Source organism: Helianthus annuus, chromosome 4 (assembly GCF_002127325.2).
Source record: "Helianthus annuus cultivar XRQ/B chromosome 4, HanXRQr2.0-SUNRISE, whole genome shotgun sequence".
Classification (NCBI taxonomy): domain Eukaryota; kingdom Viridiplantae; phylum Streptophyta; class Magnoliopsida; order Asterales; family Asteraceae; genus Helianthus; species Helianthus annuus.
This window is the reverse complement of record NC_035436.2, coordinates 7,615,821-7,687,909: the sequence shown is the minus strand read 5'-3', so window position 1 is coordinate 7,687,909 and position 72,089 is coordinate 7,615,821. Positions and strand designations below refer to the sequence as shown.

Here is a 72,089-nt window from a genome sequence, read left to right as displayed (position 1 = left end):
AGACCTTTCTCCATCAATTAGGAATCTGATGCCGTCACTAAGCACATACCTTAAATTGTAGCTATTTTTTGAGTGTTTATTTTTTGGTGTCTAATGTGTATATATATCACCATTGCTCTTGATTTTCTTGACTATATATCTCTTAAATGTCAACATATACACGTGTGATTTAGTTTACGTCGATTTTTCAATGCTGAGAACCCCAATCAGAGAGTAAAAATGGCGTAAGGTTCACAATGGTGTAAAACTAAAATGGGATATACCGGGCTAGGATTCGAGTTACGGGAACAAGGGTCAAACCAGCCACCCAAGAATGGAATCGTCGAGCGAAAACACTTGACAACCTCCTAGAAGCAGCTTTTCTTGCAACCAGAGCTTTCTCCATCAATTAGGAATCTGATGCCGTCACTAACAACATTCCTTAAATTTTGGCCATTTTTTGAGTGTTTACTTTTTGGTGTCTAATCCGCATATATATCATCATTGCTCTTGATTTTCTTGACAGTATATCTCTTTAATGTCAACATATACACGTGTGATTTAGTTGACGAAGATTTTTCAATGCCGAGAACCTCGATCAGAGAGTAAAATAGGAGTAAGGTTCACATTGGTGTAAAACTAAAATGGGATATACCGAACTAGGATTCGAGTTACACGAACAAAGGCCAAACCAACCACCCAAGAATGGCATCGTCGAGCGAAAACACTTGACAACCTCGTGGAAGCAGCTTTTCTTACCACCAGACCTTTCTCCATCAATTAGGAATCTGATGCCGTCACTAAACACATACCTTAAATTGTAGCCATTTTTAAGTGTTTATTTTTTGGTGTCTAATCCGCATTTATATCACCACTGCTCTTGATTTTATTGACTGTATATCTCTTAAATGTCAACATATACACATATGATTTAGTTTATGAAGATTTTTCAATGCCGAGAACCACGATCAGAGAGTAAAAAAGGCGTAAGGTTCACAATGGTGTAAAACTAAAATGTGATATACCGAGTTAAGATTCGAGTTACAGGAACAAGGCCCGAAACAACCACCCAAGAATGAAATCGTCGAGCGAAAACACTTGACAACCTCCTGGAAGCAGCTTTTCTTGCCACCAAACCTTTCTCTATCAACTTGGAATCTGATGCCGTCACTAAAAACATTCCTTAAATTGTAGCCGTTTTTTGAGTGTTTATTTTTTGGTGTTTAATCTGCATATATGTATCACCATCGCTCTTGATTTTCTTGACTGTATATCTCTTAAATATCAAAATATACACTTAAGATTAAGTTTACGAAGATATTTCAATGCCAAGAAACTCGATCAGAGAGTAAAAAAGGCGTAAGGTTCATATTGGCATAAAACTAAAATGGGAAATACCGGTGCTAGGATTCGAGTTACGGGAACAAGGGCCAAACCAACCACACAAGAATGGAATTGTCGAGCGAAAACACTTGACAACCTCCTAGAAGCACCTTTTCTTGCCACCAGAACTTTCTCCATCAATTAGGAATCTGTTGCCATCACTGAGCACATACCTTAAATTGTAGCTATTTTTTGAGTGTTTATTTTTTGGTGTCTAATGCGCATATATATCACCATTGCTCTTAATTTTCTTGACTGTATATCTCGTAAATGTCAAAATATACACGTGTGATTTAGTTTACGAACATTTTTCAATGCCAAGAACCTCAATTATAGAGTAAAAAAGGCGTAAGGTTCACAATGGTGTAAAACAAAAATGTGATATACCGGGCTACGATTCGAGTTACAGGAACAAGGGCCAAACCATCTATCCAAGAATGGAATCGTCCAGCGAAAACACTTGACAACCTCCTAGAAGCAGCTTTTCTTGTTACCAGAACTTTCTCCATCAATTAGGAATCTGATACCGTCACTAAACACATTCCTTCAATTGTAGACTTTTTTTGAGTGTTTACGTTTTGGTGTCTAATCCGCATATATATCACCATTGCTCTTGATTTTCTTGACTGTATATCTCTTAAATGTCAACATTTACACGTGTGTATTAGTTTACGAAGATATTTCAATGCCGAGAACCACGATCAGAGAGTAAAAAAGGCGTAAGGTTCACAATGGTGTAAAACTAAAATGGGATATACTGGGCTAGAGTTCGAGATACAGGCACAAGGGCCAAACAAACCACCCAAGAATGGAATCGTCGAGCGAAAACACTTGACAACCTCCTGGAAGCAGCTTTTCTTGCCACCAGACCTTTCTCCATCAATTAGGAATCTGATGCCGTCACTAAACACATTCCTTAAATTGTTGCTATTTTTTTAGTGTTTATTTTTTGGTGTTTAATCCGCATATATGTATCACCATCGCTCTTGATTTTCCTTACTCTATATATCTTAAATATCAACATATACACTTGAGATTAAGTTTACGAAGATATTTCAATGCCAAGAAACTCGATCAGAGAGTAAAAAAGGCGTAAGGTTCACATTGGTATAAAACTAAAATGGGATATACCGGTGCTAGGATTCGAGTTACGGGAACAAGGGCCAAACCAACCACACAAGAATGGAATTGTCGAGCGAAAACACTTGACAACCTCCTAGAAGCACCTTTTCTTGCCACCAGAACTTTCTCCATCAATTAGGAATCTGATGCCGTCACTAAGCACATACCTTAAATTGTAGCTATTTTTTGGTGTCTAATGCGCATATATATCACCATTGCTCTTGATTTTCTAGACTGTATATCTCTTAAATGTCAACATATGCACGTGTGATTTAGTTTACGAAGATTTTTCAATGCCGAGAACCTCGATCAGAGAGTAAAAATGGCGTAAGGTTCAGAATGGTGTAAAACTAAAATAGGATATACCGGGCTAGGATTTGAGTTACAAGAACAAGGGCCAAACCAACCACCCAAGAATGGACTCGTCGAGCGAAAACACTTGGCAACGTCCTGGAAGCATCTTTTCTTACCACCAGACCTTTCTCTATCAACTTGGAATCTGATGCCGTCACTAAACACATTCCTTAAATTGTAGCCATTTTTTGAGTGTTTATTTTTTTGTGTTTAATCCGCATATATGTATTACCATCGCTCTTGATTTTCTTGACTGTATATCTCTTAAATATCAACATATACACTTGAGATTAAGTTTACGAAGATATTTCAATGCCAAGAAACTCGATCAGAGAGTCAAAAAGGCGTAAGGTTCACATTGGTATAAAACTAAAATGGGATATACTGGTGCTAGTATTCGAGTTACGGGAACAAGGGCCAAACTGTAAGGACTCTCAAAACTTCCTAAAAAAATACCCGTATTTATAAACTCGGACCCCTGAAACCCCAAACCATATCAAAAATCAAGAAAAAAAAAAACAAAATTATGGGTCTCAGGCGGGCCGCGTAAAAGACAAGTCTTGTCTTACGCGTGCCGCGTCAACTTGAGGTTGACCGGATAAGGATGCCGGGGCCACGTGTTAACCAACTAGGGGACCTACTTGTGACCAATCAACCCTACGCGTAGACTAGGCGGCCACGCGGGCCGCGTAAATGTAACATGTGGGTTTACGCGGGCCGCGTAAAACCCTAATTTCAGCTATAAATAGCCTGTTACCTCCACAGTCCACTGATGTCAAAAATTTTCAATAATAACGAATTCTTATCACTGTAAGGTCGAAATTTCAATTAGTAGCGAGGTGTTGCGCCAATACCGGGTATTAACTCGATCGCTATTACGATTCAACGTCCGATCGATTGAAACTATCCAATGATTATTTAAGTGCTGCTCAAATTGGGTTTATACTTTGTTATTCGTCGTGATTCCGACAGAATATTTGGGTATTGCCCAAATCCGGGCTATGCTCTGTTATTCGTTGTGAATCCACTGGATATTTAAGTATCGCACTTTGTCAATCGTTGTGAGGGTTTAATCTCGTGAATTGTCGTAAATGCTGTATTAGTTACTAACCCAGTTGTGTGCATTGTTATTTAAATTAGGATCAAACAAGGCTAATCAGTAGGCTTATACACTGCTCGTTAAATCTGCAATGTGAGTCATTCTCTTTTTATCAAATTACTTTTAAAACCCTATTTGCTTTCCAGTTATAATTACAGGGATTAAGTCTTTGCAAATCTTAAAGTTACTGGCAGTAAGTGGGGTATTGTGCACATTACTGTTGTTTATCAGATTAGGTGGGCGCGCCTAAGTCATGATACATGTCACTTTTAGGTGGCTGGACCTAAATAGTGATATACGTCACTGTTGGGTGACAGGACCCAATAGTGATATGACCACAGTCATAGATCCGATCGAATGACAACTGGCCAAGATAATTATAAGATAGGAGCAATTGTAATCGCTCTTAATACTGTAAATTATAACTAAATATTGTTTCACATAAAAAGAATGATTCACTCAGTATTTCCCCGCTGACAAAACCTTTTTCAAACATGTTTCAGGTGATCTGTTGTGATCCAAGGAATGTGCCGCGAAGCACTATCAGCTTAAGGAAAGTGGCTCAATATAAATAAAAAAGAAACATGTTTTATATAATAAAGATTTCCCAGTGAAATCCTCTTATTTGTAAATTACAGGGTTTTATCCCTAAATTATGTAATAAAGTAAACGGGCATTTTTAGTATTAAAGTATCCTGTATTAAAGACTTCCGCTGTCTCCTAAATTAAATACCACGGGATTCCTGTCCCGCGACTCTGGACCGGGTCAAACCGGGGCTAGGGCCGTGACAGGAAAAGATGGTATCAGAGCCGCTGATTTAAGCCTACCACTGATTCAAGCAAATTAAGTATTCAGCAAAATACCTAATTCTACTAATTGTCATTCTGTGATTATGTGTTTTATTAACTGATTATTTGTTAGTTACAGTATGGGTAAACAAAGACTTTTGGCTATTTATCACAAATTAGATACTGCACCTAAAGAAAAAGGAACTTCCTCAAAATATCCCGCAAATATGGATGAAGGAATATTTGTCCGTAAAGCCCAGTTTGAAAAGCCACTTTCTCCCAGTAAAAGAAATTCGATACTTAGGAAAAGTCAGGAAAAAGGAAGGAAATCCCAACCAAAGAAAGTGAGGTATAATCCAGAAACCCAGGAAATAGGCAATAATCCACCGTGGGAAGACAAATTAGATGAAAAATGGGCAGATCTTTACATGTTAGCCACCGTAGCAGTGAATGCAAACCTTTAAATCAGTACATATAGTACCTACAAGCTAGAAGCTCTAGAGAAAAGTTATCCCGGAAATAAATAAGTTGTAATAAGTCCTGGTGTGTCTAAAGTTCAGTTGTTCTTTGTATTAAATTAATTATCCGGTATGCAATAATACTTAAAATAGTATTTGTGAAATCTTATTATAAAATTTTAACTTAGCATTTTTGTGCATTTTGCATATATGCTAAACAGCATGAATGAGCTATCTGAAGCCCTTCAGAATCTCAATCTCTATCCAGTACCAATCGAAGTCTCCACCGACTGGTTACTTTACTGATATGGAGGAACCTATGGAATTTCAAGCTCCACCTCCTGAGAAAGCAAAAGCTAAGAAAAGAAGAAGATATGTAGGTTGGAGGAAAGTACGTAGGAGGAAACCCGCAACTAGGAGAATTCCAAAAATAGAAAATCCTCTGGATAAAGGAGAAGGGATCGAGACCGAAGAGAACTCTAGGCCAGCAGGAATAGAAATCGGGGAAAATTCTAGACCAGCAAAGATAGAAATGGGAGAGAGTTCTAAACGAACTGAAGAAGTAACGTTTCAAGAAAAAATAGATCGCTTACTGGCAAACTGTGATATTATTAGACCTATTAACAACAACCTTTACCCTTACTCCGCTGAAACCCAAATTCCCATAAATTTGGAACCAGCCATCCCAGACCCTTTAATCCACACACAACCTTTAGGAGGAATGGACAAGTGGTGGACTAACGATTGGCAGTTCCAGAATATAATCAATAGTCCTTATACCTTTCTCCCACAGTTTGACCCAGAACCTATACCAAACCCGCCAATGAGCAACGAAAACTTAGCTGAACTCCGCCAGCTTGGCGAAGAACTGATAGGTACGGGGAATAGAATCCGGGAGATGGGAGAACAAATCTCCTGGAAATACGACGAGAGGGAGCGTCGCTACTAAACTGCCAGTTGACAAAATAATAGTGAGGTTGGGAAGTATGTTTGTATAATAACAATAGTAGTAAAATATAACTCTGTGAAATAGCTCAGGAATAAAACGTTGTAATATAAACAGTGTGTATTGATGCCTAATATAATCTATAGAAATGGAAGTCGAGAAATCGACAATTTTGGCTATATATGTGTTGTGAAAAGATTATGTGATTACGTGCAATTGTTTTGTTAGATTATCAATTATTTAACACTAATAGTTTATATCTATAATAATTATCAGATGGAAAACGCTAGTAATGAACCAGTTAATGAAGGGAATCAATCTGAGCAAAATCAGGAAAACCAATATATGACTAGGCAAGATATTGAGAATATCATTACTCAAGGGATAGCCAATGTTATTCCAGCAATCGTGGCTGCTGCTCAGAAACCTGTTGAACCACAACAAATCATTCCTAGTAAACGTACTCGGGGAGATAATTTCAGTAATAGTGTAAACGGGGGCGGCAATCATGATAATCATAACAACGATCCACGGCAGGCCCCACTTTTTAAGAAAATGAAAGCTGCAACGCCTGGTTGCACTTACAAAGAATTTCTTGCCTGTAAACTAATAGAATTTGCAGGTAATGAAGGGGCAACTGCAACACTGTGATGGTTAGAGAAAACCGAAGCAGTGATTGCAATAAGTAAATGTGCCGAAGAAGATAAAGTAATGTACGTGTCGCACCTTTTCAAAGAAGGGGCGCTGTAATGGTGGAACACGGTACTTCAAGCCAAAGGAAGAAATGTAGCTTTTGCCATGAGCTAGGAAGAATTTAAGCAATTAATGGAAAGAAAATTATGTCCCGAATATGAAAAAGAACAAATGGCAGATAAGTTTCTGAACCATCGCATGGTAGGTGTAGACTGTCGAGGATATACTTCGACATTCTTCGAATATGCGAGAGTGGTACCAACCCTGGCTTCGCCAGAACCGGTGCTTATTTCCCGTTATATTTGGGGATTGATTGGAGAAATTCGTAATATCGTTAAAGCTGTGAGACCTCGCACTATTGACGATGCGGTAGAGTTAGCTAACACCCTAACTGATGAACTGGTATGCACAAGAGAAGAAAACCGGAAGAAAGATTTGGCTCAGAAAATTTCCCAAGGATTTCGTATGGGTAATAATAATAATAAGTTTATGAAGAGAGGAACGGGGCAATCCACAAATCCGCCTTTTTGCAGAAATTACGGGAAGAAACACTTTGGAAGATGCAATATGACCTGCAACTTTTGCAAAGCTATAGGACATCGTGAAGAAGACTACAGAAAGAAGACTATAATCTGCTTCCACTGTGGAGAAGCTGGACATTTTAAAACAACATGCCCTAAGCTAATTGTTGGTGCATATTTGTGACAACAGCTTAGATTTGGTCTTTGGATATCTTGTAATTAGTTAAACGATAGACAGTTAGCGGGTTTAGCTTTGTAATAGTGAAATAGTTGAGTTTGGGCTAAACTAAACCCATTTGGGTCAAGGGGAAAAGAATTGGGCTTGCCCATGTTGCAAACCCTAGCCCAAATAGTAAACCTTGTGTTATATAAACAAGGTTAGGCTTTAGGGTTTAGGTTAATCAGCCAAAACAGTTTGTGAGAGATAGAATTTCTGCTTATTCTGATCAAGAGGATTCCGCACTCTTGATTGGATTGATGATTCTGTGAAGATCCATACGACTCAAGGGGACCTACAATTGGTATCAGAGCATTAGGGCTCTTGAAGGCTCGGTTCAGAATTGTGCTTGGCAGAAACAGGGAGTTGTTTTTCAAATTTTTTGAAGATTAGGGTTTTAAAATTTTTGAATTTTTCTGTTTGGTTTGATAAAATTTTCGAAAATTCTTGGCTGTTTTGATAAAAATTTTCGAAATCTATTGGCTGTTTTGATATTCTGCTTTGTTTGTCTGCTGATTTGCAGGTTTGCAGGACATTTGTTGGTTGATTGTTTGAAGAATTTTGGCTGAAATTCGAAGATTGTTCTTGGTTTGTTCATCAAATTTGGGTCAAAAGTTTGCTGATTTGGTGGCTTGATTTTCTAGGAACTGTTTAAGGAATCCAGAAAATCTTCAAAGTTTCGAAAAGATTAAATTTCCAAAGTTAACAGGCGATTTTAACTAATTCACAGACTGATCAGTGAATTTGACACTTGATACCTCGGTGACCGGCGAAGTTAAATGCAAAGGCGACTTTGGTAACCGTATAATTTTCACAGCGAAATTATTACAGTTTTCGGCGACTTTACCAGTTGTCGTAATCGCGAACTAAACGAGCGAATTTGTCTAGCGAACTTGAACAGCGAATTTGACCTATGAACCTTTGAACTTTGATCAGCGAAATTGAACAAGTATAAGACCAGCGAATTTAAGTGATTACCCAGCGAATTTACCAGTATATTTAAAATCCAGCAAATTAAAAAGGTGGACCATTTTCTAGCAAGCGTCGATAACATTTCAGTGTTTTGCAAATAGAATTTGATCCGTAGCTCGTTTGACAGAACCGTTTGCGCCGTTAGATTCCTTGGAGTCTGGAAAATCCCGAATTCGGTTTTTGACATTATATATCATTGGATTCGTCTTTTCGAGACGATTCTAACGGTGTAATTTGGTAACCACTGTTTTCGGACAAACTTTGTACGGTTTTCTCAGTCTGCAACGTTAAAATGTCGAACATGTCTAGTTTGAATGAGCTGTTGAGAATGGAAGATGAGGTTGGCACTACCAACAAACCGCCTAAGATGATGAAGGTGGAAAATTATCTGACATGGAAGGATCGTTTTCAGTCCTTCATTGAATATCAGGATACGCGCATGTGGATATGTATCGAAGATGGGTACACGAACCCTACACACGACTTTGAGGGCAGACCACGAAGAACAGCATATGTGAACATGCAAGATAATGATAAAAAGATGTATGAGGCTGAAAAGAGAGCCTTGGCTGCAATCAAAATGTCGTTACCTGATAGCGTTAAACATACCTTCAAGAAGTACACTAATTCAATGGATATGTGGGATGCTTTGGAGAAAAGATACGCTGGAAATGCTGATGTCAAGAAAAACAAGATTGATCTACTGAAGAAGCAGTTTGCTGTTTTCAAGTACATGAAGCATGAGTCACTTGAAGACGTCATCACTCGTTACTACCATCTGATGTCAAAAATGGAGAATTATGAGATCGATTGTTATACTGACGTAGAGAAGAATGACAAGCTGCTAGATGCTTTGCCTACCAAGTGGGATATCTACACTCTTATGATAAAGGGTGAAGCTGATTATGAAACAAAAGAGTTGGAAGAGGTAGTAGGAAAGTTGAGAGCTTATGAACTCAGTATGAAGAAGAAAGATACTGGATATGATCAGGTTCAAGATCCGGCAGTTTACAATGGGCTTACATCTTCTTCATCTCAAAACGCTTCTAGCGACTCTGCTACTGCGTTTTTATCATGTGAAAATGAGCAGGTTATGGTGAATCAGGATGGTGATGTGTGTTTTGTTGCTGCTTCAGGAGGATCATCAGGAGCAAAGAAAACATCAGCTTCTAAGCAGAGCAGTAGTGCTAAGTCGATGCCAATGAGTGTGAAATCTGCTGAAGAGCATTTGGCTCTACTTGCTTCGTTTGTTGCTTCTTATGAAAACTACATTCAGGGAAAAATTTATGATCCTACTACTTTAGATGAAGACTACGATCAGATTAACCCTGATGATCTTGAAGAGATGGATTTGCAATGGCAAATGGCCATGATTTCTAGGCGTGTGAAGAGGTTCATGAACAGGACAGGAAGAAAGTTTGTAGGAAGGAGTGTTGGTTTCGACAAGACCAAAGTGAGATGCTTTAATTGTCAAAGTTATGGGCATTTTGCTAGGGAATGTCAGAAAAAAAAAGCAAGATAATTCGAGTCAGAGTTCAAACAACAGGAATGCATCAAACAACTCTAGCTCTAAGGCGTTGATCTCTACAGCACGAGAAGGTTCTTATGATTGGAGTATTCATCTAGAAGACAATGAGAATGCCACTCAGGCATTCATGGCAGAGATCGTGCCTATTGATGATGATAAAGCTACTGAGGGAGATGCTGAAGTGAAAGTTGATGCTGAGGTAAAGGTTGAGAATCAAGCTGAAGAAAAGATGGGTGACCAGACATCAGTTGCTGTTGAAGATGAAAAGCAAAAGTCTGACCATGAAAGAGAAGCTGAAGAAAAAGATGCTAAATACAAGAGAATGGAAGCTCAGCTTGTGGCTCTAATGGCCAACCTTGATAAACAAACAGGAGAGGTAAAAACTAATTTTGTGTGTTTAAAATGCCGTGAACTACAGGGTGAGGTTGACAGATTGTCTACACAAAACCAAAGTTTGGTAAGCGAAATGTCTAACATTAAAGAATCAAATTTTTTCGCTAAAAGAAATGAATCTCTATACTTGAAGAAAATAAAAGGTTATGAAACTAAAATTGATTCTTTAACCTGCAAACTAAACGAAAAACTTCAAGTCATAGACTTAGCTCATGACATGATGGCTGAGAAACAAAAGAGATTTCTGATAAAAACAAAGAGTTGTCAGATGCACAACTCAAAATTGTTGAACTTGAAAAGAAATTGGGTCAATTCAGGGATTCTACTTTTGTTATGAAACATATGATGGGTGGGTTAAAGAAGAGTAATGACAAGACTAGTGTGGGATTCCAAGGCTTTAATGAAGTCCCACCTCCTCTTAGTCATGATTATTCATTCCTACCTGATGAAGATGAGCTAACCAATTTCATGTCAACAGCACCAAGTAGTTCCACAGCAAGTCGAGGTGATGAGTCTGCGTGTGATGATGCTAAGAAGAATGATAACAGCAAATCAGTTTTGAAAAAGAAAACTTCACATCCTAAGAATAAGAATCCAACTGTTGTTAAACAGATTAATTTTGTTCAAGGAAGTGACATGAAAAACGAAACTGCTGTTATTGAAAACGAATCTAATGTAGAGTTTGCTAAAAAAAAGAACAAAGAAAATTCTGAAACTAAGCAAACTGAACCAGATTCTTCTAAAGCATCATCATCAAAGCCTGAATCTAGTTCAAAGGCTTCAGATAAGAAGTCTTCGAAAAAGATGTCGTGCTTCAAATGTCACACCAAAGGACATGTAGCTAGCTGCTGTCCTAACAAAAAGAATGAAGCACAAGCGAATGAGAGGAAGAGAGAGAAGTCACCAGAGAAAAGTGGTGATAAGCACGAGAGAGAGTCCAACTCTCCAAAGAAATCTGCTCCTAAGCAACCAGAGAAAGTTGATGTTGGTGTGGATAAGGCTGAAAAAGGAACTCCACAAGTTCCTCGTTTTCAAAGAAATCAACCAAGATTTCAGCCTAGATCTCCACCAGGCAGATTTGAGAGACCTAGAAGCAGTTCACCAAGAATGAACAATCAAAATACAAATAATTTCAGAAGTCAAGGTCAATATCAAAATCGATACCAAAATAATGGTGGTCGAAATTTTTATAACAATGGCTTTAGAAATTACAATGATAATGCTTCTTGGAATCAAAATCAAAATTTTCAAAGGTCAAATAGTCCAAACACACATATGAACCCTCAGGACCAAAGACCTAGTGGAAATCAAAAGCAAATTCCAACAGGTCTACGATCCAAGACTCCAGTTAGGAGTAATGGATATTGGATGGATGTTCCGGTGGTTGGTGAATTTGGACGACCCAAGACCATTAAGGCTTGGGTCCCCCAATCTAACTAATTTCTTGGTTGGTGTGTGCAGGAGCTGCTAAGGAGGATTATCAACTTGTGGTATGTTGATAGTGGCTGCTCTAGGCACATGACAGGGGATGCGAGATTGTTGACTGAGTTTGAAGAATATGATGGAGGACAAGTGAATTTTGCGGGTGCGAAAGGTGGTAGAATTACAGGACGAGGAAAGGTGACCAATGGGAAGATCACGTTGGACAAAGTGAATTATGTTGAGCAGCTGAAACACAATCTGATGAGCGTGTCACAAGTCTGTGACAAAGGTCACTCGGTCCATTTTACAAATACTGAGGCATTAGTATTGAAACCAGGTTTGGAGATACCGGACGATTGGATAGTGATGCGAGCGCCAAGGAGAAATGACACCTATGTCATGGACATGGGTGCTAAGGATCCAACTGCAGTGGTGGCCTGTTTACTATCAAAAGCATCTGAAGCTGAATCGATGTTGTGGCATAGACGCATGGCCCATATTCACTATCGAAAAATGAATTACCTTTTTAAAAATGAGCTAGTGAAAGGGGTTCCATTGCAAAGGTTTCAAGTGGAAGATAAATGTCTTCCATGTCAAAAGGGAAAACAACATAAGAAACCTCATAAGTCTAAAACAGTAAATTCCGTGGATGCCCCTTACGAATTACTTCACATGGATTTATTCGGTCCAGTGAACGTGAGGAGCATAGGTGGAAAGTACTATTGTCTTGTTGTCACTGATGATTACTCACGTTACTCATGGGTTTTCTTTTTAGGTACAAAAGATGAGACAGCAGAGATGTTGATAGATCTTTTTACAAAATTGGAAAACGTCCATGATGCAAAGATCAAGAGGATAAGGAGTGATAATGGCACGGAGTTCAAGAATCGCATTCTGGATCTCTATTGTCTTCGCAAGGGAATTGAACATCAATATTCTGCTCCTTATACGCCTCAACAGAATGGAGTCGCTGAGAGGAAAAACAGGACGTTGATTGAAGCCGCTAGGACAATGCTTTCAGATTCTAAGCTACCAGTTCTTTTCTGGGGAGAAGCTGTGTATACAGCTTGCTATGTCCTAAATAAAGTTTTGACTGTTAAACGTTTTAACAAAACTTGTCATGAGTTGATGTTTAACAAGAAACCAAACTTAGAAGGCTTTGAACCATTTGGATTACCCTGCACCATTGTGTGTAATAAAGATAAACAAAAATTCGGTGAGGTGGCTGACGATGGCTACTTTCTAGGTTACGTGCCTGGCACACCGAATAAAAGGGTTTTTAATCTAAAAACTGGTAAAATTGAGGTTGTGTTTAATGTTGAAATTACTTCTTACAAACCTCAACAATCAACGAGTGGACCAGCTATATTATATGATTATGAAAGTGTTTTTAAGTCATTTAATATTCCTGAGTTTTCCAATGCAGATGAGTCTCAGCTGATTCAAACAGTGATAAATGGAGATGATGAAGGCGAGTTCATGCCTAGATCAAATGTTGATATGACAGATGCTCCGGAAACTTCCCAAGATGCTGGTGATACTGATTCAAGTGATAGTGAACCTGAACCCAATCAGGGGGACGACTTCATTAATCCGTTTGCAAATCAGAACATTCAGGGGGAGGTTGGATCAAACCTAGGTGACAATCTAGTAGTCGATGCGGTTGCTACTACACGAGCAAATAGAGATCATCCAGTTGACATGATACTTGGAGATCCTACTGCAGGTGTTCAGACGAGAAGAAGCATAGCAGCGAATACTGGTTTATTTGTGTCGATTGAGAAGACTGGGATTGTGAACGAGTGCTTGTACAGTTGCTTTATTTCCCAAGAGGAGCCGAAGAACATTCATATGGCTCTTAAAGACAATTCATGGGTTGAAGCTATGCAAGAGGAATTGGCCCAGTTTGCTAAGTTGAAGGTTTGGGAGTTGGTTGATCTTCCTAAAGGTGAAAGAGAGATTGGCACTAAATGGGTATTTAGGTGCAAGAAAGATGAAAGAGGTATAGTCACGCGAAACAAGGCTCGATTGGTGGTCAAAGGTTTCAATCAGCAAGAAGGGATAGATTACAATGAGGTGTTTGCACCAGTGGCAAGGTTGGAGGCAATTCGTTTGTTTCTGGCTTTCGCAACTTTCAAGGGCTTCAAAGTTTACCAACTAGACGTGAAGAGTGCGTTTCTTTACGGGAAAGTCCAAGAAGTGGTGTATGTCTCACAACCAGATGGGTTCGTTGATCCAGATTATCCAGATCGGGTGTACAAACTTGATAAGGCTTTATATGGATTACATCAAGCTCCCAGGGCGTGGTACGAGACACTGTCTACACATCTGATCAAGAATGGTTTTGAAAGACGTCAGATTGACAGTACACTATTCATCAAGATGAAGAAGGAAGATTTTCTGCTGGTACAGGTGTATGTGGATGACATCATCTTTGGGTCATCTGATGAAAGCATGTGTAAAGATTTCGAGCAGGTGATGAAGAGCAAGTTCGAAATGAGTGCTATGGGTGAGCTGTCTTACTTTCTGGGATTACAAGTTGAACAGAAGGAGGATGGGATGTTTATTCATCAAACAAAGTATGTGTATGACATTTTGAGTCAGTTCAAAATGAATGATTGCTCTACTTCCAACACACCCATATGTGAAAATCACAATCTTGGCCCAGATCATGAAAGTACTGAAGACGTTGATCCTACTCAATACAGGGCAATGATTGGTTCTCTAATGTACTTGACTGCTTCAAGACCCGACATCATGTTTGTCGTATGCTTGTGTGCCAGATATCAGGCGAATCCTAAAGAGTCACACATGAAAGCAGTGAAGCGGATTCTTCGTTACTTGAAGGGGAAACCTAAACTTGGGTTGTGGTATCCAGCTGATAGTGATTTGACGTTTATTGCTTACACTGACTCAGACTTTGGAGGATGCAAATCGAACAGAAAGTCTACAACAGGTGGTTGTCAGTTCTTAGGAGGCAGGATTATGTCTTGGCAATGCAAGAAGCAATCTTGTGTGTCTACCTCTACGTGTGAAGCTGAATATATTGCTGCTGGAAGCTGCTACTCTCAGGTTCTCTGGATTCAACAGCAGACGCGCGATTACGGTTTGGATTTCACTCGTACTCCTATTATGATAGACAATAATGCCACAATTTCTATAACTAATAATCCCGTGAACCACAGTCGCACAAAACATATTGACATACGTCATCCTTTTATACGGGATTATGCTGAAAAGAGACTAATTGAATCACATCGAGTCGACACAGAAGATAACCTGGCAGATCTTTATACTAAAGCATTTGACATGGCTCGCTTTGAACATTTAGTCGAACTCAACGGGATGAGGAATCCTGAATAACTGGTTTTTCATAAGAATTTTTGTAAATAGTTTACTGCTTTTCATAAAAAAAACAAAAACATAAAAAAATTGAAAAATCAAAAACATAAAAAAAATAGAAAATCAAAAATGAGATTTCACTGTGTGAAAAAGAAGAAATGATAGTACATCAGCAAGTTAGACTGTCACACTGAAATTGAATCTAAATTGCTTAAGTGTGATAGCAGCTTCATCATATGATGTACCAGTAGGCAAAAAGCATGAAATAATCAACTTACCAATGTGATATAAACGTAAATGAACTGAATATGAGTGGGGAACACATCAGTGGTGTATGGTTTAATGACCTTAATTCTTGCGTTGATAGATTGCCAAAATCTGAAGTTTTGGGTCTTTATACTGTTGTTTCATCTAGGGATATCTTGGCTGTCTGTCTGTCAGAACTAAAATTGTACATGACCCCAGGAAAGATAGTCACTTGGAATTAGCTCATTTCTATTTGAATGTCTGTATGTTGTCCCGACACACACAATTTTGATCTGATTCTGAAATCTTCTCTGAAAAAAGTCGTGTACCTCCTCTGCTGCATCCAGATATATGCTGACCTGGAGGTGCTAGGCAACGACAGCTTCTGCTGCATCCAGATACATGCTGACCTAGCTGTACGTTGTCGCGCTATAGATCTAATACACCCGAAAGAGGCCCTCAAGTGCCCAAAAGAAACCCAAGAAACCTATATCAAACTGAGAAAATCTCATTTGATCTGTATATTATACCATCTCTACTAAAGATCTATTCTGTTCTCTTCTCAACCTATTCCCAGTTAAGATTTCAGAAATCTGGATTGGACTTGTGAAATATGTGGTAGGGAAGATACTTGCATGATAGAGTGTGTTGTTTATATTTCTAGGATTTGATTAGCATTTATTTGGGTGTTCATAGTTAAGCAATCAAAACATGATAATACATATTATATGCAGATCTAGACACCGTCATGATATCTTGAAGGTTGACATCAGTATACTCACCTACTACGATGAATCTTTGTGCATACCTTGATCGTGGGGGTATATCCTGAAGTGGGACATACTCAGATATCAAAAATAAAGTTACCTTAACGTATCATATGGTAATGGTACTTGAAATGTTCATGCATTTTGTTTAAGTGGACAAACATACTGGTAATCGTCTTGAACTGCTTTTCACTGAAAAATTAATTAAAGAATTATCTAATAGTGTGAAACAGTTTGATTGTGCTGATATGATCTTCTTACCAGTGATTCTCACAAAAATAGAATGTTTCTTGTTTTTGTATTTACTTGCTTTCAGAAAAATATAAAAATCCAAAAATAGTGTCTTTTTCTGTTTAAAATTCTTAACGTACGGAAAACTGTTATTCGTGGAGAAATTGTTACTGATAGGGGGAGACGGTGTTAGAAAGTGAGTTCAAAATTTTAAATCATGCAGGTTCTTTTGTGTTGGACAAAAAGTTTTGCGTGTTGGTGATGAAGTTGAAAATGCTTAATCTGTCATACAGTTTAACTAATCTCTTGAAAAATAATAATTTATTTAACTTATGTTGAAAAATTCTTATGGTTTCTCGAGATGTTTGTTTTATAGTATACAGATTGAAGCAGTTTGCTGCTGTGAAGTTGCTGTGAATTATGAAGATGAGAGTTTGATTGGATGCATGGTAGAACCTCCTTTCTACATTGCAGACAAAGTTGAAGAGTTTGAAGATTGCTGTGCAAATGCTAAACTGGAGTTTACTCAAGTGCTAACGTTTTGAAGATTTGGTGATTGGATGCATCAGCTTAGGGGGAGTCTGTTGCTGACAGTCTGTTGCTGACAGAAGCTGTTGAAGCTGAAGCTATCCAAAGACCAAAGACAGTGCAAGACTACGTGAAGATTGCAAGAAGACTAAAGACAAAGTTTTGTTAAAGGGGACAGCAAGAAGACTAAATACAAAGTTTTGACTGAAGACAAAGTTTTATGAAGCTATTGTCAAGGGGGAGTTTGTTGGTGCATATTTGTGACAACAGCTTAGATTTGGTCTTTGGATATCTTGTAATTAGTTAAACGATAGACAGTTAGCGGGTTTAGCTTTGTAATAGTGAAATAATTGAGTTTGGGCTAAACTAAACCCATTTGGGTCAAGGGGAAACGAATTGGGCTTGCCCATGTTGCAAACCCTAGCCCAAATAGTAAACCTTGTGTTATATAAACAAGGTTAGGCTTTAGGGTTTAGGTTAATCAGCCAAAACAGTTTGTGAGAGATAGAATTTCGTGAGAGCTAGTACTTGGATGAAATTAGGGTTTGTGAGGGATCTTGATTGATTGTAATCAGTTTGATAGATAATCAATAAAGATCCGGTTTGAAAGTGATTGCTGATTTCTGTTCCTACACGTTTTCTGCTTATTCTGATCAAGAGGATTCCGCACTCTTGATTGGATTGACGATTCTGTGAAGATCCATACGACTCAAGGGGACCTACACTAATAAAACCAGCAGACAACAAAGCCAAACAAGTAGACGGAAATACTAAAACGAATGCACGAGCATTCCAGTTGACCACTCAAGAAGCAAAACTCATCCCTGATGTGATAGCCGGTACGTTTTTAGTCCACGACGTGTTTGCAAAAGTATTATTTGACTCTGGTTCAAACCTGTAATACCCTGAATCTTAATGTGCTGGTTATAAACGTGTGAAATATGTAATTTATATTTCATATATTGTTAAACGAGTAAGATAATTATGTGAAAGGTGAAATATCTTGACAAACCTTGGCTAATATAGGAGACCGTTAATATTAATAATTAAATATATTATTTTTTTTACCTTACTCCGTTTTTAATGAAACTTAGGTTAAAATGTAGATAAAAATATGCTCGTTCTAATGACATATTCGTCGTTTTATAAAACGTCATATTTTAAAAGTTATACAAGAAAAACGAGTTAAGCAGCTGAATTAATATATATAAGCAAGCAAGCTAACAGGTCAAGCAGGCAGGTAGGCACGTCACTTTTATCCCACATCGCCCCAGGTATAATTTGAGGTGCCTGCTTGTTTGCTTTAAATAAGAGTCTCAGTAGTTTGTTTAGGTACCAGTTTCTTTAACGGGAATGCTCTAGTATAGAGAATTCCGAGTATACGATACCCCGTTGGGTGTTGTTAGTAGTCGTTTTTGGAGCGCGAGCAGGAGCAAGAGTAGGGAAACTCTACATCAACGTGCCGTAGATAGTTTTGAGGTATACTCTCGTTTAAGTTTATGTTTAGTTACTTATTATTTATTTTTAGTAGTTAATATTAGTTTTATTATTAGTAATAATATATTAGTAGTAGTAGTAGTAGTAGTAGTGTTAGTATTATTTTTAGGTACTAGGGTTATTGTCAGGGGCGGGTATTGGGTAGCCTAGCCTTAGTTAGGCATGGACTGATCACCCATGCTTAAACAAGGCAGTGTTAACCAATATCCAACCATGATAATGACTAGTTAGGTGTACCATTACCTAACCTAGGATTATATAATTGTGTCAGGACCTTGAGACATAACCCAGTATTACTAGCGGCTGTTAAGCAATTGCTAATCAGGTGAGTCATCATACTTGTCTTTTAAACTGTGATAGTATACTCGTCCATAACTGGTAATAATGAGAATGCTGCAGTATGCATGTGTCAGTAGGGGTATATGGGATCCTATTATGCTTAATGAGGTGTGTCACTCTGGGAAGGGTAATAAGGTGTTGTACCCACAGGCACTTCGTGCTTATAAGGTCCAGCGACACACACTCATACCTATGTGACGGCCGTAGGGGGACACAGCTGGAGGACCAGTATGTCTCTTGTACGGTGGTTTGTGACAAGTCAAATGTGACCTATAAGGTTCAATGAGGCCCAACCTGACTATAATGTGGTCACATGCCCATATTGTGTATGCATATAATGTAAACTGTGGTCTGTCTTTATAAAAATTGTATAGTATGAGCTCACCAGTATATATCTGACGTCGTTTTGAGTATACTTATCACAGGTGAGTCATGAGGAAAGCTATAGGAACTACTTGACAGTTGTGGAGTTTTAGAAAATCAAGGAGTTCTTAGTTGCCAAAAGTTTGTAAATAAATAAAGTGTTTTACTCAGACTATTATAAGTTTTAATGAAAGTTTAGTTTGTTTCCGCTGTAAGTGCATCAATTGTGCACAATCACCCGGGTTACGGGGTGGGTGTTACAGTTGGTATCAGAGCCCGAGGTTTTAGCGAATTAGGTATTGCAGGAATGCCTAAGCTTTAACCAGTTGTTCTCTAAAGATTAAATAGCACACTCAGACTAGGCCAAATAACATGTTCTCGGGAAAAGTACTTGCATAGTCAGTTGAGTGACGCTAGAAGAAGTAAACTATGTTGTGCCTTTCTATGTGCTATATATATATATATATATACACACACACACGTATATATATATATATATCTCTACGTGACGTATATAGTTTTTATATTATAATGATGTATCATACATACTAGTACATCTTTATACTCATATTCCTATAGGAAGGAGACAATGTCTGAACATAGAGATGAACAAGGGTCTAGAAATAATCAGAATAACAGAAGGAGAGAGGAAGATTCGTATAGGACTCGAACTCCCTCTCATAGTGTCAGGTCCCGGTCTAGTACAAGCATGCGTCTAAATACTGAGGATATCCACAATATAGCTGTGGAAGTGGCTAAGGTAATGAAGAATGCACAAACCGGTAATGTTAACCAATCTGGAGAACGACATGAAGAAAGCTCAGCAGCCTCCACGCCAGTACAAAGGGAAGGAATGGGCGAAAGGAAAAACACTATTGCAACCATGCCACTAGAAGAAAAAGGTGAATATTCCAAATCAAAGGAATGTACTTATAAGCTCTTCATGTCCTGTAAACCTCAGTCCTTTGACGGAAGAAGGGAGCACTAGAAGCTCAAGACTGGCTCAACAGAATGGAGTCAGTATTAGACATATGTGAGTGTGATGACCGCAACAAAGTACGGTTCGCCGTACATATGTTTGAAGCTGAAGCCCTTCACTGGTGGAACATTGTGGTCCGAACATAGGGAAAAGAAAAGGTTAAGGAGATGAAGTGGGAGGAGTTTATTCATAAGTTTCTTGCTAAGTATTGTCCTCCCAGTGAGACTGAGCAACTGGAAGTGGAATTCTTTCAGTTAAAAATGGGAAATAAAACCTATCGAGAGTATGTTTCTCGTTTCAACGACATGTCTCGACTGGTTTCTTATTTAGCATTGACTGAGGAACAATTGATCAATAGGTTTATTTGGGGTCTACCCTCTAAAATAAGGGTGTTTATCAAATCCAAATCCCCCAAGACTTTTGCAGAAACTGTTGAGGCTGGCGCCGTCATGGCTGCCGAGATGATTCTGCGGCAGGTTGAATCTCCCGCACCAAAAAGGAAGTGGGAAGAAAGAAAGGGGGACACCCGAAATAACAACTTTAAAAGGCCTAAAACATTTCCTCAATGTCAAATTTGCAAACGCTTTCATACGGGGGAATGTCGTTTTCTTTGTCCAAATTGTAAAAAGACGGGTCATGCTCTTCAAGAATGCAAGGAAAAGAAGAAGTGTTTCAAATGTGGAGACCCTAACCACATGAGATCTGAATGTCCCGAACTCAAAAGAAATGATAGGACACAACCAAATCAGCCAAAAGGGCGGGCATTTGTACTCACCACGGAAGAAGCCAAGACCAATACAGACGTTATCACGGGTACGTATCTCGTAAATGATGTATATGCGCGTGTGTTATTTGATACCGGTGCAAATAGAAGTCTAGTGTCGACTACCTTTAGACCTTACTTGAACCAGGCATCCCAAAACCTAGATCATGCCTTTACAGTAGAAATGGCTGACGGAAGTCAAAGAGAGATAGTTGACATAGTTAAGAATTGTAAAATAAGCTTAAACAACCATGTTATCCCTATAGACCTAATGCCTATGGAACTTGGAGAATTCGACATAGTCATAGAAATGGAATGGTTGACACCATATCATGCGGAAGTTATATGTGACAAAAGAATCGTCCGACTCTGATTACCCAACGGCAAACAGCTAACTGTATCGGGAGACCGCACTGACAAGACTAAGAACCTCATCACGATAGCACAAGCACATAAATGCCTAAGGAAAGGGTATGTTGCCTTTTTAGCATATGTCATAAACACTACAGAAAAGCAGAAGGTCGAGGACGTGCCAGTAGTACGAGAATACCCCGAAGTGTTTCCCGATGAGCTCCCGGGACTACCATTGGATAGACAGGTTGAGTTTCGCATTGACCTAGTTCCAGGTACATCACCGATTGCTAAGTCGCCGTACAAACTAGCCCCGACAGAAATGCAAGAACTTAAGAAGCAACTACAATAATTGCTTGACAAGGGGTTTATCCAACCTAGTTCGTCACCATGGGGAGCACCCATCTTATTTGTCAAGAAGAAAGATGGGACGATGCGTCTGTGCATCGATTATAGAGACTTGAATAAAGCCACTATAAAGAATAAATACCCTTTGCCCAGGATCGACGACTTGTTTGATCAATTACAAGGGGCAAGCTATTTCTCTAAAATAGACTTGAGGTCTAGATACCACCAAGTGAAAGTTGTACCAAAAGACATACCTAAGACTGCCTTCAGGACTAGGTATGGTCATTATGAATTTTTGGTAATGCCATTTGGACTGACCAACGCACCTGCAGTGTTCATGGACCTCATGAACAGGGTTTGTAAACCTTACCTCGATAAGTTTGTGATCGTTTTTATTGACGATATCCTTATCTACTCTAAGAACGAGGTAGAACATGAACAACACCTAAGAGCAGTCCTTGAATTGCTCAAGAAAGAAAAACTCTATGCAAAGTTCTCTAAGTGTGAATTTTGGATACGTGAGGTGCAATTCCTAGGCCACGTGATAAATGAATGTGGAATACAAGTTGACCCTGCAAAGATCGAGGCCATCAAGAAATGGGAAGTACCGAAGAATCCCACTGAAATCAGAAGATTTCTGGGGTTAGCAGGATACTATAGAAGGTTTATTCAAGACTTCTCAAAGATTGCAACACCATTAACCACACTAACCCAGAAAGCCTCTAAGTTTAATTGGGGACCTAAACAAGAAGAAGCCTTTAACACGTTAAAGCATAAGTTATGTAGCGCCCCAATACTGTCACTTCCTGAGGGAATAAAAGATTTTGCCGTCTACTGTGATGCATCTCACTATGGTATGGGATGTGTACTCATGCAAAGAGGCAAAGTGATTGCCTACGCCTCTAGACAGTTGAAGATTCATGAATGGAACTACACAACCCATGATTTGGAACTTGGTGCCATAGTGTTCGCATTGAAAATTTGGAGGCACTATCTTTACGGTACAAAGTGCACTATCTATAGTGACCATAAAAGTTTAAAACACATATTTGAGCAGAAGGAGCTCAATATGCGTCAGAGACGATGGATGGAGTTATTAAGTGATTACGACTGTGAGATCCAATACCATCCAGGTAAGGCAAACATAGTAGCAGATGCTCTAAGTAGAAAAGAGAAACCTCAACCAATAAGAATTCGTGCAACCAGAATAGAGGCTAAAACTAGTCTCTTAGATCAAGTTAAGAATATACAACAAGAAGCCTTAAAAGAGAATCATATTGTAAAAGAAAGAATGATTGGGAGACTGAAGCTACTGACAATGGGAAATGATAATATCCTTAGGTTCAACAATAGGATATGGGTTCCTAATTTTGGAGGACTGCAGGATACAATCTTAGAGGAAGCTCATAAGTCTAAGTATTCCATTCACCCTGGCAGTGACAAGATGTATATGGATTTAAGGAGAGATTATTGGTGGCCAGGAATGAAGCGATCTGTTGCCCATTATGTGGAAAAATGCCTTACATGCCTTAAGGTGAAGGCAGAACATCAAAAACCCTCTGGATACTTGCAACAACCAGAGATCCCAGAATGGAAATGGGAGAAAATCATCATGGATTTTATCACGAAGCTCCCAAGGTCAAGTCACGGTTATGATACTATTTGGGTAATAGTGGACAGATTGACCAAGTCTGCACACTTCGTGCCAATTCGTGAGGACTATAAGATGAACAAGCTAGCTCAAATTTACATCAAAGAAATAGTCTCGCGACATGGGCTGCCTGTATCGATCATATCAGACAGAGATAGTCGTTTCACATCTAAATTCTGGCAAAGTTTCCAACAAGAGTTGGGAACCAAGCTTAATCTAAGCACTACATATCATCCTCTGAAAGGAGTGATTCGATTTGGAAAGAAGGGAAAGTTGAAACCCTGATACATTGGTCCGTTTGAAGTAACAAGCAAAGTAGGACCAGTGGCTTATCGGCTAAAACTTCCTGAACAGCTGGCAGGAATACATAATACTTTCCATGTATCAAATTTAAGGAAGTGCCTAGTGGACGAAGCCCAACAAATACCCCTGGAAGAGGTACAGGTTGACGAAAAACTCAACTTCATTGAAGAACCACTACAAATCGAAGATAGAAAGGTTAAAAAGTTACGCAAGAAGGAAATCCCGTTAGTCAAAGTCAAGTGGAACGCACGTCATGGACCCAACTTTACATGGGAACTAGAAAACATAATGAAAGATAAGTACCCTCATCTTTTTAAGTAATGACAAATTTCGAGGACGAAATTTTTGTAAGGAGGGAAGGATGTAATACCCTGAATCTTAATGTGCTGGTTATAAACGTGTGAAATATGTAATTTATATTTCATATATTGTTAAACGAGTAAGATAATTGTGTGAAAGGTGAAATATCTTGACAAACCTTGGCTAATATAGGAGACCGTTAATATTAATAATTAAATATATTATTTTTTACCTTACTCCGTTTTTAATGAAACTTAGGTTAAAACGTAGATAAAAATATGCTCGTTCTAATGACATATTCGTCGTTTTATAAAACGTCATATTTTAAAAGTTATACAAGAAAAACGAGTTAAGCAGCTGAATTAATATATATAAGCAAGCAAGCTAGCAGGTCAAGCAGGCAGGTAGGCACGTCACTTTTATCCCACATCGCCCCAGGTATAATTTGAGGTGCCTGCTTGTTTGCTTTAAATAAGAGTCTCAGTAGTTTGTTTAGGTACCAGTTTCTTTAACGGGAATGCTCTAGTATAGAGAATCCCGAGTATACGATACCCTGTTGGGTGTTGTTAGTAGTCGTTTTTGGAGCGCGAGTAGGAGCAGGAGTAGGGAAACTCTACATCAACGTGCCGTAGATAGTTTTGAGGTATACTCTCGTTTAAGTTTATGTTTAGTTATTTATTATTTATTTTTAGTAGTTAATATTAGTTTTATTATTAGTAATAATATATTAGTAGTAGTAGTAGTGTTAGTATTACTTTTAGGTACTAGGGTTATTGTCAGGGGCGGGTATTGGGTAGCCTAGCCTTAGTTAGGCATGGACTGATCACCCATGCTTAAACAAGGCAGTGTTAACCAATATCCAACCATGATAATGACTAGTTAGGTGTACCATTACCTAACCTAGGATTATGTAATTGTGTCAGGACCTTGAGACATAACCCAGTATTACTAGCGGTTGTTAAGCAATTGCTAATCAGGTGAGTCATCATACTTGTCTTTTAAACTGTGATAGTATACTCGTCCATAACTGGTAATAATGAGAATGCTGCAGTATGCATGTGTCAGTAGGGGTATATGGGATCCTATTATGCTTAATGAGGTGTGTCACTCTGGGAAGGGTAATAAGGTGTTATACCCACAGGCACTTCGTGCTTATAAGGTCCAGCGACACACACTCATACCTATGTGACGGCCGTAGGGGGACACAGCTGGAGGACCAGTATGTCTCTTGTACGGTGGTTTGTGACAAGTCAAATGTGACCTATAAGGTTCAATGAGGCCCAACCTGACTATAATGTGGTCACATGCCCATATTGTGTATGCATATAATGTAAATCGTGGTCTGTCTTTATAAAAATTGTATAGTATGAGCTCACCAGTATATATCTGACGTCGTTTTGAGTATACTTATCACAGGTGAGTCATGAGGAAAGCTATAGGAACTACTTGACAGTTGTGGAGTTTTAGAAAATCAAGGAGTTCTTAGTTGCCAAAAGTTTGTAAATAAATAAAGTGTTTTACTCAGACTATTATAAGTTTTAATGAAAGTTTAGTTTGTTTCCGCTGTAAGTGTATCAATTGTGCACAATCACCCGGGTTACGGGGTGGGTGTTACAAAACCAAAGTTTTATAAATACTTCATTCTGCCAAGCTCTTAATTTACCTTTAACCACCCTTAGGCAGATTTTCACAGTCGAAACAGCAGATGGAAATTCTGTTAACATAGATAAGGTTTTGCAAGAAGGAAAGATAGAACTTTTAGGCCATAAGTTTTCTGCAAACCTGTTACCTATGAAGTTAGCCGGATTCGATGTGGTGTTAGGAATGGATTGGTTGGTAGCCAACCATGCTCGAATCCTTTGTGATAAAAATTCCGTAGAAATCCGTACCCCTACAGGAGAAGTAATTTTAATTACAGGAGATAAGTCACGAAAACCATTGAAATTCATTTCAGTAATGAAGTTGGCCAGTTATTCAAGAAAACAAGAAGTAGTGTATATGATTTCTGTAATCATAAACACTAAAAGTAAGGAACTTCATGACATCCCGGTAGCTTCAGAATACCCAGACGTCTTTCCAGAAGAATTACCTGGATTACCACCTGATAGAGAAGTAGAGTTTAGAATTCATCTAATTCCTGGAACTACACCAATAGCCAAGGCACCTTACCGACTAGCACCCACAGAAATGCTAGAATTGAAAAATCTGTTAAATGAATTACTAAGCAAAGGTTTCATACAACCTAGTTCATCCCCTTGGGGAGCACCAGTATTGTTCGTGAAAAACAAAGATGGATCGATGAGAATGTGTATCGATTATAGAGAATTAAATAAGGTTACAATTAAGAATCGATACCCATTACCTAGGATTGATGATCTTTTTGATCAACTCCAGGGAGCTAGGTATTTCTCTAAGATAGACTTACGCTCCGGATATCATCAATTGAAAGTACAAGAGGAAGACAAACCTAAAACTGCTTTTAGAACTAGGTATGGTCATTATGAGTTTACAGTCATGCTCTTCGGATTAACGAATCCACCCGCAGCATTCATGGACATGATGAATCGGATCTGTAAACCATATTTGGATAAATTTGTAATTGTCTTTATTGATGATATACTTATTTATTCCAAAAATCAGGAAGAACATGGTGAGCACCTACATACACTCTTAACTTTGTTAAGAAAAGAAAAGCTCTACGCCAAATTCTCGAAGTGTGAATTCTGGCTACAAGAAGTGCAATTTTTAGGTCACATGGTAAATCACGAAGGTATCCATGTAGATCCTTCTAAAATAGAAGCGATTACCAAATGGAAGGTTTCGCAAACTGCTATGGAAATTAGAAGCTTTCTAGGCTTAGCTGGATACTACAGACGATTTATTATAGATTTTTCTAAGATAGTTATACCCTTGACTAAGCTGACCTGTAAAGCAGTTAAATTTGAATGGGGACCTAGACAGGAAGAAGCCTTTAAGATTTTAAAGCAAAGGTTAACAAATGCTCCAATTTTGGCTTTACCCGAAGGAACGGAAGATTTGGAAGTCTACTGTGATGCTTCAAAATTAGGATTTGGATGTGTGTTAATGCAACGCAAGAAGGTAATTGCGTATGCCTCCAGACAATTGAAGAAGCACGAGGAAAACTATACGGCTCATGACTTAGAGTTAGGAGCCATAATTTTTGGCCTTAAGATTTGGAGACATTATCTGTACGGAAGTAAGTTTATTGTTTATACAGATCACAAAAGCTTAAGGTACATATTTGGGCAAAAAGAATTAAACATGAGGCAAAGAAGATGGATGGAAATCCTAAGTGATTACGACTGTGATATTCAGTATCACGAAGGAAAGGCGAACATAGTTGCAGATGCTTTAAGTCGTAAATATCATGAAAAGCAAAAACGAGTCCGTGCTCTTAGATTAAATCTGCAAATTGATTTAATGGAGCAATTGAAGAAAATTCAAGAAACAGTAATCAAGGACGATACGGAAGGAATGAAAGTGTATATAAAGGAACTGGAACAAGGAAGTGATGGAATTTGGAGATTCCACAAGAAAAGAATTTGGGTACCTAAACAGGGAGATTTAAGAAATAAGATTCTAGAGGAAGCTCATAAATCTAGATACACCATGCACCCAGGTAACAATAAGATGTACCAAGATTTAAGGAATAATTTCTGGTGGATAGGTATGAAAAAGGATATAGCTAGATACGTATCTAAGTGTCTAACCTATTCACAAGTAAAAGCAGAACATCAGAAACCTTCAGGACTACTACAACAATTAGAAATGCTTGTATGGAAATGGGAACTCATAACAATGGATTTTGTTACTAAGTTACCCAAAACCAGAAAAGGTAATGATGCGATTTGGGTCATCGTGGATCGATTAACCAAATCAGCTCATTTTCTACCCATGAAAGAAACCTTTAGCATGGAAAGGTTAGCAAAGTTGTACGTAGACGAAGTAGTATCCTTACATGGAGTTCCACTCTCCATTGTATCGGATAGGGATAGTCGTTTCACTTCCCATTTCTGGACTAGCTTCCAGGAAGCAATGGGAACCCGACTAAATTTAAGTACGGCATATCATCCACAAACAGACGGACAAAGCGAAAGGACAATACAAACCCTGGAAGACATGCTCCGAGCATGTGTGATAGATTTTGGTGGTAACTGGGATAACCACTTACCCTTAATTGAATTTTCCTATAACAATAGTTATCATTCAAGCATTGAAGCTGCCCCATTCGAAGCACTGTACGGACGCAAGTGCAGAACTCCCGTTTGTTGGGCAGAAATAGGAGAAAGTCAATTATCAGGTCCTAAAATTGTACAAGAAACCACTGACAGAATAACTCAGATCAAGGAAAGACTGAAAACGTCTCGAGATCGTCAGAAGAGCTATGCAGATAATCGCCGCAAGCCGTTAGAATTTCAAGTCGGAGACAAAGTACTCTTGAAAGTTTCTCCTTGGAAAGGAGTAGTACAATTCGGTAAGAAAGGAAAATTAAGTCCAAGATACGTAGGACCATTTCCAGTAATTCAACGAATAGGACCATTAGCTTATCGTCTACAACTACCAGAAGAACTGAACTAGCTGGAGTACATGATGTATTTCATGTATCCAACCTCAAGAAATGTTTATCAGACGAATCCCTGGTAGTACCTCTTCAAGATATAGAGGTAAATGAAAAGTTGAAATTTGTAGAGCAACCACTACAAATAGAAGATAGAAAGATCAAGTTTCTTAAACATAAACGACTAGTATTAGTCAAAGTCAAGTGGAATTCAAAGAGAGGACCGGAGTACACTTGGGAGCTAGAATCAGAGATGAAGCGCAAATATCCTCACTTATTCCAATAAATCTCGAGGACGCGATTTAAATAAGGTGGGGAGGATGTAAGGACTCTCAAAACTTCCTAACAAAATACCCGTATTTATAAACTCGGACCCCTGAAACCCTAAACCATATCAAAAATCAAGAAAAAAAAAACAAAATTATGGGTCTCAGGCGGGCCGCGTAAAAGACAAGTCTTGTCTTACGCGGGCCGCGTCAACTTGAGGTTAACCAGATAAGGATGTCGGGGCCACGTGTTGACCAACTGGGGGACCTACTTGTGACCAATCAACCCTACGCGTAGACTAGGCGGCCACGCGGGCCGCGTAAATGTAACATGTGGGTTTACGCGGGCCGCGTAAAACCCTAATTTCAGCTATAAATAGCCAGTTACCTCCACAGTACACTGATGTCGAAAATTTTCAATAAAAACGAATTCTTATCACTGTAAGGTCGAAATTTCAATTAGTAGCGAGGTGTTGCGCCAATACCAGGTATTAACTCGATCGCTATTACGATTCAACGTCCGATCGATTGAAACTATCCAACGATTATTTAAGTGCTGCTCAAATTGGGTTTATACTTTGTTATTCGTCGTGATTCCGACAGAATATTTGGGTATTGCCCAAATCCAGGCTATGCTCTGTTATTCGTTGTGAATCCACTGGATATTTAAGTATCGCACTTTGTCAATCGTTGTGAGGGTTTAATCTCGTGAATTGTCGTAAATGCTGTATTAGTTACTAACCCAGTTGTGTGCATTGTTATTTAAATTAGGATCAAACAAGGCTAATCAGTAGGCTTATACACTGCTCGTTAAATCTGCAATGTGAGTCATTCTCTTTTTATCAAATTACTTTTAAAACCCTATTTGCTTTCCAGTTATAATTACAGGGATTAAGTCTTTGCAAATCTTAAAGTTACTGGCAGTAAGTGGGGTATTGTGCACATTACTGTTGTTTATCAGATTAGGTGGGCGCGCCTAAGTCATGATACATGTCACTTTTAGGTGGCTGGACCTAAATAGTGATATACGTCACTGTTGGGTGACAGGACCCAATAGTGATATGACCACAGTCATAGATCCGGTCGAATGACAATTGGCCAAGATAATTATAAGATAGGAGCAATTGTAATCGCTCTTAATACTGTAAATTATAACTAAATATTGTTTCACATAAAAAGAATGATTCACTCAGTATTTCCCCGCAAACAAAACCTTTTTCAAACATGTTTCAGGTGATCTGTTGTGATCCAAGGAAAGTGCCGCGAAGCACTATCAGCTTAAGGAAAGTGGCTCAATATAAATGAATAAAGAAACATGTTTTATAAAATAAAGATTTCCCAGTGAAATCCCCTTATTTGTAAATAACAGGGTTTTATCCCTAAATTATGTAATAAAGTAAACGAGCATTTTTAGTATTAAAGGATCTTGTACTAAAGACTTCCGTTGTCGCCTAAATTAAATACCACGGGATTCCTGTCCCGCGACTCTGGACCGGGTCAAACCGGGGCTAGGGCCGTGACACAAACCAACCACACAAGAATGGAATTGTCGAGCGAAAACACTTGACAACCTCCTAGAAGCACCTTTTCTTGCCACCAGAACTTTCTCCATCAATTAGGAATCTGATGCCGTCACTAAGCACATACCTTAAATTGTAGCTATTTTTTGAGTGATTATCTTTTGGTGTCTAATGCGCATATATATCACCATTGCTCTTGATTTTCTAGACTGTATATCTCTTAAATGTTAACATATGTACGTGTGATTTAGTTTACGAAGATTTTTCAATGCCGAGAACCTCGATCAGAGAGTAAAAATGGAGTAAGGTTCACAATGGTGTAAAACTAAAATAGGATATACCGGGCTAGGATTTGAGATACAGGAACAAGGGCCAAACCAACCACCCAAGAATGGAATCGTCGAGCGAAAACACTTGGCAACGTCCTGGAAGCAGCTCTTCTTGCCACCAGACCTTTCTCGATTAATTAGGAATCTGATGTCGTCACTAAACACATACCTTAAACTGTAGCCATTTTTTTAGTGTTTATATTTTGGTGTCTAATCCTCATATATATCCCCATTGCTCTTGATTTTCTTGATTGTGTATCTCTTTAATGTCAACATATACACGTGTGATTTAGTTTACGAATATTTTTCAATGCCGGGAACCTCAATTAGAGGGTAAAAAGGCGTAAGGTTCACAATGGTGTAAAACTAAAATGGGATATACCGGGCTAGGATTCGAGTTACAGGAAAAAGGGCCAAACCAACCACCCAAGAATGGAATCGTCGAGTGAAAATACTTGATAACCTCCTGTAAGCGGCTTTTCTTGCCACCAGTCCTTTCTTCATAAATTAGGAATCTGATGCCGTCACTAAACACATTCCTTAAATTGTAGCAATTTTTTGAGTGTTTATTTTTTGGTGTCTAATCCGCATATATTTCACAATTGCTCTTGATTTTCTTGACTGTATATCTCTTAAATGTCAATATATACACGTGTGATTTAGTTTACGAAGATGTTTCAATGCCAAGAACCTCGATCAGAGAGTAAAAAAGGTGTAAGGTTCACAATGGTGTAAAACTAAATTGAAATATACCAGGCTAGTATTCGAGTTACGGGAACACGTTTCAAACCAACCAACCAAGAATGGAATCGTCGAGCGAAAACACTTGACAGCCTCCTGGAAGCAGCTTTTCTTGCTACCAAACCTTTCTCTATCAACTTGGAATCTGATGCCGTCACTAAACACATTCCTTAAATTGTAGCCATTTTTTGAGTGTTTATTTTTTGGTGTTTAATCCGCATATATGTATCACCATCGCTCTTGATTTTCTTGACTGTATATCTCTTAAATATCAACATATACACTTGAGATTAAGTTTACGAAGATATTTCAATGCCAAGAAACTCGATCAGAGAGTAAAAAATGGGTAAGGTTCACATTGGTATAAAACTAAAATGGGATATACCGGTGCTAGGATTCGAGTTACGGGAACAAGGGCCAAACCAACCACACAAGAATGGAATTGTCGAGCGAAAACACTTGACAACCTCCTAGAAGCACCTTTTCTTGCCACCAGAACTTTCTCCATCAAGTAGGAATCTGATGCCGTCACTAAGCACATTCCTTAAATTGTAGCTATTTTTTGAGTGTTTATTTTTTGGTGTCTAATGCGCATATATATCACCATTGCTCTTGATTTTCTAGACTGTATATCTCTTAAATGTCAACATATGCACGTGTGATTTAGTTTACGAAGATTTTTCAATGCCGAGAACCTCGATCAGAGACTAAAAATGGCGTAAGGTTCACAATGGTGTAAAACTAAAATAGGATATACCGGGCTAGGATTTGAGTTACAGGAACAAGGGCCAAACCAACCACCCAAGAATGGAATCGTCGAGCGAAAACACTTGACAACCTCCTGGAAGCAGCTTTTCTTGCCACCAAACCTTTCTCTATCAACTTGGAATCTGATGCCGTCACTAAACACATTCCTTAAATTGTAGCCATTTTTTGAGTGTTTATTTTTTGGTGTTTAATCCGCATATATGTATCACCATCGCTCTTGATTTTCTTGACTGTATATCTCTTAAATATCAACATATACACTTGAGATTAAGTTTACGAAGATATTTCAATGCCAAGAAACTCGATCAGAGAGTAAAAAAGGCGTAAGGTTCACATTGGTATAAAACTAAAATGGGATATACCGGTGCTAGGATTCGAGTTACGGGAACAAGTGCCAAACTGTAACGACTCTCACTAAAATTAATACTTTGGGTGTTAATTATCTATTAAGGAAACCCTAATTGAGAAACCCAAGTAATTCTGCATAAACCCTAAAATTTTCAGAATCATCGGAATTAGGATCAGGGCCCCTAAAACTCGGGGGGGGTAAACCCTAGCCAACAATTATCTAAATAACTTGTTGTCGAAATTGAATTTTACAAAACTGTCGACTCAGCCAACCTACACACACGAAGGGCTACCCTATGGAGTAGGGTGACCCCTCGCGTCACGCCACACCCATAGGGGTACCCCTCGCGTCACGCGAGGGGGGTCAAATTTTGTGTATAAACAGGGGACTTTGGGACTGGATTCTAGGAGTTGAAACGACGTAAAAAGTCGAAATACACACGGAGATATCGCCTGTATACTGCACAAACACACACAATTCACGAATCGCTGCCGCAATCAGGGTAATAACTCGATTGCTATTACGATTCAACGTCCGATCGATTGTAACTATCCAACGATTGTTTGAGTGCTGCTCAAATTGAGTTTATACTTTGTTATTCATCGTGATTTCGACTTGAATGTTTGAGTGCTGTCCGAACTCGGACTATACTCTGTCATTCGTTGTGAATCCGCTGAATTATTAAGTATTGCACTTCGTTAATCGTTGTGAGGGTTTAATCTCGTGAATTGTCGTAACTGCTGTATTAGTTACTAACCCAGTGTGTGTGCATTATTATTTAAATTAGGTTAATCAAGGCTAAATCAGTAGGCTTATACACTGCTCGTTAAATCTGCAATGTGGGTCCATTCTCTTTTCTCACAGTTTGTGAGTCATTCTCTTTTTATCAACTGTTTTACAATACCTCAAATTATTTTCAAAGGTTATAATTACAGGGACTAAGTCGTGGATATCTTGAATCACTGGCCAGTGGGGTATTGTGCACATTACTAATTTTCTCCCAGTTAGGTTCATTGACCTACTAGGAATAATCATCACTATTTTGGGTTCATTGACCTAATAGTGGTATGACCATCGTCACCATTGTGACATGTCACCATTGTGACACGGCGCCAGATAAATATAAGATATAAACCATTGTAATCGCTCTTATGCTGTAATTTTATAACTAAGGGTCATTTTATAAAACCTGAATGAACTCACTCAGTATTTCCCGCTGACAAAACCTTTTTCAAACATGTTTCAGGTGATCTGTTATGATCCAGGAAAAGTGTCGTGAAGCACTACAAGCTTAAGAAAGTGGCTCATGATAAAATAAAGAAACATCTTTTGTAAAATAAAAGATTTTCCAGTGAAATCAAATGATTGTAAATTACCGGGGTTTTATCCCTAAATTATGTAAACGGGCAATTTTAAATATTAAAAGATCTTGTATTAGAAAGACTTCCGTTGTCGCCTAAATTAGATACCACGGGATTCCTGTCCCGCGGCTCTGGACCTGGTCAAACCGGGGCTAGGGCCCTGACACAAACCAACCACACAAGAATGGAATTGTCGAGCGAAAACACTTGACAACCTCCTAGAAGCACCTTTTCTTGCCACCAGAACTTTCTCCATCAATTAGGAATCTGATGTTGTCACTAAGCACATACCTTAAATTGTAGCTATTTTTTGAGTGTTTATTTTTTGGTGTCTAATGCGCATATATATCACCATTGCTCTTGATTTTCTAGACTGTGTATCTCTTAAATGTCAACATATGCACGTGTGATTTAGTTTACGAAGATTTTTCAATGCCGGGAACCTCGATCAGAGAGTAAAAATGGCGTAAGGTTCACAATGGTGTAAAACTAAAATAAGATATACCGGGCTAGGATTTGAGTTACAGGAACAAGGGCCAAAGCAACCACCCAAGAATGGAATCGTCGAACGAAAACAATTGACAACCTTCTGGAAGCAGCTTTTCTTGCCACCAAACCTTTCTCTATCAACTTGGAATCTGATGCCGTCACTAAACACATTCCTTAAATTGTAGCCATTTTTTGAGTGTTTATTTTTTAGTGTTTAATCCGCATATATGTATCACCATCGCTCTTGATTTTCTTTACTGTCTATCTCTTAAATATCAACATATACACTTGAGATTAAGTTTACGAAGATATTTCAATGCCAAGAAACTCGATCAGAGAGTAAAAAAGGCGTAAGGTTCACATTGGTATAAAACCAAAATGGGATATACCGGTGCTAGGATTCGAGTTACGGGAACAAGGGCCAAACCAACCACACAAGAATGGAATTGTCGAGCGAAAACACTTGACAACCTCCTAAAAGCACCTTTTCTTGCCACCAGAACTTTCTCCATCAATTAGGAATCTGATGCCGTCACTAAGCACATACCTTAAATTGTAGCTATTTTTTGAGTGTTTATTTTTTGGTGTCTAATGCGCATATATATCACCATTGCTCTTGATTTTCTAGACTGTATATCTCTTAAATGTCAACATATGCACGTGTGATTTAGTTTACGAAGATTTTTCAATGCCGAGAACCTCGATCAGAGAGTAAAAATGGCGTAAGGTTCACAATGGTGTAAAACTAAAATAGGATATACCGGGCTAGGATTTGAGTTACAGGAACAAGGGCCAAAGCAACCACCCAAGATTGGAATCGTCGAGCGAAAACACTTGGCAACCTCCTGGAAGCAGCTTTTCTTGCCACCAGACCTTTCTCCATTAATTAGGAATCTGATGTCGTCACTAAACACATACCTTAAATTGCAGCCATTTTTTTAGTGTTTATATTTTGGTGTCTAATCCTCATATATATCCCCATTGCTCTTGATTTTCTTGACTGTGTATCTCTTTAATGTCAACATATACACGTGTGATTTAGTTTACGAAGATTTTTCAGTGCCGGGAACCTCAATCAGAGGGTAAAAAGGCATAAGGTTCACAATGGTGTAAAACTAAAATGGGATATACCGGGCTAGGATTCGAGTTACAGGAACAAGGGCCAAACCGACCACCCAAGAATGGAATCGTCGAGTGAAAATACTTGACAACCTCCTACAAGCAGCTTTTCTTGCCACCAGTCCTTTCTTCATAAATTAGGAATCTGATGCCGTCACTAAACACATTCCTTAAATCGTAGCCATTTTTTTGAATGTTTATTTTTTGGTGTCTAATCCGCATATATATAACCATTGCTCTTGATTTTTAGACTGTATATAACTTAAATGTCAACATATACACGTGTGATTTAGTTTACACAGATTTTTCAATGCCGAGAACCTCGATCAGAGAGTTAAAAAGGCGTAAGGTTCATATTGGTGTAAAATTAAAATGGGATATACCTGGCTAGGATTCGAGTTACATGAGCAAGGGCCAAACCAACCACCCATGAATGGAATCGTCGAGTGAAAATACGTGACAACCTCCTGGAAGCAGCTTTTCTTTCCACCAGACCTTTCTTCATCAGTTATGAATCTGATGCCGTCACTAAACACATTCCTTAAATTGTAGCCATTTTTTGAGTGTTTATTTTTTGGTGTCTAATCTTCATATATATCCCCATTGCTCTTCATTTTCTTGACTGTATATCTCTTAAATGTCAACATATACACGTGTGATTTAGTTTACAAAGATTTTTCAATGCCGAGAACCTCGATGAGAGAGTAAAAAAGGCGTAAGGTTCACAATGGTGTAAAACTAATATGGGATATACCGGGCTAGGATTCGAGTTACAGGAACAAGGGCCAACCAACCACCCATGAATGGAATAGTCGTGCGAAAACACTTGACAACCTCCTGAAAGCAGCTTTTCTTGCCACCAGACCTTTCTCCATCGATTAGTAATCTGATGCCGTCACTAAACACATTCCTTAAATTGTAGCCATATTTTGAGTGTTTACTTTTTGGTGTCTAATTCGCATATATATCACCACTGCCCTTGATTTTCTTGACTGTATATCTCTTTAATGTCAACTTTTACACGTGTGATTTAGTTTACGAAGATTTTTCAATACCGAGAACCTCGATCAGAGAGTAAAAATGGCGTAAGGTTCACAATAGTGTAAAACTAAAATCGGATATACCGGGCTAGGATTCGAGTTACAGGAACAAGGGCCAAACCAACCACTCAAGAATGGAATCATTGAGTGAAAATACTTGACAACCTCCTGGAAGCACCTTTTCTTGCCACCAGACCTTTCTTCATCAATTGGGAATCTGATGCCGTCACTAAACACATTCCTTAAATTGTAGGCATTTTTTGAATGTTTTTTTTTTTGTGTTTAATCCGCATATATATCACCATTGCTCTTGATTTTTTTGACTGTATATCTCTTAAATGTCAATATATACACGTGTGATTTAGTTTACGAAGATTTTTCAATGCCGAGAACTACGATCAGAGAGTAAAAAAGGCGTAAGGTTCACAATGGTGTAAAACTAAAATGAGATATATCAGGCTAGGATTCGAGTTACAGGAACAAGGGCCAAACCAACCACCTAAGAATGGAATCGTCAGCAAAAACACTTGGCAACGTCCTGGAAGCAGCTTTTCTTGCCACCAGACCTTTCTCCATAAATTAGGAATCTGATGTCGTCACTAAACACAGACCTTAAATTGTAGCTATTTTTTGAGTGTTTATTTTTTGGTGTCTAATGCGCATATATATCACCATTGCTCTTGATTTTCTAGACTGTATATCTCTTAAATGTCAACATATGCACGTGTGATTTAGTTTACGAAGATTTTTCAATGCTGAGAACCTCGATCAGAGAGTAAAAATGGCGTAAGGTTCACAATGGTGTAAAACTAAAATAGGATATACCGGGCTAGGATTTGAGTTACAGGAACAAGGGCCAAACCATCCACCCAAGAATGGAATCGTCGAGCGAAAACACTTGACAACCTCCTGGAAGCAGCTTTTCTTGCCACCAAACCTTTCTCTATCAACTTGGAATCTGACAACCTCCTGGAAGCAGCTGTTGACTGTCGCCGGCTGCCGCCGCCGTCTGTCGCCGCCGCGCTGCTGACTGCCGCCGCTTGGTGCCGCCTCCTTCGTCGCGTTTCGTTGGTTCGTTTACTAGCACTTGTTCGTTGAACCTCGGTGTCTCGACCGGTTAGTCATTAACCGAGGTATATTTTTTCTCATCGGTAGTTAAATGTTTTTTTTTACTGTGCTCGTATTTGCATATAACCGAATCCTGTCGGGTTTCGTTTTGTTGATCATTAGTTTATATTTCCGTTACGTTTTTTTATTAACTATTATTTATTGAACCGGGTTTTTGATAAATAAAATTATGACCGATCACCACGGAAACCCAACAGTGGTATCAGAGCCTTGGTTACAACATATGAGTCGGTTCCGGTCCTTTTAACCGGAATTAGAACCCAAACTTTATTTATTTAAAGTTTCTGATCTAAGTATTTTTAAGGGCACTTTTATTTTGGTCAATATTTTATTTGTTTTGCTTGACCAAAAATATATTGCCCGGTTTACTTTGTGATTGTTGTGCGATGTGTAAATCCGGTCCGACCTTACTTTTGTGGTTGTATATTTTATTCGGTTTTGTAATTATTATTTTTGACCACTGAGATGGTTCAAAGTTGTAATAGATTAGTTTATGGTTTTGGCCCGTCTTGTGGTTCAAAGTTGAAATAGATAGGCCTTTTGACTTTGTTGTATTTACTTGTTAAATATTGTTGATACGAAGAACTGAAGCAAAACCGAATGCCAAGAGGAGTCTTGGAGTTAGTGGGAGTTGCTCAAGACAACAAGATGCACTCAAGTCCATCCTAGTGGTTGTTTGTGTGTTGTGACCCCGTGACCCGTTTGATCTTGCTATTAGGCTCTAGCAAGATCGAACAATTTTGGCCATATGGATTTACATATTTATCTTGCTATTGTGGTTGCTTTTATCTTATAAATTGTTATAACGTAACCAACCTAAATACCAACATGATTTTAAGAGGAGTTATAAAATATTAAAAACAATCACATTAAAACAAGTTCTAAATTGTTTTTACAACTTGTTAAAGTTTTTGTTATAAAACAAAGGTTGTTTTTGAAACAAATAATAACCAATTAAGTTTTGCAAATTAAACTAGTTTTATTTTCCAAAACTATCAACTTAATAGTTTTCTATTAACTTAAAATTGGTTATTCCAAGTCGCGACAAACTTAGTTTTATAGGTTATCTAAAACTAATTGTCCCGAGAGATGAAAGGGTCCTTTTGGTTATGTCGCAAATTTAATATCTAAACTAAAACCGACTATAACGACCCTATTTGGTAAAAATTAAAATCAATAGTCTATGCCATCCTACTACTAGTAACACTTGGGGCATAATGCGAACCATCAGTGTTGGAGCCACAGCACGACACTTGGTGTCTAGTTTATCCTTCCAAGGTGCAAGGGCTTCGTCGACACATCCGACCCTTCCACATGTGACCGTTTTAGGACGACTATTACTTTTCTTCTCGTGTTACGTGCCCTAGCTGTCTCGAGAACAAAAGTGGCATAGATGAGGCCAAACGTATCAATGCAAGGACAACAGGTTATCCTCGCAGCCTCATAAACCTCGGGAGTTGTGCTTTTCTCACAACTGACAATCGTTGTCAGTCCGCTTGAACCTCTTGCTAATGTTGCATGCCCCAGCCGCCTTTGGAAAGAGCTTCTAACCGGATTCTCAATCCTTATCGTCTCACCTCACGAAATAAGGAGATATACATCGAAAATACTAATTAATATCACCTTGCTTGTATAACAGATGTTTAATAAAAACAACTCCTTCATATTCAAGTCAGTACTTGAAAAGGAAAAGAAATAAAAATTTGAATAACACCAACCTTCTCGAATGGCACTGCAATTTGAGAATAGCTCTCAAGATGTCGGAAAGGTTGTATATCTTAGATGGCCCAGTCCCTACCGAGCCTGAAAGTAATTATACTACTGCTCGTAAGGCACTGGAGAAACATAACGAGGATGCCGTTGAGGTAGCCTGCCTTATGAAAGCCACCATGTCTCCTAAACTTCAGAAGAACATGGAAGATAAGGATGCTTAAGACGTGATCCAGCAACTGAAAGGCATGTTCCAGAAACAAGCCTGACAGGAGCGATATGACACCATGAAACAGCTCATAAACTGTAAAATGCTGGAAGGATCATGTATCAGTACCTATGTGCTAAAGACGGAAGGATACATTGACCAAATGAACAAACTTGGTTATTCCACAAAACCAACCAAGTTATAATGGTCAAGTCTGGTGGTGTTAAGAATCCCAATAACAAGAAAAAGGAAACATAAGAGCAAAGGCAAGAGAAAAGTTGTTGTTACTGCCAGAAATGCCACCAACAACAAGCATGTTGCAAAACCACACCCTCCTAAGAGCGTCAGTGCTTTGAATGCAACCAAATGGGCACTGGAAGGGAAACTGCCCACAGTATCTAGCCAAGCTGAAGATGAACAAGGCCAATAACATTGGCACTTCTTCTAATATTCTCATTTATGTTATCGAACTTTTCACTGTTTCTAGCAACACATGGGTATTTGATACCGGATGTGGTCTCCACACCATTAATGTCTTGCAAAAGCCTGAAAAGTGGAGGAAACTGAAACAAGGCCACTTGGAACTCATAGTTGGTAATGGAAAGAGAGTTCCAGTTCTGGCAAATGGAACATTTTGTTTTCCCCGGCCTTGTAGTTACTTTAACTAACTATTTATATGCACCTGGTTTGACCAGAAACATTATTTCAGTTTCTTCATTGTTTGAACAAGGATTCAAGTACGTTTTAATGGTTTTCCTATTTTTGCCTACTTGAATGTTGTCCTTTATTTTGAGGCTAAACCTCGAAATGGTAATTATGAGATTAATGTTCAAACAAGTAAAAACATATATCATCTTTCTAAACGTAATAAAGCTGGCATAAATGAAATATATTTATGGCATTGCAGACTTGGCCACATAAGTAAGACACGCATAAAATGGCAGGTATTAAGGCCAAATATATATTTTATGCATACCTTACAGGTAGGGTCGATTCCAAGATTAAAAAAACCCATTTCTAGGTATTTGGGCTGTGTACGAGTCCGTTTCCATTCTTTTGTGCACCTGATGAAAGGAGCCATCATCTCCTACTTTCTCCCCCTCTCTATTAGAAGTGCACATAAGAACCATTTTAATAATAAAAACTGGTTGGTGACCGATATCTTAGTAATTGGTTTTGAACTGAAATGAACCGTAGGTTAGGGACTCGTTAGAAGATTTAGAATGAGAACCGGTTATAGCCATTGGGAAAAACTAGATGCTTTTTGGTGTTTTTTGGACCATTTTGCACTCATATGTTAGTATAAATAGTTATTGGGTGTATTGAATTGATCACAAGTTCACAACACTTCTCTAGTTCTAAAAAAAAACACAAAAACACTCTAGACTCTCAAATCTAACAAATAGATAGTCAAATCCCAATCTTCTCTAGTGATGGATATTCGTCAACCGACTTGATAGTTGTGCAAGTTCTAATGAGGACAAATAACCTAAAATTTTGTATCTGTCTGAACTGACGAACGAGTTAAAGTTAAATCAAAGCAAGAAATGTGGTTAATTTTACGACCATGCTTCAGAGATGGTTTGGTTGGAAACCATATGGGTGGAACTTTCAAACAGGTGGATAATGTTCCGGCTCACGGTCAAACAATACTTTAACTTATATAATACTTGAAAAAAAGGAACGGATAAAACATATTAAAATTATCGAAGTAGAAAGACAATCTCGATGAGCACAATGCAACTGGTCCAACAATGATTAAACATACACAATTTCTATATTTTTCATTTTTTATAAATTTTATTTTTAGTTAGTTTTTTAAACAAATTTGTGTGTCAACTTTGGAATTTCAAAAATCGAAAAAATGAACTTTATTGAGTTTATTTTATATATTTAGTATATAACTTAATTTTTTGAGTTAAACGTCATTTTAATCTCTGTGGTTTGGGTTATTTTGTCAGTTTAGTTCAAAAATTTGAAATGTTGTCATTTTAGTCCAAATAGTTTTAAACATTGTCATTTTAGTCCACTAGGTTAACTTCATCCCTTTATTATGTTAACTAGAATGAAATTTCGATCATTTTATATGCAATTTTTTTAACTAGAAGGACAACTCGTTAAAGCAATTAAGAAAAAAAGGTTAATAAAAGGAAAATGAAATGACAAAATGCCCTTGGCAGCTTTAACAGATATGGATGGAGTTAAGTCAGTTGGACCAAAATGGCAACAATGAAACTTTTTTGGATCCAGATGTTAAAAATGAAACCTTTGGACTAAACTGCCAAAATGGGCCAAACCACAGGGACTAAAATGGCAATTTACTCGTTTTTAACCCGTCCCAAACCACTAGTTCATGTTGGTTCCAATAGAAACCAATTCCTATGTCGGGCTGAGTCCGAGTTATAACATGTTTAATTAAACATGTCACGTTCAATTTGAGAGTTGAACTTGTTTAAGAAGCAGGTTGATATACCAACCTATTTAATTAAACAAGACAACTTATTAACCTGCTCAACCCATTTTTACAACCCACCAACCTGATTAACACGCTTATTAACTTGATTACTACCCCTTAGGTCTCATCCTGTTTGACATGTTTAGATAGATGAGTTAAAAGGGTATGTTATTACACGATTTTAAGTGTGTCTGAGTTAACATCGATATTTCTAACACGAATAAAGATGTGGGCAGTGGGTAATGTTTGTGTTGAACAATTCAACCCGACACGATTGACACCCTTATTTATATACATATACCGATTTTACTCTATACGATGACGCCTTTTACATCCTTTTAGCAAAATCTTATGTTGAGCTCTCTCGTCTTAAAAATCAGTCTCCTAATCACCTAAATATGTTAACCTTTTTTGTTTGATTGAGAAGAGAAGTTTTTAGCTTATTCATTAAAGGAAGATGATTGGATTTGTATGTATTGTCGTGGTGTGTATTATGATTTTGATATCGAGTTAAAATTGATGACGTATAAATAGACGACAAAGGGTCAATCAAATTGTTGTTATCTAAAGCTCTAAACAATCATCGAGTCACTATTTTTTGCAATTATTAAAGTAAATAATTGAAAACATTTTGTAAGAAAATCAATCATCGAGTCACTATTTTTTGCAATTATTAAAGTAAATAATTGAAAACATTTTGTAAGAAAATCAAAAAGCTTATCTAAACCATGATTGAGTTGCTATTGAGTATTGACTATGACATTGAAAATTGTAATCATACTAGAATATATTACTATTAATTATTTATAAAAACAACATTGGGACGCCACTAACCGACTTCGTTTTTTAACTGCAACCAAACGCTGGCGGACTTACATAAGGCCAAGTGTCGCGCCTATTTACATGTAAACAGTAAACATAAAACTGAATACTCGTTACTCCCTGAATACTCGCTACAAAGAAGTTGTCAAGGTCTGAATACTCTTCATCTGGGTCGAGTACTTCTTAAGTGCTCTTAAGTGTTTTTGCAACATGCTTATTTTTATATATAATGGGTTGGATCAAATACAAAGGAGAAGTTGCGTACGCGTGTGAAGAATAAGAAGGATTATATTAAGCATCGATTTACATATTTAGTGGTTGAAATTAAGTAATTCCAAAATCTTATAATTACATAATGAAAACAAGTGTTGAAAGGTCAAAAAAAAATTTATCGTATTGTTGCCTTTTAAACCAACTTATCTTGGTCTTTCAGCATCCATAACATTTTCATATATCGAATTTTTTTTTTTTTTGAAATATTGGATTTTAATAATTCTAACTATTCGCAATTGGTCGTCAACAGTCTCAACTTAAAAAATAACCACTAACACTCCTAAACATTAACATACTGACCTCCAATGGACCCTGACTAACAGAACCCAACGCCCTTAGTTTCTGGAAGTCGAAAAAACGTTTTTTGCCAGAAAAAGTTTCCTAAAGATCCGATCTAAGGTTCCAAAGAGAAGTGTTGAGTTTTCCGGCTAAAAAGTTGAGTTTTCCAGCAAAAAGAAGTGTTCCGTCCCAAAATGAGTTTTCCGGCGACCTCAATAATTAGGGCTTTTACTAGAAAAAGGTTTCTAAAGATCCGTAATGAGGTTACAAAGAGGTTTGGTACGAAAAGGTTGAGTTTTCCGGCTAAAAAGGAGTTTTCCAGCCAAAAACATTTTCCGTCGAACGGAGACTAACAGCGTTAGGGTTCTATTAATCAGGGTCCATTGGAGGCCAATATATTAATAGTTGGGACTGTCAGTAGTTATTTTTAAAGTTGAAACTGTTAACGACCAACAACGAATAGTTGAGATTATTGAAATCGAACATTCCATTTTTTTAAATAAGTTACATCATAAACGAGCGGTATTATTTTAGTTTTTTTATTTAAAAAAATGAACGTTTGATGTGATTACATATCATTGCATCATTTGGTAATTACCCAATGACTTATTTTCAGAACAGTTATATACGTATATATTGTTCTATGTAATTAGCTAGTATTATGTGATTACATACACCCGTCACCCTCATCCGCTACGTAATTACGTATGGACTATTATCCCCCTAGCCTAAAACACGTGTCACATTCTAGTAGCTTCTTACACTCCGTACGTTTTTCCCTTCGTACAGGATCTACCTCATATACATAAAACAAAATTTAAAAAAAAAACATGGATTCGACTAACCAAACCCACGCCATTTTAGCCTTGTCACGGTCACGGAGACATGATTACAATACCACATAGTTAAAAACAAGAAGTCTGCATTACACATACACATAATAGCCTCCCAAAACCAAACACCACCAACAAACATACCTTATTATAACCATAAACAACACAACTAACATAAAAATGCATACCTTTTTTACCTTCCTATGAGGTAAGAATTGGAGGAAGGTAATCAACTTTACCACCAAGAACACGAGCTTTCGTATCAGGGAAAAACTCGGTTCCGGGCAGTTCGGTCACATTACCTTCACTAGCAACCCCGATCGGGTAACGAAGCAAGTGACCGGGCAGGTCTTGTTCAAGATTCTCACTAGCGAAAAGGTCCCAATATTTGTCGGCCATGTGGTTAACTTTTTTCACACACTCGGTGCTTTCTGGGTTCTGGAAAGTGTCGTCGAGCATGCCTAAGTGTTCATACCATAAAGCCATACGGAACCCGTGAATCTGACCCCTTGCGGGTTCACTGCGGGTTGATAAGTGGTATGGTTGGTAGGCGCCCATTGCGATCTCGGAGTCTCGTGCACCATCCATGGATCGTTGGTTGATGTTTGCAGATCCGACTATTATGTATTCATCATCAACTGCATTTAGTAAATTCTGATTAGTTTTATATAAAAAAAAAAAAAAGTAAAATGTCATTTTCGTCCCTATGAGGTTTGGTCAGTTTTGCGACTTTCATCCAAAGGTTTGTTTTTCCGCAACTGGATTCTAAAGGTTTGATATCTTGCCATTTTCATCCAGCTCGTTATCTCCATCCATTTTTCTCCGTTAAGTAAGGGGTATTTCCGTCTTTTTTGTTTACTTAAAGCCTTAAAGGGAAATTTGGTCTTTTTCAGGGGTATTCAGTCTTTTTACATAAAGCGAAAAAAACCGAATTGCCCTTTAAGTTAGCAAAAAAGACGAAAAATATCTTTGACATAACAGAAAAAAAAAGGATGGATTTAACGAGTTGGGTGAAAATGACAAGATTTCAAACCTTTTGGATCCAGATGCGAAAAAAGAATCTTTTGGACAAAAGTCACAAAACTAGCTAGACCTCAGGTAGGGACGGAAATGACATTTTACTCAAAAAATATCAATACATAAGATCATCAAAAATAATATATTTTTTTATGAAAAGAGACATTTTGTTAGATGAGACCAAAAGTCCCTTGCAATTAGGTGGCAACACAAGCGGGTTTACCCGGATCATGTAACGTGTCAAAACGGGTTAGGATCAAATGAGTAACTTCTATGTATGGTCAAAATGGATCCGGGTCAACACCTTGTGTATTGAATATGTTTAAAAACTATATTATAAAAGTAATAATCCAACTTACCAATCATCATTTTGGCATGTACATAGATCATGAACCGGCGAGCCGCTTGTGCTTTTTCATAATCCGAATCCGGGTCAGGCCGTTCAGATGGTTCGTATTCGCCGCTCTTCTTCACCTCACGGTTCCCAAGGCAAAAGAAAGTGAGATAATCTCTCGGGTCATCCTGAAGCCCCTCGGCTTCAAGAGCCCGAACGATATCTTTATACATCATCTCCATAGTCCTCCTTTGCCAATCCAATATCGCTTGAACCGATGCACTCTCGGGTATCCCTTCGGGCCACATCGGGACCACAACATAAACCGTAAACTTTTCATGGGCATGAATCTTACTCGCAATCTTTAACGAAAGTTCTTTCGGGATAAGATGCAACGCACCGACGTCTTCGCCTTTAACATCATCAAACTCCCATGCGTACGAGCTTCCGAGAAAATACTGATTTTCGATGTAGATAAAACGTTTAGCTCTCCTTATAGCATGAATATACGCATCTTGTATGCTTCTATCGATTATGTTATCTTTCCCGCTGACTAGACCCGAGTTAGCCGCATCTTCGGGACTATCCGGGAACCCGAAAGCGGCCCCACCGTCAATCGATCGGAACACTTGAACGTTCCATGTTTCTTGGTCATCTGGAAACATTACAGGAGAAGGTGGCGTTAAGATGCCGTCAAGTTCTCGTAAATTAACAAGAATGTCTTTCCCGCCTTGTTTTTTCCACCGTTGTTCGAAGTTGAACAAAACGTCCCACGCAACGGGTCCTTCGAGCCGGCTATGTATGTCGTGCCACGGTTCGCGGGGCCCGCCTTTGGTTATGGAAGCGCCGGTGTAGTTCGGCTGGTGGAAATCGTCATGGTGGGCGGTATCAAGCGTTCGGAAAAGCGAATGAAACGGGGTATCATACCGCCCGTCACAGAGATCAATGCCGCCAACGAAACTCACCACGCGGCGGTTCGTTGAGTCGCCAGTCGGCATCGCGGCGTCCACCACTACGATTTTCTGGTGGTGAGTGAACATGGTGGAAATCTGAAGGTCTTGAATGAAACTTGCACCGTCATCAGGATTACGGGGGCATAAAACGCAATGAACGTCGGTATTTTGGAAATAGTTTTCGGTATCTTCGTCATGCGTAGCCATTAATCCGTCTCGTTTGAATATGTCCACAGATGTTCTATCGTCCCAAACAAGCATAAGAACGCGAACACCTTCACTCGCTTTTCGTTTTAGAAGCTCACCGAGTGTAACGTCACCTCCCGCCTTCTGCCGCCTCGAATCGCGTATCAAAGTTATCTCGGTGTAAACCGACCACCCCGTAATATAAATAAAGTGTTTCGCGTCGGTTATCGCATCAAACACATCCTCCCAACATCTATGTGGCTCGTAAAATTCCCCGTTAGCAAGGGGTATTTTAGGAATGAAACCATCGGGGACGTGCGCATCTTGATATAACGAAACCCGACATCCGTTTCTCTGACCAAAGAACGTGTACGGAACTCCGGGATATTTAGCACTTTTAACTCCACGGTCCCAGTTACGATCTTGTGTAACATCGAAATACTGTACTTTTACGTGGATTTTAGAACCTGCGCTTATAGGATTTTTATCTTCGTCTAGAATCTCGACCCATCGATCCAATTCTTCACCGTCTAAGATTTCTTCAACGGGGATATAAGCCCGCCCAATTAAGGTTGCACCGACGGGATTATCGTCTTTGACTGTGAATATGACGTTAGAAGCTGAGTGCGCACAGTAAATGTGGAATGACTCATTCCACTTCGGGGTTTCAGGCTCATCGGTAATCATTCTGGTTCGCCCAACTCGGGCTTTTTCGAGATCGACAGTTGCATACATTTTCGGAGTTCCCTTTCCAAATCCGATAGTCTCCTCTATGTTAGCCACAATCTGCAAAACGAATTGATAATAAAGAAAAATGTGTATTTATAAATACTCTATATTAATGTTACACAACACTGTTGCAAGTTATAGGCTTGTATGATGAGGATCATTAGCGAACATTAAATTATCGCAATAACAACTTGATAATCTGTGATTCATATTTTGCAAATTTTAAACGTTTTACATACGCATGCAGATTATGTACATTAAAAAAAACCATCAAACTAACTTGTGTATATGTTTATTTGGTACCATTTACCTACACATTCACAAGTGATATAACCTATACATAGATTATATACAAAAATAAATAATCAAACTAATTTCTTCATGTTTTTATTTTATTTAAGGATAAACGAGTGAGAAACAATAAACACTTCCATTTTCTTTTTCTTTATTTTAATATTTTTTTAAGATTGAAAAATTGAATGATTCTTTTTGTTCCATATGTTCTCTCTCAAAACAGAATAAATGAAAGAACATATATTCAGGTTAAAAAAGTGAATCACAAAAGCAGATCCATTTATATGTCATGTATCACTACAACAACAACAACAACCATGCCCAGTAAACCCCACAAATAGCAAAGCTACTCATAGGGTCTGGGGAGGGTGGGATGTAGACAGACCTTGCCTCTATCCCTTGGGATAGAGAGGCTGCTTCCAGAAGAGACCCTCGGCTCCAATGTCATGTATCACTATGAGGTCAAAATCTTGAATCACTAAAACAACGAAATTGAAAGTTGTTTTCGGTGAAAAAAAACATATGGTATATACCTTGGAGAATATGTTACCACCACCAGCAACATGAATTTTATCGACTTCATAGATCGTTACATGAAGAGTGCCATGGAGATGTGTCTTCTGAGCCATTGTCAACCCTGCAACAAAAGTTACAGAACCTAATCACATTACTGATTCATCAAATTAGTAATAATAAAACCTAATCGCCTTTTTGTGAAGCACACGGATAGAGTGAAATTAACTTCTGTACACAAATCTGCTATGAACTATGTTGCTAATAATCAAATCAGATCAAAAACCTCGGCATCCGTATCTTTAAAATTACTCGTTTACACGAATTCTATGTTTTCATAGCTTGAAAACAGTTAAAAAGGCTTGTTTACACCGATACGAACTGAATTAACTTGAAAATATACAAATCTACTCAAAAACCTCTACATCAACAGAATTTACTGTAATTGGTAAACATCAAGTGATACAGCGTTGCAAATCGGAACAGAATTTTGGTCTACGTGAAGAAAAAAACACGAAATAAATTAGCACTTGACGAAGTAAACGAGATCTAAACGTGCCTACTCCGTTAAACGAAGATACGAAGCTGAAATAAGTTAGCAACAGTTGAATCTGAACGCGAAAAAACAGTACAAAACTACCCAGAATTTAGGCATACGTGAAGGAGAAGAAAACGAAACAAAATTAGTACTTAACTAAGTAGACTAGATCTAGACGTGCTTACTCTGTTAATCGAAAAATCTGTAGCTGAAACAGCTTAGCAACAGTTGATTCCGATCAAAAACCTGTTTATCAACAAAAATTCAAAGTAAAATCAGTATAGAATTCCAAATAAAGTGATGCGGTTGCTCAAATCTAAAAATATATTCACAAATTCATGAAAAAAATACAATAAAATTTGCTGAATCTGCTAAAAAAATTAACAGCAGATGTATCCGATTGAAAATCAACAAAAATTCAGTTCAAAATTACAGATAAAGTGATGCGGTAACTCGAATCTAAGAAAATATTCAAAAATACATGAGAAAAAGCATTAAAACTTGCTGAATCTGCTACAAAATTAACAACAGTTAAATCCGATCGAAAATCAAAAAAACTTTAGTGTAAAATCAGTACGAAATTACAGATAAAGTGATGCGGTAACTCGAATCTAAGAAAATATTCAAAAAAACACATGAAAAAACGCATAAAAAGTTGCTGAATCTCGTACGAAATTGACAGCAGTTGAATCCGATAAAAAAACTGTTCATCAACAACAATTCAGAGTAAAATCACTACAAAACTACTGTTAAAGTGATGCGATAGCTCAAATACATGAAAAAAATGCATAAAAACTAGTTGAATCCGATACAAAACTAACAAGCAGTTGAATACTTGAATCCGATCGAAAATCAACAAAAATTCAAAGCAAAATCAGTACGAAATCACAAATAAAGTGATGCGGTAGCTCAAATCTATGAAATTATACAAAAAATACACGAAAAAGTGGATAAAAACTAGCGGAATTTGGTGAGATGTGCAGAAGATGTGGTCCGAAATTTAGTGAAGAAATGTACCGTGAGAAAGGAGAGGAAAATCGGAGAAAATTTGTGACAGAGTGATGAATGGCCCCAAAGTGAAGGAGAAAATGTAATGTGATATGCTTTAAAGATGGATGCAATAATACAAGGGGGTAGACATTGTGCCCATATCCGTCTTAAAAACTGTGAACACGTGTATCTTTTTTGAATGTGGTTTGTTTAAGTATTATTATTGTAATGACTTGATTGATTTTTTATTAGTTAGTTGGGGTTTTTATATTTGTGTTCAAGTGTTTTTTATATAAAAGTATAATATAACAGTACATAGACGCCGTCAATAGAGAACGGTACATAAACATAAATATAAGATAAGAATATTTGTATAGACTAATTAAAAAAATGTTTTTATTTAGCTCATTTTTAGTGGGTTTAAATTTTTACGATTAAATCAAAGTATTGATAGGGGAAGGAGGTCAGGTAGGTGATGTGGCGTCGGCAGCGATGAGTACACCCCTCCCCCCACCTCGGGATTAATTTACGGTGCTATCATTGAATTCCCCCCAAGCTTCCCGATTGTTCTTTTGATGACATTGATGATTTGGAAGCTTGGAAGTGAAGGGGAAAACCATCTTCCTTGATAGCACTGAAATGAGATATGATGAGTTGATGTCATGAGGATGAAAGAAAGGGAAGCACACTTTATAGCCTTATAATTATCTCCTTAAAATTGCTATCGAAACACATCGTATATGGTCATTTATTTAGAAATAATGTTCAATCTTTTTATCTTACGAGGTTATTTGGCTTGAATTTCTTTTTTAATCCATATATTCGACAAAAAAAGAATTATGATCAATAGTATATAGTTGACCCAATGAAGTGAAATTCTGTTACGAACCAAATCGTTAACCAATTGATCCAAAGAAAATAGATAAGAACTTGAGAGAATTTAGAGATTTTTGGAAGTGACTAATTCATATTTTTCATTCATAAAATAAAATGGAGATACAAACTCGTTTAAATAAGACTTAACAATTGTAACCATCCAAACCACTACTCCCACTAAGTCATTAACCCACTATGCAGTAAGATAAATAAATAAAACAAGTAACTAATATGCATATGATTCTAGCAACTGCCATGACACACATTTCATTTTTGTGCATGGTGTCTCGTGAGTAAATATATATGTGGATGAGGTACACATCATTCTATCCCCCTTGAAAGAACCTTGTCCACAAGGTTGACAATCCCGATGCAACATGAGCGAATTCCACGGCGGTCGCCATTCGAGGCGTACAACGACGTTAGGAGCGGTCTCTATGTATTGACGTGATGGGTGCCAAGGTGGTCGCCACTCACGTTGCTTGGCTACACTTTCGATTGAGTCTTCTTTGTACCACTTCGAACTCCAGTGAAATTGTGGCATGCCTGTTATACTCATCTCCCAGGCAGTCTTTGTGAAACCCATGTTCCATTTAGGACATAGTGTTAATGCTAGTGTTGGTGTTGGGTTGGGTCTTGACGCAAATGGTTTCGGTAATGATGGCCGTGTTGGTGTGGTTTTCGGTACTCGTAGCGGGGATGGTTTCGGTGCGGCGGGAGGTTGGCCGAAGGTGGTGGATTTTGGTGTTGAGATGGGTGTATATGTCGGCGGTGTGGTGGAAACGGGTGACATGGCGGTTGGTGTGGCGGCGGAAATTGGTGGTGGTAACTGAGGTCGGTTCTTGAGAATATCGATCATCCGAGCAATACTTGACTCGATTCGATCGAACAACTCGTATTTGGATAGACTTTGAGCGTCCATTGATGTGGATCAAGACCGCTCTGATACCAATTGTTACGAACCAAATCGTTAACCAATTGATCCAAAGAAAATAGATAAGAACTTGAGAGAATTTAGAGATTTTTGGAAGTGACTAATTCATATTTTTCATTCATAAAATAAAATGGAGATACAAACTCGTTTAAATAAGACTTAACAATTGTAACCATCCAAACCACTACTCCCACTAAGTCATTAACCCACTATGCAGTAAGATAAATAAATAAAACAAGTAACTAATATGCATATGATTCTAGCAACTGCCATGACACACATTTCATTTTTGTGCATGGTGTCTCGTGAGTAAATATATATGTGGATGAGGTACACATCAAATTCGTATTATGTCAATAGCATATAGTTGACTGACCCAATGAAGTGAAATTCGTATTATGTAAATATTATATAGTTGACCGACCCAATGAAGTGAAATTCATATTATGTGAATTAGGGTTGTAAACGAACCGAACGAACACGAACAAGGCCATGTTCGTGTTTGTTCGTTAAGGAAATTAACATGTTTGCGAACTGTTCACGAACGCATACCGAACATAAGTTTATGTTCGTGTTCGTTCGTCAAGGAAATTCAGTTGTTCACGAACAGTTCGTGAACACTGGTCTCGAACACAAACGAACGCAAGCGAACACAAAAGAACGCAAACGAACAGTTAACATGAAAATAAAAAAATAAAAATATTGTTATCCTTAAACATTGGATATAGGTACTTAAATACAACCATCAAATGATAAATCAAAACACAAGAAGTCTAATACACCACCAAACGATGAATCAACTTTAATTAACATAGACATAATTATTCCCAAAAATGTCTTAGCATGTCTAAATTTTAGCTGACTTAGAAAAAACAGGTTTCAAATTTTCAATATGTTTAGATAAAAGTTTTATTATATATATTATTTTTTAATATAATCAAACGAACACGGACGAACATAACCGAACATATTACCGAACGTTCACGAACGTAGTCGAACAAACGAGACCTATGTTCGTGTTCGTTTGCTAAGCTAACCGAACTAAATTTTTTGTTCGTGTTCGTTCGTTAAGCTAATCGAACGAACATAAACGAACTTCCCGCCGAACACTTCACGAACTGTTCGCTGAACGTTCGGTTCGTTTACAGCCCTAATGTGAATAGCATATATTTGACCGACCCAATGAAATGAAATCCGTGTTATATATGTAGCATATAGTTGACCAAATGAAGTAAAATTCGTATTATGTAAATATAAGTAATGATAAATGACATAATAATTATATGTTTATTTCTTTTTACATCACTCTATAAACCTTTTTTCATGAATTTTCGATTATAGAATCATTCTTATAACTCTTCATTTCATTCGATTATAGAATCATGAGAAAAATGCAATTTGCGTCCCTGTGGTATGTGTGAAACATTAACCTGAGCCCCTAAATTCATTTTTTGGTTTTTTGAGCCCCTGAGCTTATAAATTTATAACAATTTGAGTCCCTCCGTCACACTTCCGTCTGTTTGGCTGTTTGAGCCAGGGGTAAGACCGTCTTTTGGATTTATTTCCCTTCTAAAAACCCCAAAATTCATTATTAAGCCCTAAGTTAAACAATTAAGCATCAAACATGGACATAACATATCACTAAGTTAAACAATTAAGCATGATTATAATTAAACACAACATAAATGCACACTTGCATTATGTTAAACATACAATACAGAGACAAAACGTCATATCAAGAAAGATAGAAGGATATCCAACTTGGTAGACTTGATGGAACTTACAGACTCGATAACAAAAGACCGTAACATACAACGAGTTTTCGAATTTCTTCGTGATGAAAACTCAAGGAGTGAGTGGTGCATTTCGGAATGTAGCTGATAACTCCCTTTAGTGTAGCTCTTCGATTTTCCTTGAAATTCCAGAGCTCGCTAATTACATATCTGCCACTGGGGTTATATTCATTCATATGCACCAATCAGCTTATCTTTTAGCAATTGATCGTTCTGATCAATCACTTCCTTATGTGCACCACACCATCTTCCAGGAGGTTGTCAAGTATTCTCGCCAATGTTTTCGTAGTTGGTGTTTTGCGTATCTTTATATCCGCAGCCATTCTGTACAATAAAAACATCCATAGTAAGACGGCTGATACAGTACTTTCATAATGCATATATGTATACATATATGAGGAACCCAAAACACAGTTGATCTCATATCAAGAAAACACATTCAAATGACCAATACGAGGAACCCAAAATGCAGAGTCGTTAACCAACTTTACATGAGAAACAAAACAACAACCATACCCAGATTTCAACATGAACAGCAGAGACTTAAGAAACCCAGATTTCAACATGAACAGCAGAGACTTAAGAAACCAAACCCTGTTTTAATCGATTGTATATTTTAAACATTTCAAACAAACTATAACACAAAAACAATCTTAGATTAACGCCAAAAACCAAAAACCCAGTCTTAATAAACAGAGAAAACCAAAAACATCACAAACAAACCTTCATAACAACCAAAACCCAAACCTCTGTTTTGATACCCGAGACAAAAACCCACAAGAATCAAATAATATTTTCACACAAAACCTGAAACAAACCTTCATAATAACCAAAACCCAAACCTTTGTTTTGATGCCCGAGACAAAAACCCACAAGAATCAAACAATATTTTCAGACAAAACCTGTTACATTCTAGCATATAAAAAACATATACAGATAAGAAGTGTAAAAACATGAATGGTGAAAATGAGATATCATCAAACATCATTAAACATCAAGTTACAGAGGGTTACACAAGCATCTAACAAGAACAGAGGGTAAACCATAGTGTCGATCATGTTTTAGGTATGTGGTTTTACCTTGGATTGTTATAAGAACAAATGGTCGATGAGGAGATTCAATGAAGATGATGAAGATGAAGATGATGATCGGTGTTGGGAGAAGAGATTTTCAGATATTTTTGAGAAGTGTGATCAGTGTTAGGGAATTAGGGATTATATTTGTTTATCATTAAGGGTATAAAGGACATTTCACAATTGTCAAACAGACAAACAGACGGAAGTGTGACGGAGGGACTCAAACTGTTATGAATTTTTAAGCTCAGGGGCTCAAAAAACCAAAAAATGAATTTAGCGGCTTAGATTAATGTTTCACACATACCACAGGAACGCAAATTGCATTTTTCTCTAGAATCATTCTTATAACTCTTCATTTCAATAAAGTAATAAGGTGACTACACCTTGTACCCCTCCATCTTAAAAATAGTGGGCACGTGTATAGTGGACGATTTAATTATTAATATTGGACTGACCTACTTTTTTTATTGTAAAAGAAACGTGCATTGTAATTATAAAATCTTTTTTATCACCTTACAAATACTTATGAGATTATTCTCAATTTAAAATCGGTAATGTACTTAAAATACCCTTTGAAGACTATGTCTTCATCTACTCAAAAAATAATGTTCTTCTCATTTCTCTAGGTTATTTGGTTTGAATTCCTTATAATCAATTGTACATACTTGACCGAATGAAATGAAACTCTTATTGTAATATAAATGATAGTAAATGACATAATTACTCATTTATATGATTATAAATTTCTTTTTCATATATTTTTTAAAATACAGCTCTTTTCTACATATACTATTTAACTAAACCCTTATATAATCATATAGTTTGAATTTTCAAATTATTTTTAGCTTTTGAACTTTATTTTAGTTTTTATATTTCAATTTCGGATTACATACTTCAAGTTTTTGTGTATTTAAGGGCATATTTTGGAAAATTCCACATTTTATTGGAATGCTTTTAACTTCTTTTATTGGATCTATTAAAATTAAAACGTTGAACTTTTTCGTTGAGGGCATTAAATTAAGAAATTAAATTTTTAGTTCCATCTTTAGAAAGCCGTCGGTTTTAAATTTTTAAATAAAACAACTTTTGAAATAGTCGGTCACATAAATCAGCTAATCTCTACAATAATATAACAACTATTATATAACAATACTAAATCGTCGATCATGATATATCTTATGAATTTATTTATATTTAATATTAATATATATATGACAACTATTGCAATTGACAATCTTATTGGTAATCCCTTGGTGAAGGTAGGGGCCGTTAGTAGTCTCCCTCGGTTTAGGTATGTAGTCAGTGACAAATACATAATTTTTCGCTTAAGGGGCATAATATGGTTCGGATAAAAATATGATGAAATAACATAAAATGATTTATTAGAACTTAAAACATAGTTCATTAGAAACATAATAGTTCAACTCTTTGATCTGGGTGGCAATCTAAAACTTTGATTTTAGAGAATGTGTTGTGGTCATAAGCCAAATAATCACCACTATCATCCTCCACATCAGTTTTACGTTATTCTATCCTCATCCACCAATTTAATCTATCATCCTATGTGATGTGGATCATGACCTCTACGATCATTCACCATCCTTCCTCACCAATCAAAATCTTTATATTAATTGAAAGAGTGTCATGATTGTCATGGATTAATGCGGACCACCATGGTTTGGAAAGAGTGTGGTGTATCACGAGAACTATGTCCCGCATGACAATACATGATCCAATCCACCACCCTCATACCCCATAGCCTTAGGCTAAAGGGTGTGGTCATGACCATCATGATCCTCCACATAGGCGTTATGTCACCAAGGGCGTAGCTTTGTGGGGGCGGCCGACCCCCCGAACTTTTCGCTCAGTAGTGGATAGTAGGTAGTTTTCGTATAGAATTTTTTGGGTATAGACGTTTTTGACCCCCCAGTTTTATAGAAATTTTTGGTATATACGTTTTCAACCCCCGCGGTCAAAAATCTCAATCTTCGCCACTGTATGTCACCCACCTCTAATCTACCATCCAAAACCACTACTCTCAGGATGTGATCATGACCAAAACCACTATCCCTTTAATATTATTAATTTATTTTTTAAAGTGTCAAAATCTATGAAAAAGGAAAAAGGTGGCTTGTGGTAATGGCAGTTCAATCCACGTCAACAGCCATGAATCATTGAGGGTGGTGTAGCCTCCCATTCATGTTCATATGAGACGAATCATGTTCCAACCATGACCCCACACCGGTTATCCAAATTAACCAATATGGATTTTGATAATATATTTTGAAAGAGTATTTCATAGCTCCTGCCTCCTAATAGATAAACATCAAACAAGTAAACAAATTATTAACGTAAGCAACTAATCTATTATATATAATAAATGAAAGTTATTTGGGCCACTTGTCACTTAATTAGGGCATCCTCAGTTCTCTTTTCCCGACCAACAGTACCACCCTTCCGTCCCTTTTATACTCCTTTCGTCTTCTTTTTTCCTTTTCAAAACCCTAGATCTGAATCTTCTTCTGCTTCTCCTTCTCCTGTACTCTACTCCCTTCTGAATCAAAGATCAAACCAAATCATCTCATCATGAATCATTCCAAGCGTCAGCAGGTAAGCCCTATATCTTCATTTATTTCAGTACAAAGTTTTTAATTAAACCCTAATTTCTACTCCTAATCTCATCATATGGTTCCAGGGTTGTTCCCATCGATTGTCATCAAAGTTGAGATTCGCTTACCTGCGGCTAGATTTCCGCCATGAACTGGTATGTTTGAATATGTTGAGAAACTAAGTGTTTTTTTCTTAACTTTGATGATATCACTCAACATCTGTTGATTATTGATCTGTGAATATGTTCACCGATTATTCTTTGGAAATTAGGGTTTCATTTGCTTGAGATTTGAATCTTCCGATTGTTGAAGCCTTTGAAGCCGATTTTTTTAAATTTCCAGTTCCCGAGGTATTATCTGTTTGTAACAGCAGTGGTTCAGCATCTACAGTGGATTTAACATTAGGTGTTTGGTTCTCATCTCTGATTATTTGTTTCTTTGTTCTTTGATTATTTGTTAGATGTACAGATTCTACAGATTGTAGTTAAGAGCCGCACATAAATGTGACCAGTTATGGCTTTGGTAAGTATCGGTAAATTGTCTTTGATTTGTTATTGTTTATTCAGATGCTTGCCTTGGTGTACCATATGATTACCAGTATATTGATTTTTATATGTTTGTAGTTTTTGTTTTTAAGAATCTGTTTTGTTGTTTTATTCACCCATGTTTCATTCATGGATCTCTATAATCCATATTTATGGTTTCAAATTTGTTTCCTGAGTTATTTACAGTTGTAGCACACCAAATATTTATTATTTGTATTTAATTGGTATATTGGGATTAAATATTGAACTGGTGGAATTATAGCTAGTGCAGGTTATGCTTCAAGCTGTCTCTATCTCTTTGGAGCTGGTTAGGTGGCTTTGGGAGGTCTGAAAAACAGAATTGATAAATTTAGGGAAAATGGGGTTGAAAGATGATAACCCAATAGTTGAAGTTCTCATTCTACAGCTTTGATAAATTCAGGGTTATTTTCAAATAATGCTTCCTAAATGTTTGAAGACCGACAAATGTTTGAAGAAGCAGCTCTGAGGAAATTTGTCTGTCTTTGTCGTTCTTCAAACATCTAGGAACCATTATTTGAGAATACCCCTAAATTTATCGGAGCTGTAGAATGAGATCCTCCACTGTTGGGTTATCATCTTTCAAATCAATTTTCCCTAAATTTATCAATTCTGTTTTCAACAGGGATGTAATGCAATGACTCATCTCAATTGAATACACGGACACTTGCTTCTTCTCTAATGGTTATGGAGTGGTTATAACAGCTGATCATGCTAAGGACTGTTATAATTAACCACTGCTCCTTATAGAGACTGATTTACTTAAAGACTGATGAGGCCTATCCACTGTTGAAGACAAAGCCCTGTTAAAGACAAGCACTTATGTACCTAAAGTCTGATCAACGAAAGGAAAACCACTGCTCAGAAGTAGCAGTGGTTCATCATCTACAGCGGATTCAAACTCAAAGACGAACCACTGCCCAGCAACAACAGTGGTTCATCATCAACAACATATATTCTACCTTTGTTTATGTTAACAGTGTTTAATTGTTTATATGTAACAGTATTTATCACATCACTGTTTTATACTCTGTTAGATTGTTAGATGTCATATCACTGGGGTGTTTATATGTAACAGTATTTATCACATCACCCCAGCATGCTAACTGATCTGTACTATAAATTGATCAGTGGTTTGATCTTTATACTACTAAATAAAAATGAAGTACACTTGGATGATTATTAACCTCCTCATTTTGATTGTTTGGGTATAGTATTTTTGTAATTGGTCTTTTTTTGCAAACAGATGTTTATGGGCAAACTTTTGTTTAAGCTCAAACTTTTGTTTAACACCAAACATCTGTTTATGGCCAAACTTCTGTTTATGGCCAAACTTCTGTTTATGGGCAAACATCTGTTTAAGGTAAAACTTCTGTTTAAGTCCAGACAACTGATATATAAGGCGAAATATCTATTTAAGGCCCAACATGTGTTTCAAGCCTGTTACAACCACTGTGTTGGTTGAAACATTTGATTGTTAAAAGTTATCCACTGTTGAAATACAACCTCTGTTTCTTCAATCTTCGTGTTGACCACTGACTGACCAAACATCAGTGTTTAAAAAACTGTTGGGTATCCACTGATCGGAAAACTAGAATTACAATAAAATTACCATTTTACCTAATCGTTACATTTCAATGAGATAAGAGTTCCTCCAACATTGTTTTCATGATAAAATTTAAAGTTAAATTAAAAAAAAATTCTTGATGACTATTTGTTGCAAATCAAATCAGTAATTAATGCTAATTTCTTGAGCTTTGAACATTTAAAATATACAAAAATGTTAATTTCAAACTGACGGTTATTATCTCTTAATTAAACTTAAAATAAAAATTAGAAAAGTTATCATGACAATTGCTTTCAAATCAGATCAGTAATTAGTGATAATATTGGTAATTTTGAAATTGAAAATATGTAAAATGGTAATTTAAAATTGACGTTCTCTTTTTTTTTTCCTACTTTACATATCATTTCTAATATTTAATTACTTTAACTTTAATAAACCAGGATATAAGGATATACACTATTTACCTTTCAGTTCCCAATAATCATCATGACAATTGCTTTCAAATCAGATCAGTAATTACTGAGAATATCAGTAATTTTGAAATTCAAACATTTGTTTAAGGGCAAACTTTTGTTTAAGCACAAACATTTGTTTAAGGCCAAACATCTATTTTTGGCCAAACTTCTGTTTATGGGCAAACATCTGTTTAAGCTCAGACCTTTGTTTATGTTAACAGTGTTTATATGTAACAGTGTTTTTCACATCAGTGTTTTATAGTCTGTTAGGTTGTTAGATGTCATCACCTCAGTGTTTTATATGTAACAATTTTTATGACATCAGTGTTTATATGTAACAATATTTATCACAACAGTATTTATATGTAACAGTATTTATCACATCACTTCAGTGGTTTGATCTGTACTATAAATTGAACAATTGTTTTATTTTTATATTAATAAATAAAAATCAATTATACTTGGATGATTATTAAGCTCCTCATTTTGATTGTTGAAATTGGTCTTTTTTTGCAAACAGATGTTTATGGGCAAACATTTGTTTAAGCTTGAACATTTGTTTAAGGCCAAACATCTGTTTATGGCCAAACTTGTGTTTAATAATCATCCATCTTTATAAGGTCAAACTTCTGTTTAAGTCCAGAAAACTGATATATAAAGCGAAACATCTGTTTAAGGCCCAACATGTGTTTAAAAGCCTGTTACAACCACTGTGTTGGTTGAAACATTTGATTGTTAAAAGTTATCCACTGTTAAAATACAACCTTTGTTTCTTCAATCTTCGTGTTAACCACTGACTGACCAAACATTAGTGTTTAAAAAACTGTTGGGTATCCACTGATAGGAAAAATAGCCACTGCTCACTTTTTTTTGTTGACATCCATTGATATTTACCATCAGCGGTTTTCCTTAAAAACAGCCACTGCTTACATTTTTATTATTGATGGTGTTAATTGGTGATAGATTGAAATTATCAAATAAAAACTAGAATTACAATGAATTACCATTTTACCTAATCGTTACATTCCAATGAGATAAGAGTTCCTCCAACATTGTTTTCGTGATAAAATTTAAAGTTAAATTAAAAAATAAAAAAAAATCTTGATGACTATTTGTTGCAAATCAAATCCGTAATTAATGCTAATTTCTTGAGCTTTGGACATTTAAAATATGCAAAATGTGAATTTCAAACTGACGGTTATTATCTCTTAATTAAAGTTAAAATAAAAATTAGAAAAGTCATCAAGACAATTGCTTTCAAATCAGATCAGTAATTAATGATAATATCAGTAATTTTGAAATTCAAAATATTCAAAATGGTAATTTAAAATTGACGTTCTCTCTCTTTTTTTCCTACTTTGCATATTATTTCTAATATTTGTTTAATTTAACTTTAATAAACCAGGATATAAGGATATACACTATTTACCTTTCAGTTCCCAATAAACATCACTTCCCAATAATCATCATGGCAATTGCTTTCAAATCAGATCAGTAATTACTGATAATATCAGTAATTTTGAAATTCAAAATTCAAACCATATATTTTAATCTTATAAATAAGATATAATTATCTGGTTTCACATTCTAATCTTTAAAATTGAGTGTATCTCTTTCTCTCAAATGCATCTTTCTCGTGATTCAGCCGCTTATCTCCGATTACACTTCTTTCTTCTAATGTTTGTTGATTATGTTTACATGTTATCGTTCCAGTATCATTGTTCCAACATCGTCGTTTCAATGAAAGTTCGCATCCCACATCAACCTTTCAATTTCGATGTTGCAGTATCATTGTTGCAACATCGTGAAAAGTTGCATGTGCTACCTTCTTTGATGGCAGAGATGCAACTTCAACGGACGATATGTATCTTCTATCTTGAAAAGTTGCATGTGCTATATTCTTTGATGGGAGAGTTGCATTGTTCGATTTTTGTTAAATCGAAAGTCAGGTTTTCTTGCGCCGGGAAGATTTTCTTCTTTTATAGAAAGTATAGATTCGTGCAATATTGTGAAAACTCAGATGTGCAACAACAATTGAGAAGAGATCTTTGCATTTTAGATGTTTGTTTCTTATTTGTGTTGTCAGTAATATAGAGTGCGGTGATAGAGACGTGCAGTTTATGGCAATGCTGAAGGACATACATCGAGAGGTTCAACAATCCATGGAGTTGAATCTAAAGTTTCTAAATTCTTGCTGTTATTCTTAGATTTGAACTTTAATATTGTTCAGTATGTGATGTAATTATTGTACTTTTAGTTTTAAAATGAAATTACAATTTTTCCTTATCGTTGTGTTTTATTTTTATTTATTATTTAGTTTTTGAGTAAGATTTAGATTATGTTGATGTTGAATTGTGTCTGAACATCTGTTTGGTAAGTCAACAGAGGTTTAATAGTGTCAAGGATTGGTTTGATGGTCAACCTCTGTTTCTTCATCCACTGATATTGACAATCATTGGTTTTCCTAAAAAACATCCACTGCTCACATGTTTATTGTTGATGTGGTTAATTAATTATAGAATGAAATTATCAAATGAAAACTAGAATTAAAATGAAATTACAATTTTTCCTCATCGTTACATTCCAATGAGATAATGCTTCGTAGATTCGTAGATGTTTGAATACCGACAAATTCAAAGAAGTAGCACTATGTACATTTGTTTGTCTTTGTCGATTTTCAAACATCTAGGAACCATTATTTGAGAATACCCCTGAATTTATCTGAGCTGTAGAATTAGATCCTCTACTATTGGGTTATCATCTTTAAAATCCATTTTCCCTAAATTTATGGATTCTGTTTTTCAACAAGGATGTAATGCAATGAGTCCTCTCAAATGAATAGACGGACACTTGCTTCCATTTAAAGGGTTATGGTGTGGTTATAACAGCTGATCATGCTAAGGACTGTTATAATTAACCACTGCTCCTTATAAAGACTGATGGAGTTAAAGACTGATGAGGCCTATCCACTGTTGAAGACAAAGCCCTGTTAAAGACAAGCACTTATGTACCTAAAGCCTGATCAACGAAAGGAAAACCACTGCTCAGTAGCAGCAGTGTTTCAGCATCTACAACGGATTCAACTTTAGTATTTATGTATCAGTGTTTCTTATGTAACAGTGTTTGTTGTAGCAGTGGTTCGCTATAGTTTACCTCTCGAGACAAACCATATACAAACTCAAAGATGAACCACTGCCCAACAACAAAACTGGTTCAGCATCTACAGTAGATATTCTACCTTTGTTTATGTTAACAGTATTTATATGTAACAGTATTTATCACATCGGTGTTTTATACTCTGTTAGATTGTTAAATTTCATATCATTGAGATGTTTATATGTAACGGTATTCATCACATCACCCCAACATGCTAACTGATTATTAAGCTCCTCATTTTCATTGTTTGGGTATAATATTTTTGAAATTGGTCTTTTTTTGCAAACGGTTGTTTATGGGCCAACTTCTTTATAAGGTCAAACTAGTAATAAGACCCGCGCGCGTTGCGGCGCGGGTACTTCGTAAATGTCAAATGAATTAGTCCAAGCGTTATGCGTATGATTGAACTCAGTTTAACCTATATAAGCATCGTGATTCGATCAAAACGTAAAGTAAATTGAATTTATACCATACAATCATAAGATATTATACGCGACCCGACGAACTCGAATACTGTCAAGTCAAAACGAATATGCGACTTGAATCATATGTAGGAAATGTACAAAATAAACCACAAAAGTGTACACCAAGTTAACGTTAAAACGTAGACAAACTCGAACTTATAGGAAAACGTATACGAAATTTGAGTCGAAATCTAGACAAACTCGAATATTGTACCGACTATGCGGCGTGATTATATATAGATTATTAGCGACCCTTTACGTTAAAACGTAGACCAAATCGAATTTAATCGACGAATCGTATTTGACCCGATTATTTTTAAACAAACGACATGTACATCGAAAGTATGCTCGAAAACGTATTATAATTGAAAACAAAATTCTCTTCGAAATGTAGAACAACTTGAATTTATTTTGTCAAATCAAGACGTATTATATTTGACCTGAATAGTTTCTGAGCAAAACTGACATCGAAACATACATAAAAAAGTAAGCACAAAAATGTATTATATTTTATCCGACTTGTTTTCAAACAATTTTTTTCATCGAAACGTAGACCAACACATTTTTTTATACCAACACGTACATAAAAATAAGCACGCAACAACTTTTTTTAAGTTAACTACCGAGTGTATGAAGAAAAAAACAGAATATATATACTCTCAATGGGGTCAAAGTGACATTTTATAAAGTTTACAAAAAGTTAAGGGGTTGAAAATTACATTGCCTAAACTAAAGGACCTAAAAAAGGGATGAAAATGAAAGTTGAAAAACTTGAATGTCAAAAAAGCAATGTCTAAGGGGTAAAAATGAACTTTGAAAAAAAACTTTGAGGGGTTAAAGAGGAATGTCCACCGACATTCCTCTTTAAGATTGTAACACCCCGAAAATGTAAGACTTTATATTAGAATTATGAAGTGTAAAATAAACGGGAATAAGCTAACTAGGATAAACAACCCGGTTAGTTAGGAGTCTTGTAGTAACACACGAATAAAGTAAAAAGCCTAAACTATAAATCCAATTGAAAGTTGAGGGGCCTAAGTTGTTAAATGAGAAACTTAAATCACTAATTTAGTGAAATTAAAAACCAAACACTCCATTTTTTGAGGTCTGGTCGATCAGAACACAAGGGGGGGGGCGACCAAGCTGCTCACCAAAACCCTAACTTCACAAATTCAATCAATTGAAGGCTAAATTCTGTTCCAAATTGAAATCCGAGCTTAGAATCGTGATCCTCATTGCAAGAGGATTGTAAGGTATGTAAAAATTTAATAAAACTCTTAGTTTGAAATTCTCATGAATTGGGAAAAATCTGAAATTCTAGTTGCATGTTTGCCTTATGATGATTTAGGAGCAACTAGGGTGTTTAGGGACAAACCCTAGACAAATAGAAGTTGAAATCATATGAAATTTTGATAAATCAATGAACACCATTATAGGTGATTAATGGGTTATGTGTATTTGGATGAACACTAGGAAATAGGTTGTTAATCTAGTGTAATTTGGCAATTTTGAAATGATTCCAGAAATTAGTAGTTAACAATCATGTAAAATGGTTGATTTATGTGAAAATAGGGCTAAATGATAAACTAAAGATGTGATGTTTAACCATGTAAAAATCTGCTCATGAAGTGTTTGTTGAAATGCCTCTATGAAGGCTTGAAAACTGAAATTTCAAGTTTAAACGTATAATCACGATGTTTGGTGTATTATGCGAATTATGAATGAAGGGAGAGTTCTAAACATGTGATAAATGAACTCTATAGGAACGGGCGCAGGAGCATCAAGCGGACAATCGGGTGGCGAACCACGTTTAAAAGGTCCACTTTGAAGGTATGTAACTTGACCCGTTACATTAAGTAGATTTTGATAGTCATATGATGCGTAATTGAATTTTTAGAATAAGAGTTGTTTGAATTAAAGCGGAGACGACGCTACATTGAATAATAGTTCAAAGTTGGTTAGAACTCGTTGGTAGTCGTTACAAAAGGAAGATTCCTTAGACGAGCCAAACGGGTCGAATAATCAAAATAAGGCATGGTTGATGCTTCGGAACATAATGGACTGATCTTTGATATTGGTTGATAATAACATATTAGAAATACAAAAATTTAGATCAATAGTATGCTAGAAAAGCGATACCCGGAATTTGGGGTTGAGTATAAGAAACAAGTTAACAAGATATGGACTTCCAGGGACTACCGTAAGTTACGGTAGTACCGTAACTTACGGTAGAGGTCAGATGCTTACGGTGGTTTGCCCCTGTTTTACGGCAGACCAAAAACTTACAGGACCTACCGTAACTTACGGTGACACCGTAAGTTACGGTGGAACCAGCAAACTTGTAATTTATTTTTTTGTAATCAGAAGTTGGTTTTTGTGTAACCAGCAAACTAATGTTTTAATGGTTTTGACCATAGGTGATGTATTGGATCTTACGGGTGGCGGTCGAGCAAATAATGAAGAACCGAACACTACATTTGAAGCTTCCGCAATGTTTTAAATTTTTAGTAGTCCTTGTGTACGAGTTGTAAACACTTGTTAAACTACTTTTGAAATGTTTTAACTTAGTCATTAGTTGACCTAGGTTGACGTACTTATGAACTCCGTTAATGGATCGTTATGTTACTTAACCAATATTTTAATAGAAATGGTGTATTTTATTATTAAAATCAAGCGAAAAATTTAAGGGTGTTACAAAGATTATATAAATATCTGTTTACCGTCAAACATCCTCAAAATAGTTAAAAATGATAGTTTTCGTTAATCCTTAAAAGTCTGTTACAACCACTGTTTTGGTTCAAACATGTGATTGTTAAATGCTATCCACTGTTGAAAGACAACCTCTGTTTCTTCATTTTCATGTTGACCACTGAGTGAGCAAACATCTATGTTGCAATCACCGTTGGCTATCCACTGATAGTTAAAAAAATAAAATTACAATGAAATTACAATTTTACCTAATTGTTACAATTTTATCTACGAAATCCTAACAAGTGTTAACTTTAGCGTGTAATAATTTATAAATATTTCATTAAATTTCTATTTTTTCTATGTAATACTTTATTTTAATAATCTCAACATGCATTTTAAAAATAGTTAAAATGCAATTTTTTCATGAAATATAAGCATTAAAATGTTTTCAGGAAATCAAAAATCCATTGTAATAGTTTATTTTAATAATCTCAACATTGCACCATCAGATCTGATAGGCTATCCACTGATTACTTAAAGTCTCCCACTGTTTTCATTGTAACCATTGCAACCGCTGATATTATTCCATCATTGGCTTCATAAAACAACTGTCTTCCATTATTCATCAGGGGTTGGCTCATGGACAGTACATAGCGGTCAGATCTTTTGTAACCGCTGCCACGTCAGCATTCAGCTTTCCCCTATAAAACCCTGATCAAAACCCCCAAACAGGGTTTTTACTGTCGAATCGAATTCAAAAATCCTTTCTCAAAGCAGTTATCCTCCATTTCTCTCAAAATTCCTCATCGTCCTTCTTCCTCAAATGGCAAAACCACCGTCTTCATCATCTAAGAAATCCACTCAAAAGGCCTTAGAAATTCCATATAAAGCTCCCCATAACTACTTGGGTCTGTTGGCAAAACCAAGTAACACTCAAACCTTCAATTCCGTCATAGATGCTCTTTCGTCTTCAAAGTACAAAACTTTGTTGACTTCTGATGCTCCGATTTACTTGGCAACCCAGAGGGAATTTTGGAAAAATGCAAATCTTGAATCTCAAGGTGAAACACCCATAGCCATCAATTCCTCGATAAAGGGTGTTAAAGTTATAATCACACCTCAAACCATCTCTGAAGTGTTTCAACTCAATGATCTTCAAGGTAAAACTTTTTTTTCCCTAAAACAGAGTATCAAAAAGATTTTTTTAGAAAGAGGGTATGCAAAGGAAATGAAAAAAGACACTTTGCAAAAAGGCAGTTTTCCCCCTGCCACAAGGTTTTTGTTTCATACCCTCTTAATGTGTGTTTCTAATAAGACCACTGCTTTCAATGAAATTCCATTAAAGATCCAATACCTGGGTTATGCTATCTTGCATGGGGAAAACTTTAACTATTCACATAAGATCTTTGATGACTTGGTTAAAAATGTTACTAGCAAATCATTTTTACTATTTCCAAGGTTCCTAAGCTTTTATTTTCAAAATAAATTTGGAAAGGATGATGCTCATGTACTCATTCAGGGTGAACATTTTCAAATAAATGGCCTTACACCTAAAACATTTACAAGGCTATCAAAAGTGTCCAAAACACAAGCAGAGGCTCCTGAGCAGACTTTAGCAGCTACCATTGCTCCTCAGGCACCTGCTGCTGAGCCCACTGCTCAAGGTGATCACAGCAGCAAAACAACTACTGTGAAACCCACACCTAAATCCACCAAAAGGCCAAGACAAAAGAAAACACAAAAGCCCCCCCAAACCTAAAACAAAGGCAACTCTAAAAGATGAGATCCCAGAGCAACTGCCAGTGACAACACAAATGTCACCAGAAACCACTACTGCTACTTCCTCACAGCAGATGGTAGAAAGATCTCAACCCGAGCCTGAAACTCCTCCTGCTTCTTCTAAAAAAGAACAGGTTTTAAGAACCGAGACACCAAATTATGATATTCTAGAATCAGTTGATCCTATCATCCACAGCCCACTGCCCGGGGCAAATTCTCTTTCCACAACCATACTCACCTCTGAAATTCCTGCACAAACAAAACTTTTGTTGGATGCAGTTGATATAGCTCAGACAGAAATTAGTTCCTCCCAACGACCTATCACTGAATGCATTCCCCCACAAATGACTGAGTCTGAACTCCCTATCATTGCTAACCCTCCAACAACACCAGAGGAGGTTACGCTGCAGGATGTACAACTACTTCCTGTCAGTAGTTCAAGCGAAGCAGCAACTACAGGTGTTGGATCCACTGATCTACACCTGGCTAGTTGTTTCATAAATCAGACTTTCTTGAAGGCAATTTCCTCTCCAGCAACTCTGATAACCACTGGTGTGTTTGTTCCAACCATTGGTACATTTAAAAGGTTATCAATTGCTGAGGAAAGAAGTCCCCAGTACCGAGAACAAGGGCATCATTGGATGATTTTTGGGAAAATTTTCCTAATGCAACCACTGATACAACCACTGTTAGTGGGAAATCAGATGATCCCATTAAGTTGGGTGATGGTTTAATGTACCGAGAATTGACGGATAGAGTTAACAAGCTTGATACATCTGTTGCAGAAATCAAAGACATGTTGCAACAGTTGTTGAAAGCACAAAAGGTACCATCCCCTGCTACACCAACTCCAACAGCTGCTCCATCATCTGCTCCCACTCCAAATGAGCTGTGGAATTTGTTTCAACCTCTGCTACACCACCAAAGAGAATTAGCTGATCAGCAACATGAGATACAAGTTCAAAAGATCAGAAATCTCATGGAAGCAAGGTTTAAAGACACACAGGCAAATATCAAGGCAATCAAGGCCCATTTGCTGAATACCACTGGCACTGCTCCTCCCTCTATTATCTTTGTGGATAAACCACCACCAACTGATGCCAAAAAGGGGGAGCAATTGAAGCAGTTTAAAAAGAAGGGATATGAAGATGGTCTGTACATTGAACCAGACAAGCCAAGTATGCTTGTAGACATCCCCTTGCCAGATGGTACTAAAAAGATTGATGTAACCACAAATGCCATTGCTGATGCAAAACTAAGGGTAAAAAGGGATATGGAGGCAAAGGATAAAACAAGGTTTGAACGGGAGAAGAGAGTTTTTATGGAAATGAATGAGCAGGGTATTTCAGAACCAAAGGATGAAGAAAATCCTAAAAACTCCACACATCAATCTCCCTAACCAACAGAGGTTAAAACTCCTGTTGTATCAACAACTGTTGATACTTCAGTGGTTTCAACAGCTATTACCCAAACAACTGCCACCACTTCAACACACACTACAGCTACTGCTCCACTTCAACCACTGCCTCACCAAAAACATCATCACCACCAAGAATCACCTCAACACCAAAAACAACTTCATCACCACCATAATCTCCTGCTAAAAAGCAGAAGAGTTCAGATGACACATCATCTGTTATAATCACAACAGTGGTTGAAACACCAGTTGTTCTAACAACTGTTAGTCAGCAACATTCCACTCAAATCACTACCACTCAATCCATCAAAACACCACCAACCTCTCCTAAACCCAAAAGGAGAAGGGTAACCAATGTTGTTCTATATGATATCACTTCACCACCACAAATAACCACACAATCACTGCCACTTGTACCTATTCCAAACCCGGTTCCTCTTTCTTTAGCTCAAGTTCAAAAACTAACCACTGCCATCACTCCTGCAGGTGCTCAGTACCCTTTAGAGCTTATAGCAGTTAGAGGGGAGATCAAATCCTTCTACACTGAAGATGACCCTGCTAAAAGGAGTTTTCCATCTCTTGAAGGATATCCTAGGCCAAACAACATTGAAGAATATATGAGGTTAAAAGCTCAACAAGCAGAGGATATCTCTAAAAAGGAATTCACATGGTAAATCTGATAAGGAAATACAAAGATACTATCAATTCCTGCTAACTCAGGTCAGAACATTGGAGCAGTTTGCAAAAAAATCTTTGTCAGCAACTATCAGAAAGAGCAGATGAAACCTTGAGAAAAGATTATCTTGATAACATCATGGCTTACAAAACGTATAAAGGAGAAAAGTACATGTACAAAGAATGGACCATTAGTGAGCTTGAAAGTGAAGCAGCCAGAATTCAAGATATGATAAAAAACAAGGTGAAGCAGACTCCTCCTATCTGGGCAAAGTTTAAGAAAAATGTACCAGAAAGGACTCTGCAACTTCAAAGGATGAAAGAAGAGCTGATTACAGCTGCTTTTGGGTCAAGGAATCAAGTGTTAAGATGGAAAGAGGATAAAGTGTTTGCATCTTACAAAAGGCTGGAAGAACTAAGGAAGAAAAATCCTAATATCCCACAAAAGTCTGATTATCCTGAAGCAGTGGTTTCAGCTGAGCCCCAAAAGCATCATTTCAGGAGATCCACTGCTCCACCTGCTGCCATCCTTAACCAAAGAAGGAATCAAAAGCAGATGGATAAAATAACAGCAACAGATAAAGAAGCAGAGGATTACATTGTGAAAGTAGGGGTTAAACGGATGATTGAAGAAACACTTGAATCTTGAAATAAATTTAATCATTCGGTTCTATGTTAGAATGTGTGTTGAAAGCATTTCTCCTGTTTGATTGTTTGCAAAGTTTATTTCCATTTTAATTCTGCTGCATTACTTGTTCATCTTCTTAATTCTTAAACAAAAACACAATAAAAAAGAAACTCAGATCCTAACAATCTCTATTATGGGTTCATTATCTAATCTGGTGATTTGAGGACATTGTTGTTTAATCGAATGAGATGGTTGATGTAATGTGGTCATATTAATAACAAATAGTAATTAATATAACTAAGTTTCCTGAGCCCGGGAAGCAATCCCGGGTAAAAAACCTAGTTAAATACATAAAACTAAACACAATAATCTATTGGTGAATTTGATAGCGAAAAAAGAAAATTGTGATCCGAATGACCCGGCCGACTGGCAGTTAAGGACTAGCAAGAACCTAATATTTAAAATCAAAATTGAAACATATATATATTATGTTTTTAAAGTTGTTCTAGATTTTAAAGAAAGGAAGGTCTGAAGAAAATCAAAATTGAAACTTATATAATGTTTCTTAAAGTTGTTCTAGATTTTAAAGAAAGGTCCGAAAAAAATCAAAATGGAAACTTATATTATGTTTTCTAAAGTTATTCTAGAACAGATTTCTTGTAGAGGACTTAAATGCACACCCTAAATGACCATGGTGCCCCATTTTATACAATAAATGACCAAGCTGCCCATTTTATACGTCAAATGACCATAGCCCCCTTATAGTTTATTTACACAGTATATGACTATTAAAAGTCTTCCTATTTTTTGTTTTGAATTTGAATTACGTACCAATAATCTCCTAACGAGTCCCTAAGGGAATAGCTTGGTTGTAAATTGGTGTGTTCTCCAACTAAATGGTTGTAGGTTCAAATCCTGCAAAGAGTAGATTTAGTGTGATTTCAGTCGTTCAAAAAAAAAAAAAGAATCTCCTAGTGAATTCGTGTGTCTGTGTGTGGTGAAGCAAAGCATGGGTAAAGACTTTATGAATGAATCACTGATATGGAATTTACTTACAGATTTATCAATGACATATCACTTATTAACTTTAGCCATTGGAACGACGATAAATTTCAACGACAAATGATCAACGACTACATCATCCATGGATAATTAAATAATTTTTTTATGTTATCTTTTATTTTGATTAATAAGTTGTTGATCAAAGAAGAATATTTAAAATGCTAATTTTTTGTTATTTTTGGGATCCGACTTATTTGCCACAAAATGTTTTCGTTGGTAATATTAAACACTTTCTATAACTTTAGAATAAACAGTTAAAAAAATTTATCACTAAATAGTAACTACCACTCATATATGTTGCTACATTTATATCACTTAATTTCAAAAGTGTTATTTATAAAAGAAGATGACTTTAAAAAAAACACAATGAGTTTAACTGACTTTAATCATTAAATCTCTATTAGTGATGTAAAAATTCCTCACTCTAAATTACTTTATAGTTTTTGTAGCTTCATTTGATAATTAAATCTTGATTAGTGATGTATAAATTCCTCACTCTAAATTACTTTTTAGTTTTTGTAGCTTCATCTGATAATATTGTTTACATTTGTTTTAGCTTTTTCCATTTTTTAATGTATTTTTTTTTATAAATTATAATCGGAGAAATGTGTGACTGACCTATGGAGGGCCCAAACCG

The 72,089-nt window shown here is 36.9% G+C and overlaps 1 protein-coding gene across 3 annotated transcripts; it reads right to left on the bottom strand.

Moving 5' to 3' along the window:
- Positions 1 to 44,136: 44,136 nt before the first annotated feature.
- Positions 44,137 to 49,891, bottom strand: LOC110935648 (phospholipase D alpha 1). Of its 3 annotated transcripts, none has more exons than XM_022178024.2 (5): positions 49,735 to 49,891; positions 48,903 to 48,963; positions 48,200 to 48,303; positions 45,530 to 47,429; positions 44,137 to 44,791 (listed from the first exon to the last, which is right to left on the bottom strand). In XM_022178024.2, exons 3-5 carry the CDS (start codon positions 48,293 to 48,295, stop codon positions 44,355 to 44,357), a joined length of 2,433 nt encoding a protein of 810 aa, XP_022033716.1. In that variant the 5' UTR covers positions 48,296 to 48,303; positions 48,903 to 48,963; positions 49,735 to 49,891; the 3' UTR covers positions 44,137 to 44,354. The 3 variants fall into 3 exon arrangements, with proteins under 3 accessions (XP_022033716.1, XP_035845601.1, XP_035845602.1); XM_035989708.1 differs by having other exon boundaries at positions 48,875 to 48,963; positions 49,735 to 49,885; XM_035989709.1 differs by lacking the exon at positions 48,903 to 48,963 and having other exon boundaries at positions 49,735 to 49,858.
- Between the last annotated feature and the right edge of the window lie 22,198 nt (positions 49,892 to 72,089).

Excerpts from the sequence above, each read along its gene's own strand:
- LOC110935648 (XM_022178024.2), bottom strand. The coding sequence starts at position 48,295 with ATGGCTCAGAAGACACATCTCCATGGCACTCTTCATGTAACGATCTAT. Across the intron at positions 47,430-48,199 it reads GTGGTAACATATTCTCCAAG|ATTGTGGCTAACATAGAGGA; the intron begins GTATATACCATA and ends TTCGTTTTGCAG. Across the intron at positions 44,792-45,529 it reads ACATGCCAAAATGATGATTG|TTGATGATGAATACATAATA; the intron begins GTAAGTTGGATT and ends TACTAAATGCAG.